Genomic DNA, 72,089 nt, shown 5'->3' on the forward strand with positions numbered 1-72,089 from the left:
GAGTATAATTATTGGGAGAACAGTTGAAATGAACTGTGAATGTTTTCCGATCAAACATTACACTGAGTGATGTGGGCAGTAGTTCTAATTCTAATTCTAATCGGTGATATGAGAGGACTGTTCGGAAAGCACATTCGAAGTTGATGGAAAACGGCAGAAAAATTGTTCGCAATTTCTGAAACACAATATAACATGAGAATGATTAGAGACAGGAAAAGGCCATTTGGCCCAAATGAGCCTGTCCCTGTTGGAGAGATGACCCCACCTCTCAGTGCATCCACAGAAACACGTTCAATTGTCTCTTCACCCCACTTACACTGCCCCTTTCGTGTCCTTCCCAGGCTCTCTCGCCCTTCGGGTGAGAAAATTACCCTGACTTCCCTTCCGCGTTAGTAATTACTTTGTTGATTGTGAGCCTGTTTCCTGTTTCCGTTGAGTATATTCAAGAATGAGATCGATAGATTTTTGGACACGAAGGGTATCAGTGGCTATGTCGACAGGGTGGGCAAGTGGATTTGAGGTCGATCAGCAGTGACCTTAATGAATGGCGGAGCTTGCTCGAGGGGGCAGATGGCCTACTCCTGCTTCTATTTCTTATGTTCTTATGTTCTTAGCAATGTTGGGAATTCCACTGAAACATTTCAATCATGAATTCGCTTGCCCAAACAAAATACACCAAACCCTCTCGCCATTCCCTCAACCTAAAGTCCGAATACCTTACATAATGAGTCTGATTCCCCTCTGTACCTTTAGAATGGCAGTAATCGTTACCGGTTAAAATGTGACTAAAGAAATGTACGCAATACGCCAGAGAATCTGCCCGAGTCCTGAAACTATCGCAATTTAACTGATGTGTATTCAATTTAACCCCCTCCCAGTGCCCACAATATAGCAGATAACCTGCCCGAGGTCCGATACAATAACAGTGGAACTTCTGTCCATTCATAGTCTGTCCCTCTCCCAGAGCCCACAATATCACAGATAACCTGCCCGAGGCCTGATACAATAACAGTGGGACCTCTGCCCATTCACAGTCTGTCCCTCGCCCAATGTCCACAATATCTCAGATAACCTGCCCGAGGTCTGATACCACAACAGTGGGACTTCTGTCCATTCACAGTCTGTCCCTCTCCCAGTGCCCACAATATCCCAGATAACCTGCCCGAGGTCTGATACAATAACAGTGGAACTTCTGTCCATTCACAGCCTGTCCCTCTCCCAGTGCCCACAATATTTTTATTTTTTATTTTTATTTTTTTAGTCGTTCACGGGATGTGGGCATCGCTGGCAAGGCCGGCATTTATTGCCCATCCCTAATTGCCCTCGAGAAAGTGGTGGTGAGCCGCCTTCTTGAACCGCTGCAGTCCGTGTGGTGACGGTTCTCCCACAGTGCTGTTAGGAAGGGAGTTCCAGGATTTTGACCCAGCGACAATGAAGGAACGGCGATATATTTCCAAGTCGGGATGGTGTGTGACTTGGAGGGGAACGTGCAGGTGGTGTTGTTCCCATGCGCCTGCGGCCCTTGTCCTTTTAGGTGGTAGAGGTCGCGGGTTTGGGAGGTGCTGTCGAAGAAGCCTTGGCGAGTTGCTGCAGTGCATCCTGTGGATGGTGCACACTGCAGACACAGTGCGCCGGTGGTGAAGGGAGTGAATGTTTCGGGTGGTGGATGGGGTGCCAATCAAGCGGGCTGCTTTATCTTGGATGGTGTCGAGCTTCTTGAGTGTTGTTGGAGCTGCACTCATCCAGTGAAGTGGAGAGTATTCCATCACACTCCTGACTTGTGCCTTGTAGATGGTGGAAAGGTTTTGGGGAGTCAGGAGGTGAGTCACTCGCAGCAGAATACCCAGCCTCTGAACTGCTCTCGTAGCCACAGTATTTATATGGCTGGTCCAGTTCAGTTTCTGGTCAATGGTGACCCCCAGGATGTTTATGGTGGGGGATTCGGCGATGGTAATGCCGTTGAATGTCAAGGGGAGGTGGTTAGACTCTCTCTTGTTGGAGATGGTCATTGCCTGGCAATTATCTGGCGCGAATGTTACTTGCCACTTATCAGCCCAAGCCTGGATGTTGTCCAGGTCTTGCTGCATGCAGGCTCGGACTGCTTCATTATCTGAGGGGTTGCGAATGGAACTGAACACTGTGCAGTCATCAGCGAACATCCCCATTTCTGACCTTATGATGGAGGGAAGGTCATTGATGAAGCAGCTGAAGATGGTTGGGCCTAGGACACTGCCCTGAGGAACTCCTGCAGCAATGCCCTGGGGCTGAGATGATTGGCCTCCAACAACCACTACCATCTTCCTTTGTGCTAGGTATGACTCCAGCCACTGGAGAGTTTTCCCCGTGACTCCCATTGACTTCAATTTTACTCGGGCTCCTTGGTGCCACACTCTGTCAAATGCTGCCTTGATGTCAAGGGCAGTCACTCTCACCTCACCTCTGGAATTCAGCTCTTTTGTCCATGTTTGGACCAAGGCTGTAATGAGGTCTGGAGCCGAGTGGTCCTGGCGGAACCCAAACTGAGCATCGGTGAGCAGGTTATTGGTGAGTAAGTGCCGCTTGATAGCACTGTCGACGACACCTTCCATCACTTTGCTGATGATTGAGAGTAGACTGATGGGGCGGTAATTGGTCGGATTGGATTTGCCCTGCTTTTTGTGGACAGGACATACCTGGGCAATTTTCCACATTGTCGGGTGGATGCCAGTGTTGTAGCTGTACTGGAACAGCTTGGCTAGAGGCGCAGCTAGTTCTGGAGCACAAGTCTTCAGCACTACAGCTGGGATGTTGTCGGGGCCCATAGCCTTTGCTGCATCCAGTGCACTCAGCCGTTTCTTGATATCACGTGGAGTGAATCGAATTGGCCGAAGACTGGCTTCCGTGATGGTGGGGATATCGGGAGGAGGCTGAGATGGATTATCCACTCGGCCCTTCTGGCTGAAGATGGTTGCAAACGCTTCAGCCTTGTCTTTTGCACTCACGTGCTGGACTCCGCCATCATTGAGAATGGGGATGTTTGCAGAGCCTCCTCCTCCCGTTAGTTGTTTAATTGTCCACCACCATTCACGACTGGATGTGGCAGGACTGCAGAGCTTTGATCTGATCCGTTGGTTGTGGAATCGCTTAGCTCTGTCTATGGCATGTTGCTTCCGCTGTTTAGCATGCATGTAGTCCTGAGTTGTAGCTTCACCAGGTTGGCACCTCATTTTTCGGTACGCCTGGTGCTGCTCCTGGCATGCTCTTCTACACTCCTCATTGAACCAGGGTTGATCCCCTGGCTTGTTGGTAATGGTAGAGTGAGGAATATGCCGGGCCATGAGGTTACAGATTGTGCTGGAATACAATTCTGCTGCTGCTGATGGCCCACAGCGCCTCATGGATGCCCAGTTTTGAGCTGCTCGATCTGTTCTGAATCTATCCCATTTAGCACGGTGGTCGTGCCACACAACACGTTGGATGGTGTCCTCAGTGCGAAGACGGGATTTCATCTCCACGAGGACTGTGCGGTGGTCACTCCTACCAATACTGTCATGGACAGATGCATTTGCGACAGGTAGATTGGTGAGGACGAGGTCAAGTAAGTTTTTCCCTCGTGTTGGTTCGCTCACCACCTGCCGCAGGCCCAGTCTGGCAGCTATGTCCTTCAGGACTCGGCCAGCTCGGTCAGTAGTGGTGCTACAGAGCCACTCTTGGTGATGGACATTGAAGTCCCCCACCCAGAGTACATTTTGTGCCCTTGCGACCCTCAGTGCTTCCTTCAAGTGGTGCTCAACATGGAGGAGGACTGATTCATCAGCTGAGGGAGGACGGTAGGTGGTAATCAGCAGGAGGTTTCCTTGCCCATGTTTGACCTGATGCCATGAGATTTCATGGGGTCCAGAGTCAATGTTGAGGACTCCCAGGGCCACTCCCTCCTGACTGTATATCACTGTACCGCCACCTCTGGTGGGTCTGTCCTGCCGGTGGGACAAGACAGACCCAGGGATTGTGATGGAAGATTCTGGGACGTTGGCTGAAAGATATGATTCTGTGAGTATGGCTATGTCAGGCTGTTGCTTGACTGGTCTGTGGGACAGCTCTCCCAATTTTGGCACAAGTCCCCAGATGTTAGTAAGGATGACATTGCAGGGTCGACTGGGCTTGGTGTTTTGCCATTGTCGTGTCCGGTGCCTAGTGGTCCGATGCCGGGTGGTCCGTCCGGTTTTATTCTTATTATGACTTTTCGTAGCGAGATTTTACAACTGAGTGGCTTGCTAGGCCATTTCAGAGGGCAATTAAGAATCAACCACATTGCTGTGGGTCTGGAGTCACATATAGGCCAGACCGGGTCAGGGCGGCAGGTCTCCTTCCCGAAAGGACATCAGTGAACCAGATGGGTTTTTCCGACAATCCGGTAGTTTCATGGCCATCATTACTGATACTAGTATTTTAATTCCAGATTTTATTTTTCATTAATTGAATTTAATTAATTAATTGAATTTAAATTCGCCAGCTGCCGTGGCGCGATTTAAACTCATGACTCTGGATTTTAGTCCAGGCCTCTGGATTACTAGCCCAGTAACATAACCACTATGCTACCGTATCCCAGATAACCTGCCCAAGGTCCGATACCATAAGAGTGGAACTTCTGTCCATTCAGTCTGTCCCTCTCCCAGTGCCCACAACATCACAGATAACCTGCCCGAGGCCTGATACAATAAGAGTGAAACATCTGTCCATTCAGTCTGTCCCTCTCACAGTGCCCACAATATCCCAGATAACCTGCCCGAGGTCTGATAGAATAACAGTGGGACTTCTGTCCATTCACAGTCTGTTCCTCTCCCAGTGACAACAATATCCCAGATAACCTGCCCGAGGTCTCATACAATAACAGTGGAACTTCTGTCCATTCAAAGTCTGTTCCTCTCCCAGTGCCCACAATATCCCAGATAACCTGCCCGAGGTCTGATACAATAACAGTGGAACTTCTGTCCATTCACAGTCTGTTCCTCTCCCAGTGCCCACAATATCCCAGATAACCTGCCCGAGGTCTGATACAATAACAGTGGAACTTCTGTCCATTCACAGTCTGTCCCTCTCCCAGTGCCCACAATACCCCAGATAACCTGCCCGAGGTCTGATACAATAACAGTGGAACTTCTGTCCATTCACAGTCTGTCCCTCTCCCAGTGACCACAATATCCCAGATAACCTGCCCGAGGTCTGATACAATAACAGTGGAACTTCTGTCAACTCACAGTCTGTCCCTCTCCCAATGCAAACAATAACCTATTTCCCGTTTCCGCAGAGGGTCAGTACCAATGACGGTTTCATAAATTATTCCACTCGAACCTCAAGTTTCGGATAACCAGAATCACCTTTGGATTAGTAATGAGATGTTCATGGTAAAGGGCAGGACTGATAGTATTAACCATCAGACGGAAAATATCACCTTCATTTAAATCTCCATGTTCAGTAAATATTAGAATCAAGTGAGGATTTGAAACTTTTCTCCGCCATTATTCACTTTCAAGCGAGGTTTTCAGTAACTGAGTTTAATTTCCTGCTCACACCTCAATTGAAGCTATGAATTAAATCTAGGAAAATTTTAATGAATAGGAAAGTGATTTTGAGAATTTGTTTTTATGCCAATACAACTAACATTGAGAACCACTTCCTGTCTGTTCTAATTGAAGATATTCAACAGAAACACAAGGAAACACTCCGGGTCCAAACTGAAACACTGAGAGTGAACACGATCCTAATAAAGGAGAAGGTTAAGATTTTCCAGCTGGTCACTCTATACACTGAGCTAACGGTCATTTCTACAGTTCGAGATCGGACACTTGTAGAACATGAACTGCTGGCAAGAGGCCGAGACCATGAAGGGTGGCGAAAGAAACATCTCCGGAGAGAACTGGAAAAAATCCGAACTGATCAATTGTTCCAGAGCAGTTTTTCCCAGAGAAAATCCAAATCTGGGAGTTCAGCAGCAGTGAGCGGAGTCGCGGGGATTGGAAAAACAACAATGGTACAAAAGATTGTTTATGACTGGGCCACTGGGAAAATATACCCACACTTTCAATTTGTTTTCAGTTTTAAATTCCGGGATTTGAACGCGATTAACTGTAGAATAAACCTGAAGAATCTGATACTGGATCTGTATCCTTACTTTGGGAATATTCTGGGAGAGCTCTGGAAGAACGCAGAGGGATTACTGTTTATATTCGATGGTTTAGATGAATTCAAGGACAGTATCGATTTTGATAATAATCGGATAAATACAGAGGCTGATTACATGTGCACAGATCCTGAAGACTGGTGTGAAGTGTCTGACATTGTGTACAGTTTAATACAGCACAAGCTGCTCCCAGGATGTTCAGTGCTAGTGACCAGCCGCCCCACTGCATTACATTTATTGGAAAAGGCTGAGATCAGTGTCTGGGCTGAAATCCTGGGATTTGTTGGTGAGGAACGGAAGGAATATTTCAACAAGTATTTTGAAGATCAGGCGGTGGCAGCAGCTGTATTCAAACATGTGGAGGAGAACGAGATCCTGTACACCATGTGTTACAACCCGTCCTACTGCTGTATCCTCGGTCTGTCACTGGGTCCCTTCTTCACACGAAGATACAGGAAACAGCAGCGAGTTCCCAAGACCATCACCCAACTATATTCCAACTATATTTACAACATTCTGAAAAACCATGGCCGAGAGATTGAATCCCCCCGTGATGTGTTACTGAAGATCGGTGAGATGGCCTTCACAGGAGTCTCCGAGAAGAAGATTGTGTTTAGAAATGGAGATTTGATCAAGTACAATCTGCAACCTTCCCATTTCCTGTCTGGGTTCATGATGGAACTTTTGGAGAGAGATGATTCTGCCCAGAGTGTGGTTTACACATTCCCGCACCTCACCATCCAAGAGTTTGTAGCCGCACTCGCACAATTCCTGACTCCAAATCCAGGGGACATCCAGAAACTCCTCAGTGAAGCCTACAGCAAGAAAGATGGGCGATTTGAGATATTTCTCCGTTTTGTTGTTGGTCTCTCCTCCTCACAGTCAGCTCGGCCCCTGGAGGAGTTTCTGGGGCAGTTTCTTCATCAAACAATCTGCGGAGTGATTGACTGGGTGAAGGAGAAGTTTGAAGGAGAGACTGGAAACACAAAGAGTGAAACTGATAAAAGGGACCTCCTGAACACACTCCATTACCTGTTTGAGTCTCAGAATCAAACACTGGCTCGGGTCACAGTGGGATCTGTTGAAACACTTACATTTAGTAGATTGGGACTGACCCCGATTGACTGTGCGGTCCTGTCTCATGTCATTGGACTCTGTGATGCAATAAAACACCTCGATCTGCGGAACTGCTCCATTCAGAGTGAAGGACTCCAGCGGCTGGGACCCGCACTGCACAAATGCCAGGTGTTGAGGTAACTGTTTATTTGTCTCTCACTGTTGGGCCAATTTTCGAACAGTCATGGATTGAATTGTTGCTCCGTAATGAAGGGAAACAAACAGTTCAGTTAAAGCAGAGAGAAGCAGATTCAACACAAATATGCCAAATGATAAAAGGATCGTTTAGTAATTCCGTAAGAACTGGAAAATCTAAAATGGATCCTTGTGAACAAGTCGGGATTAGTGAATACAGGTCACTGAAAAAGTCTGATAATTTAATTGCAATAAATTATATTAACTGCAGCAGTCTGTGTGTTGGAGCATCCCACACTCTCACTAGACTGTCAACGTGTGCAGGAGAGGGAATCAGAAACACCAAACATTCAGCAACAAAGAGCAAAACACAGCTTTCGGGCATTCAACCGCCAGTGGGCGAGCTGAGCTTTCCCCACAGGACATCGGTCCGTTATCTTAACTCATCAATGACACAGCCCTTCACACTCTCCAATACATCCACCATCTCTTCACCCAGCTGGCAGCACTTGTGCCTCTGAGTCAGAAGGTCGTGGATTCAGGCCCGGCGCTTATTAATCCAGGCCGACACTTCAATGGGATTTGGGAGCTAAAATTTGCGGGTAAAAAGGTTCCAATCTAACGGGTTGTGGGTATTAGCCCAGGAGTACAGACACACACCAGCCAGCGGTGGGGCCTCACACACAACGCGTAGCTCCTGGATTAACCAGGGGAAGTGAACCCGGGAATTTCCCATAACCTGCCCCCTGTGTGAGGCCCCGCTTGCGGAGGGAAATTTCAGAAAATTCCTCATAAACTGCCGGGCCCGTTGGACCTGAAATAAATGTGGAGCCAGTTTAATGGGAATAAAGGGAGAGACTCCGCTCCCCTATAATCTGGGAGCAAAGGGGAATTTAAACTAGTAACAGGACAGAATAAACTCTCCTTGTTACATGAAATCCTGGGGCACGGATTTTACAGCAATAGTTGGTGCCGATTCACAATGTAACTCACCCCGAGATATTATACAGATTAATATAATACTGCGTAATGTCCAGGAAATTATCGCTTTATCAATTAATTCGTGGAAAATCACCCCATTCCCATAAAATCTGGGATTTAAGAAGCAGCAGAAACGAGACAAGTTTCCCCAAACATGACGGGACCGGTCACTGACCTCCAGGAGGGTCAGTCTGATCATCAGGGAATGAGGCCGGACTGAGGGACATTTAAAGGCTTCACACAAACAACAGTTTCTTTAATAAATTCATTTACTGACAGTCCCTGAATATATGGGGTGTTGGACAGAGTGAGATTCATTGTCAGTGACAGGGAAATCTGGTTATTAATTTCCTGAAATTTTTTCAGTGTTTCCTGTAACATCAGAGAGAAATTGTATCAGATCGGGGATTGGGTTCAGTTTGTTTCTCACTCTCTGTCTGTTTGTGTTTAGACTGGGGAGAAATAAACTGGGAGATTCAGGAGTGAAACTATTATCTGCGGCTCTGAGGAAACCGGACTGTAAAATACAGGAACTGGGGTAAGTATCCGACTGTGTGAGATTGTGTTTACAATAACTGGATGTCTAACACGGTACATTAATGTCAGTAAAAGTAATAATACAAATAAATACTGGGAATTTACTCTGATTCCTGTTATCTCTGTTTGTCTCTGTCTCTCTCTCTCTCTCTCTTATCTGCAGGTTGCGGGATAATGACCTCACAGATTCTTGTACCGAGGATCTCTCCTCCGCTCTCAGTGCAAACCGTTCACTGACGGATCTGAACCTGAGTGATAATAAACTGGGAGATTCAGGAGTGAAACTACTGTCTGCAGCTCTGAGGAACACGGATTGTAAAATAGAGAAACTGCGGTAAGTATCAGACTGTGAGATTGTGTTTATAATAACTGGATGCCGAACACTGTACATTATTATTAGTATAAGTAATAATAATACAAATAAATACTGGGGATTTAACCTGATTGCTGTTATTTCTCTCTCTCTCTCTCTGATCCCCAGTCTATGGGATGCCGGTCTCACAGATTCTTGTACCGAGGATCTCGTCTCCGCTCTCAGTACAAACCGATCACTGACGGATCTGTCGCTGGGATCAAACTCCTTCACAGACCGATCTGTCCACGCCCTCCGCTCCCTCATACTGACCCGCAGGAGTCTGAAGTGGATCGGGTGAGTGTTTGTGTTAATGTTCAATGTAATAAATAAAATATCAATGGGATTCAGTCCCTTTTATGGGTAATATTTGTCTGCAATTATTACTGAAATATTAACCCCAGTCTCCCTGTTATTGACACTGTTGTTCAATCTGTTTATTTCCTGTTTAATCATTAATCTGTTTCAGGCTGTGGGGGAATCAGTTCAGTTCAAACGGAAAGAGACACCTGGAGTCACTGTGGGAATCCAGACCCGGACTGAGAGTGGGAGTGTGAACATTTCAATTTATAACCATTCCTGGTCTCATTATATGAACATTTCAATTTATAACCAGAACTGGTCTCATTATATGAACATTTCAATTTATAACCATTCCTGGTCTCATTATATGAACATTTCAATTTATAACCATTCCTGGTCTCATTATATGAACATTTCAATTTATAACCATTCCTGGTCTCATTATATGAACATTTTTGGCCGATTCTCTGTCCCTCCCCTTTAACCGGCCGCGCTCCAGGTTTAAATCCAACGGCCCTTTAACGGTTTCCAGCTCGAGCTGAGCGAGCGTCGTCTCCCATTGTGACGTCAGAGGCCCAGTGACAGGGTCACGAGACTCAGTCACCCGGTCCCCCAGCGCTGATTCTGCAGGATATCCGGGGCTGGATGGTCCCCAATGGGGCACTGGGTCAATGTACAGACAGGAAGGGCCCAGGGTGGGGCTCAGTTTGGGCTGCAGTGGGACACTGGGTCAATGTACAGACAGGAAGGGCCCAGGGTGGGGCTCAGTTTGGGCTGCAATGTGACACTGGGTCAATGTACAGACAGGAAGGGCCCAGGGTGTGGCTCAGTCTGAGCTGCAGTGGGACACTGGGTCAATGTACAGAGAGGAAGGGGCCAGGGTGGGGCTCAATCTGGGCTGCAGTGGGACACTGGGTCAATGTACAGACAGGAAGGGCCCAGGGTGGGGCTCAGTTTGGGCTGCAATGGGACACTGGGTCAATGTACAGACAGGAAGGGCCCTGGGTGTGGCTCAGTCAGGGCTGCAGTGGGACACTGGGTCAATGTACAGACAGGAAGGCCCCAGGGTGGGGCTCAGTCTGAGCTGCAGTGGGACACTGGTCAATGTACGGACAGGAAGGGCCCAGGGTGGGGCTCAGTCTGGGCTGCATTGGGACACTGGGTCAATGTACAGACAGGAAGGGCCCAGTGTGGGCCTCGGACTGGGGTGCAGTGAGAAACTGAGTCAATGCACAAACATGAAGGGCTCAGGATTTTGCTCAGTCTGGGCTGCATTGGGACACTGGGTCAATGTATAGACAGGAAGGGCCCAGGGTGGGGCTCAGTTTGGGCTGCAATGGGACACTGGGTCAATGTACAGACAGGAAGGGCCCTGGGTGTGGCTCAGTCAGGGCTGCAGTGGGACACTGGGTCAATTTACAGACAGGAAGGGCCCTGGGTGTGGCTCAGTCAGGGCTGCAGTGGGACACTGGGTCAATGCACAAACATGAAGGGCTCAGGATTTTGCTCAGTCTGGGCTGCATTGGGACACTGGGTCAATGTACAGACAGGAAGGGCCCAGTGTGGGCCTCGGACTGGGGTGCAGTGAGAAACTGAGTCAATGCACAAACATGAAGGGCTCAGGATTTTGCTCAGTCTGGGCTGCATTGGGACACTGGGTCAATGTATAGACAGGAAGGGCCCAGGGTGGTGCTCAGACTGGGCTGCAGTGGGACACTGATATTTGGACTCAGTACTCCTGGGTGCCTCTCCCAATGAGGAGTCAGAATTTGGAACGTGTCCCTGTGTACCGGGCCTTCAGCTGCCGAGACCGTGAGCTCTGCAATTCCCTCCCTAAAGCTTTCCACCTTTCTCCCTCTCTCTCTCACTCCCTCCTTCTTCAATATACTTGTTAAAACCTCCCTCTTTGCTCAAGCTTTTGGCCACCTGTCCTTATATTTCCTTATAAGGCGCAGTGTCAACTTTTGTCTCATTGCTCCTTTGAAGCACCTTGGGACGTTTTACGACTGTAAAGGGCTCTATAAATGTAAGTTGTTGTCTGTGTGATCTGTTAATAAAGTGCACCGTTTACTTCAGCTCAGGCCTGGTCTCCTCGTTATTTAAAATAAAATAAAAATACTGTTTTTTAAAATATTGAATATTTTTTGCTCGAAACTGCATCACACCTCCTCCAACTGGCATCATAGATGTGACCGGTCGGTCTGTTGAACCGGGTTGGTCTTCCCCGGTGTTGAGGGCTGGATATGCAATTTACGCAAAATGGTGAGACGGACTGTGAGTCAAAGATCTCAGCTGGGACTCCACAAAATGGCCTCCCGACATGCAACGCAAAATGGCCGCCTTGTACCAATTGCAATATCACAGAATGATGCATCACAGAAGCAGGCCATTCGGCCCATTGTGCCTGTGCCGGCTATTTTACAGAGCTATCCAGTTCGTCCCACTCCCCTGATCGTTCTCTAAACCCAATAACGTTTTACTTTTCGAATATTTATCCAATTCCCTTTTGATATTTACTATTGAATCTGCTTCCACCTCCCTTTCAGACAGTGAATTGTAGACATAACCACTCGCTGCGTAAAAATAATCCTTCCTCATGTCACCTCTGACTCTTTGGTTAATTATTTTGAATCTGTGTCCTTTGGCTACCGACCCTCCTGCCACTGGAAACAGTTTCTCCTTATTTACTCCATCAAAACCCCTCAAATGGCCGCTCTGTCCCCTCAAAGTTGTCCCATCTCCCCGAAACACAAGCATCATATTGAAATTATAACAAACCCTCGAAGCCCGTACAGGAGATCACGTTTCCGACGTTAATCTCCTCTCGGCCCCTGTTTGTCTCACACTGGGTTAACGTGTTTGTATAACATTGCAGGCCGGGCTACTTTAACCCCAGGCTTTAACCTGGTTAAATCACAACGGTCACAGTCGAACAGGAACATGTTAAACCGAGGCCCCTAAACCAGGGCCCAGAGAGGAAATTAAACCCCAGGGCAATAAACAGACAAAACTCTCGTGGGCCCTGTTTGGGTGCAGCCTGTGGAGGAGGCCTCGGCTGTTCCCTCTGGGGGAGGCATCGGTCAACCCAGAGTGATCCCAGAGTTGCAGTCTTTATATTTAGACCACCACCACAACAACTACAACAACAATTTTATTGTTATGGTGGCCATCTTGGACAAAATTGCCGCAAGTACGGCAGCCATCTTGGTTGAAATGGCGGTAAATACCGCGCAGAGTGTCCCCAGTGATTACACTGTGACCCCAGAATGTACCAGTAACCCCCACTTTGAACCCAGAGTGCACCCAGTGATCCCGGAGTGCACCCAGGGATCACATATTGCACCCAGTCACCCTAGAGTTGTCACAGGGTACACCCAGGCATCCTAGATAACACCCAGTCACCCCAGAGTGATCCCAGAGTGGGAGTCTTTACATTTAGACCAGCACCACAACGATTACTACTATAACAACAACTTGTATTTATAATATATTTTATTCTACATATAGGTATTTACACACGGCCAGCATGGCGGCAACTTGGACAAAATGTCGGCAAGTACGGCAATTCGCAGGTTGTCCTCAGTGATGCCACGGTTGCCCCAGAATGTCCCAGTGATCCCACAGATACCCGAGACTGCACCCAGTCATTCCAGAATGATTCCTGAGTTAACATCGGGAACCTCGAATGCATCTAATCACCCCAGAGTGATCCCATATTGCACGAAGGGAACCCAGAGTGCACCCAATTATACCAGATTGATCCTCGATTGCACGCAGTGATCCCAGCGTACACCCAGTTAACCCAGATTGATCCCAGAATGCACCCAGGTATCCCAGGGTGCACGCAGTCACCCCTGAGTGGTCCCAGATCGCATCCCAGCCATTCCAGAGTGCACTCAGTCAACACAGAATGATCACAGAGCGCGCCCAGTGATCCCAGACTGAACCCACTCATTGCAGAGTGATCCCAGAGTGGCTGTCTTTATATTTAGACTGCCACAACAACGATTACTAGAACAACAACAACTTGTATTTAAATTATATATACCATATATATATTGGTGTATTTACTCATGGCCAGCATGGAGGCAAGAACGACAGCCACCTTGAACAAAATGGCGGCAAGTACGGCGGCCATCTTCGACAAAATGGCGGCAAGAACGGCAGCCATCTTGGAAAAAATGGCGGCAAATACGGTGGCCATCTTGGACAAAATCACAGTCCCCCTGCCGTATTTCTATGTCTACGTCGTCCTTCTCCATGGTGAAAACAGATGCAAAAAATTCATTTAGAACCCCTCCTACATCTGCCGGCTCCACACACAGATTGCCATTTTTGTCCCTAATGGGCCCTATTTTTTCCCTAGTCATCCTCTTACCCTTAATATACTTATAAAACATCTTAGGATTTTCCTTTATTTTGCTCGCCAGTGTAATTTCATGGCCCCTCCTTGATCTCCTAATTTCTTTTTTAAGTATCCCCCTGCACTTTTTGTACTCCTCTAGGGCTTCATCCGTCTTTAGCCTTTTGTATCTGCCAAAAGCCCTCCTTTTTTTCCTAATCCATTCTCGTATATCCCCTGACATCCAAGGTTCCCTGGAGTTCTTGTAACCACCCTTGACCTTTACGGGAACATGTTGCCATTGTATGGTCTCAATCTCCCTTCTGAAAGACTCCCATTGCTCCGATGCGGATTTTCCTACAAGCAGCTGATCCCAGTCCATTTTGGCCAGATCCTGCCTTATCCGATTAAAATCGGCCTTCCCCCAATTTTGAACCTTTATTTCCGGCCCCTCCCTGTCCTTTTCCATGACCACCTTAAATCTCACCGAATTATGGTCACTGTCACCAAAGTGCTCACCTACAAGCACTTCTTCCACTTGGCCGGCCACATTCCCGAGAATTAGGTCCAGTACCGCCCCCTCTCTTGTAGGACTTTCTGCATGCTGGCTCAAAAAGCTCTCCTGGATGCACGTTCAGAATTTTGTACCCTCTTAGCCTTTTACACTCTGAGTATCCCAGTTAATATTGGGGAAGTTGAAATCCCCCACGATTATTACCCTATTATTTGCACAATTTTCTGAGATTTGCCTACATATCTGTTCCTCGATCTCCCCCTGACTGTTTGGGGGCCTATAGTACACTCCCATCAAAGTGCTTGCCCCCTTTTTGTTTTTAAGCTCCACCCATATGGCCTCATTAGAGGAACCTGCTAATATATCATCCCTCCTTATGGCAGTAATTGATTCTTTAATTAATATTGCGACCCCCCTCCTCTTATACCTCCCCCTCTGTCTCGCCTGAAGATTCTGTACCCCGGAATATTGAGCTGCCAGTCTTGCCCCTCCCTCAACCATGTCTCTGTGACAGCATCAATATCATACTCCCATGTGTTTATCAACACCTTCAGTTCATCCACCTTATTCGCAAGACTCCTTGCATTAAAATAGATGCCATCCAGCCTTGCCCTTACATATTTGCCCTGTCTTCCAAGCTGACTTGTTTTTTTCTCTATATTTGGCTGCACATCACCCCCTATTGTAGCTCCACTCTGTATCCCATCCCCCTGCCAAGTTAGTTTAAACCCCCCCCCCCCCAACATTGCTAGCAAACCTCCCCGCAAGGATATTTGTCCCGCTCTGGTTCAGGTGCAACCCGTCCGACTTGTACAAGTCCCACCGTCCCCAGAAGCAGGCCCATTGATCCAGGAAACTGAAACCCTCCCTCCTGCACCAACTCTTTAGCCACGCATTCATCTGTTCTATCCTCCTATTTCTATAATCACTAGCCCGTGGCACTGGGAGTAATCCAGAGATTACAACCTTTGAGGTCCTGCTCTTTAATCTGCTACCTAGCTCCCTAAATTCTTGATGCAGTACCTCATCTCCCTTCCTACCTATGTCGTTGGTCCCAATGTGGACCACAACCTCTGCCTGCTCACCCTCCCCCTTGAGAATGCCCTGTATCTTGGATAAAATGACGGTATGTACGTCGGCCGTTTTCGACAAAACGTCGGCATGTACAGTGCAGAATGTCCCAAGTGAGCCCACAGTGACCCCAGAGTGATCTGTGAGTTCACACAGAGATCGCAGAGTGCACCCAGTCAGCCCACATTGATCCCAGAGAGGCAGTATTTATATTTAGACCAACACAACAACAAGTACTACTACAACAACAACTTGTATTTATGATATATATATTTCATATATATATAATATCTCTGTGTATTTAAAAGGCCAGCATGATGGCAAGTATGGTAGCCATCTTGGACAAAATGGCGGCAAGTACCTTGCAGAGTGTCCCCAGTGATACTACAGTGACCCCAGAATGTCGCAGTGACCCCACTTTGGCCCCAGTCTGCACCGAGTCACCCCAGAGTGATCCCAGAGTGCACACAGGGATCCCAGAGGACAGCCATGCACCCCAGACTGATCCCAGAGTGAAGCCAGGGACTCCTGAGTGCACCCAAGTATCCCACACAGCACACAGTCACCACAGAATGACCCCAGAATGCAGACAGGGAACCTAGAATGCACCCGGTCAACCCATATTTATCCCAGAGTGTCCCCTGTGATACCACAGTGACCTCTGAATGTCCCAGTGACCCCAGCGTGATATCAGAGTGCACGCAACGATCCCAGAGTGCAAAAGGCACCCCAGAGTTATCCCAGGGTGCACACAGGGATCCCAGAGTGCATATAGACACCCCAGAGTGATCCCAGAGTGCACACAGGGAACCCAGAGTGCTTATAGACACCCCAGAGTGATCCCAGGGTGCACACAGGGATCCCAGAGGACACACATGCACCCCAGACTGATCCCTGAGTGAAGCCAGGGATTCCTGAGTGTACCCAAGTATCCCACACAGCACCCAGTCATCACAGAATGATCCCAGAATGCAGACAGTGATCCCAGAATGCACCCAGTCAACCCAGAGTTATCCCAGAGTGTCCCCTGTGATACCACAGTGACCTCTGAATGTCGCAGTGACCCCAGCGTGATCTCAGAGTGCACGCAACGATCCCAGAGTGCATATGGACACCCCAGAGTGATCACAGGGTGAACCCAGGGGTCACAGATTTCACGCAGTAATCCCAGACTGCACACAGTCAACGCAAAGTGACCCCAGAGTGGCAGTCCATATATTTAGACCACCACAATAACAACTTGTATTTATAAGCTACATATCATATATATATTTGATATATTTATGTGTGTATTTGCATGATGGCAATTACAGCAGCCATCTTGGTCAAAATAGCCGCATGTACGGTGGCCATCTTGGACAAAATGGTCGCAAGTAGCACAGCCGTCTTGAACATAATGGCGGCAAGTAAAGTGGCGATATTGGACAAAATGGCGGCGATTCCGGCAGCCACCTTAGGCGAAATAGCGGCAAGTTCCTCAAGGCTGTTCGACAGGAACAGGAGGAGGCCATTCAGCCCCTCGAGCCTGTTACATAGGAACAGGAGGAGGCCATTCAGACCTTCGAGCCTGCCATACGGCAAATGAAGCATACCGAGCACAAAGGAAGATGGTAATGCTTGTTGGAGGCCAATCATCTCAGCCCCAGGACATTGCTGCAGGAGTTCCTCAGGCCAGTGTCCTCGGACCAAACATCTTCAGCTGCTTCATCAATGACCTTCCCTCCATCATAAGGTCAGAAATGGGGATGTTCGCTGATGACTGCACAGTGTTCAGTTCCATTCGCAACCCCTCACATAATGAAGCAGTCTGAGCCCGCATGCAGCAAGACCTGGACAACATCCAGACTTGGGCTAATAAGTGGCAAGTAACATTCGCGCCAGACAAGTGCCAGGCAATGACCATCTCCAACAAGAGAGAGTCCAACCACCTCCCCTTGACATTCAACGGCATTACAGTGTGTACCATCCACAGGATGCACTGCAGCAACTCGCCAAGGCTTCTTCGATAGCACCTCCCAAACTCGGGACCTCTACCATCCAGAAGGACAAGGGCAGCCATCACATGGGATCAACACCATCTGCACGTTCCCCTCGAAGTCACACACCATCCCGACTTGGAAATATATCGCTGTTCCTTCAGCGTCGCTGGGTCAAAATCCTGGAACTCCCTTCCAAACAGGATTGTGGGAGAACCTTCACCACACGGACTGCAGCGGTTCAAGAAGGCGGCTCACCACCACCGTTTCAAGGGCGATGAGGGATGAGCAATAAATGCTGGCCTTACCACCGACGCCCACATCCCATGAACGAATAAAATGAAATGAAGGCCATTCAGCTCCTCGAGTCCGTTACACTGGAACTGGAGGCCAATCAGCCCCTGAAGCCTGTTACATAGGAACAGGAGGAGGCCATTCAGCCCTTAGAGCCTTTTACAGGGGAACTGGAGGCCAATCAATCACACAAGCCTGTCAGATAGCAACAGGGGGCGTCGATTCAGCCCCTCAAGTCCGTTGTACGGGAACTAAATGCCATTCAGCACCACGAGCCTGTCATACAAGAACTGGACACCATTTATCCCCTCAAACCTGTTAAGTAGGAACAGGAGGAGGCTATTCAGCCCCTCGAACCTGTTGTACAGGAACTAATGGAGGCTATTCAGCCCCTCAAGCATGTTACAGAGTAACAGGTGGAGTCCATTCAGCCCATCGAGCCTGTTATATAGAAACAAGAGTAGACCCTTCAGCTCCTCGAGCCAGTTCAGACATTCAGTTAAATCATGGCTGATCTGTTTCTGAACTCCATCGACCCGCCTTGGTTCCTTAATCCTTAATACCCTTGTCTAACAAAAATCTATCAATCTCCGTTTTGAAATTTCGTATTGACCCCACGGCTCAACAGACTTTTGTGGGGAGAGTTCCAGATTTCCACTACCCTTTGTGTGAAGAAGTGCTTCCTGACATCAACCCTGAACGGCCTAGCTCTGATTTTAAGGTTATGTCCCTTGTTCTGGATTCCCCACCAGAGGAAGTAGTTTCTCTCTATCTACCCTATCAACTCTTTTAATCATCTCAAACACCTCAATTAGATCACCCCTTAATCTTCTATATTCAGGGGAATACTCGCCTTGTCTATGCAACCTGTCCTCATAATTTAACCCTTTTAGCCCAGATATCATTCTGTTGAATCTGCGCTGCAGCTCTTCCAAGGGCAATATATCCTTCCTGAGGTGCAGTGCACAGAACTGAATGGCGGTCCTTCAGATGGGCTCTAACCAGAGCTCTGTGCAGCTGGAACATAACTTCCACCTCTTTATATTCCAGCCCTCGAGAAATAAAGGCCGACATTCTGTTAGCCTTTTTAATTATTTTTGTAACTGTCCACTAGCTTTTAATGATTTCTGTACTTGGACCCTTAAATCTCTCTGCTCTTCCACAGTTCCGAGCTCCTCACCATTTAGAAAACTCTCTGATCTATCTTTCTTAGATCCGAAGTGGATGACCTCACATTTCCCCACATTGAACTCCATTTGCCACAGTTTTGCCCACTCACATAATCTCTCAATGTCCTGGGAATGCGTGGTGCATTCGTTTGGTTGGAGAATGCTTTATATCAGATCGTTAAGTTAAAAAAGATTACAATTGATTTTTATTTTGTACAGTTTGAACAAGATCCTTATTCACTGATCAGTAAAATGTCTGTGTTTTTCTGATAGTGGAGACAGTTCAAAGATAGTTACCTTTTTGCCTAATTTAATGAAGTGAAATTTTGCTGATTTAAAATCAGCTGTATTTCTAAGCTTCAAAAGCAGCCCCTCTGTTAGGTGAGGCTTCACTCCCAATGTCTCAATGTTTCCGCTTGTCCTGATATCAGTGTAACATTTGAAGGGCTCCAGGTAATGAACAGTGAAACCCCTTCAGATTATCTCAGCCCACTCGTTCTATCCAGTGCCTAATAGTGCCTGCTCTTCAGAGGGTGACAGATTCACACTAAACTGGACCTTGTTTTAGACTTTAACTGCCAAACAAGTTGATGAAACAGAAAGAGAATAAAAAAATAGTTGCAGTAAGACAACAGTTTTACTGTGAAGCTCAACCAGATCCTTATTGGAAAATAAAATATTAAATAATTCACAAATACTATACGGAACTTTCGAACATCCTGGTTCTTTGTTGTCTTTTTCTCACAAACTATGGAAGCTGTCGACTTGATTAACATTCTCAGAGATTCCAAACAGATTCACCAGTTTGAAAAAGATAGACTGATGAATACCTTCAAGACAGTGACTGGGAGCCAGTCATTTTAAGCAATGGTCTGTTTAATTCAAAGAAGCTGAAAATCAAAACTGTACGAGAAGAAATGACCCCTGAGGTTTGTATCTGAATCAAATGTTTGACTTTACGAGGTGCATGCTGCCTTTAAGAGGTGAAGCCTGCCTTTAAGAGGTGCTATCCGCTCACGCAATATCGGGGCCCCCCTGCTGGTGAGAAGCCACTCAACAGCACAGCCAGGACTGACTGCTCGCAGGAATCAGGTGAATCACCAGGCAGCACCAATCTCACGGGTTGTCTGCATCTCAATGACCGGGTGCAGGTTAATCGCGCCCGGATTCGGGGGTTATCAGTGCACATCTTTATATACATATATATACATATATTTACATACATATGTTACATAGAATACAGCACGGCACAGAAACACGCCATTCAGCCCATCTGGGTAAAGAAGTTCCCCTGAATTTCTTACTTGACAACAACAACTTCTGGAGTAGAAAATACAATACAATATATAATCTAATAATATATTGAGATATGTTTAACATCGAATGTACGGCACATTTCAGAGGCCACTCGGCCCGACTGCTCCTCCTTTTTACAACAATTACTTCTTGTATGTATGATACAACATAATATGTCTTTATTTAAATATTACATAGACTACAGCACGGCACAGAAATAGGCCATTCGGCCCTTCTGGGTAAAGAAGTTTCTTCAGGATTCCTTGTATTACTCCAACAACATTATATATGTTTGTATACGACATGGAATTACATCGAATGTACAGCAGGGAAACAAGGGACTTTCGGCCCATCTGGGTAAATAAATATCCCACAGTGTTCCCACTGTGATCCAGTGATCCCACAGTGCACCCAGTGTTAGTGCCCCATTGATCCATGGTGTCGCAGTGAACCACAGAGCACCCAGTGATCCCACAGTGATCGCAGAATGACCCAGTGATCCCACAGTGCACCCTGTGATAGTACCCTATTGATCCACAGTATTCCAGTGATCCACAGTGCACCCAGTGATCCCACAGTGATCGCAGAGTGCCCCACCGTGATCCCACAGTGCATCCAGTGAGAGTGCCCCAGTCATACACAGTGTCCCAGTAATCCACAGTGCAACCAATGATCCCCTAAAAGGTGTTGGTCTGTCTGTCTGTCCTGGTTAGTGTTTGCTGCAGGGTCCAAATTGCCCCTGTGCTCATTTTCTCTTCTGTTCCTGGAGCAGGGGACAAAAAGCCCGGGCATTTTTTGCGACTTCACCCCTTTATGTTGCAGTTTGCAAAGGCGAATGAACATTACCTTTGCTCTTTTCTCTTGTTTTAATTAGCAGTGGACAAAAAGCCTGTAGTTTGTGGTCAACTTACAGTTAGTGGCTTTTTCCAATTAGCTGAAGAGTTCAAATAATTTCATGATGTTTAAAACAGCCAAAGTAAATATGTTTTTAAAAAAAGAAGTTCGGAACTCTCTTCCGCAAATGGCAATTGATACGAGCTCAATTGCTAAATTTAGATCTGAGATAGATAGCTTTTTGGCAACCAAAGGTATTAAGGGATATGGGCCAAAGGCGGGTATATGGAGTTAGATCACAGATCAGCCATGATCTTTTCAAATGGCGGAGCGGGCACGAGGGGCTGAATGGCCTAGTCCTGCTCCTGTTCCTATCTTGCTCTGATATTATTAATATTGAATTCCGGCAGGCATTTGGTAAGGTTCCACACAAGAGACTGTTGACAAAAATGAAAGTGCATGGAACTTGAGGCAATGTATTGACATGGGTAGAGAATGGGTGAGGAGATTGGAGACAGAGAGTCGGGATAATGTGTACATACTCCAATTGGCAGCATGGGACTAGTGGTGTCCCCCAGTGTTCTGTAACTAGGGTCTCAGCTTGTCACCATATTTATCAATGACTTTGATGAAGGAACAGAGAGTCGTATATCCAAGTTTGCTGATGACACGAAGTTAGGTGTTGCAGTAAGTAGTGTGGATGCGATTGGAAAGTTGCAAAGGGACATTGATAGATTAAGTGAGTGGGCAAAACTATGGCAGATGGAGTTCAATGTGGGGTAATCCACTTTGGACCTATGGTCAGGGTATTTTCCAAATGTTAAGAAGCAGAGAGAATTAACGGAGTGTTAGCCTTCATCTCAGGGGGCTGGAATATAAAGAAGTGGAAGTTATGTTCCAGTTATATAAAGCTCTGGTTCGACTGCGTCTGGAGTAACTGCGTTCAGTTTTGGACACTGCACCTCAGGAAGGATAGATTGGCCTTGGAGGGGGTGCAGAGCAGATTCACCAGAATGTTACCGGGGCTAAAAAGGTTTAATTATGAGGACAGGCTGCATAGACCGGGCTCGTATTCCCTCGAGTACAGAAGATTGAGGGGCGGTCTGAGCGAGGCGTTTAACATGTTTAAATGATTCGATAGAATAGAGAGAGAGAATCAGTTTCATCTGGGGAATCAAGAACGAGGGGGACATAACCTTAAAATTAGAACCATGCCATTCAGGTTCGAAATCAGGAAGCACTTTTTTACACAAAGGGCAGCAGAAGTCTGGAACTCTGTCCCCCGAAAGGCTGTGGATGCTGGGGGTCAATTGAAGCTTTCAAGACTGAGATCGATAGATTTTTGTTGGGTCAGGGTATCGAGGGATAGGGAGCAAAGGCGGGCAAATCGATTTGAGGTACTGATCATCCATTATATAATTGAAGGGCGGAACAGGTTCAAGGGGCGAAATGGCCTCCTCCTGTTCCCAATGGAGATGTTGAGAATATGCTTTGTTGAGGCTGTGACGTCTGGGTCAAACCCCTGTCCAAACAAGGCAGGCCACATTTGGGAGTTTAATAACATTAAAATGAACATTTTTCTTTCGTGACTTGTGCAACTTCGATCAATTGAATAGTTCTGAAAGAGAATCAATGCCGTCATTCGAACTTCTGGCTGATGATCAGAACAGAGGTTTCTGCAGTGTTGTGGTTATCATGTTCGCCTCACACGCGAAAGTTTCCAGGGTGGAAACATTATGTTGGGGCAATTTTTTTTTTCTCTGTGAAAGTGCCGGTCCTGTTAAATTTAACACAAATTCGTGGTCTCACGAGCACTGAACATTTTAAACCGAGCCCTTAAAAATACAGTGTGTAAAATGAGAAGGGATAAAAAGTTCATCGCACAAAAGAAATTATTAAAGTTTTACAACTTCCCTCAGCAGCCTTTCATTCTGCAAAATAACGTTATCGGCGATTAATGTGTTCAAAAGTTGCTTTCCTGACCGGGAATCGAACCCGGGCTGCAGCGATGAAGGCGCCAAATCCTAACCACTAGACCACCAGGGAGCGCTATTTGCAACATTATCAGATGTAACATGGATTTTCCTTTCTCTGTGATTAAGCTTTTAATTCTGTTTAGTTCCTTATTGCGAATATTTCCGTGATTAAATAAGAATAATGCACAATAGGCCCATGAAAACCCGGGGAGGTAGCATCCCGCTCACCGAGCCTTTATGGCAGCATTTATCTTACCAAGCACTGGAGTGAGTGAAACTGTCTCCGGGGCGGTCTCAGTGTGGAAAGGAATGCGAGTGAACGAGCTATTTGTCGGTTAAGATGGCCGAGTGGAGTTAGGCGTTGCGTTCAGGTTGCGGTCTCCGCTGGAGGCGTGGGTTCAAATCCCGCTTATGACAGTGGTTATTTTGACTCCTATTTCATTTGTTGCTTGAGCTGCAGTTGAATTGCTCTTCCCGCAATAACCAACCCGGTCTCCATCCACGGCACGTTTTGACGCCCACCGTCTCATCCCCAAACCGAGCTTTAAACGAAAATATGCTAGAAACACAAGGCGATAATTCAACAACTGTGGAGAGAACAGACACTTGGGGAAATGTACCATCAGTACAGGAGTAGGCCATTAAGCCCCTCCAGTCCGCTCCGCCATTTGATAAGATCATGGCTAATCTGTGGTCTAACTCCATATATCTGCCTTTGGTCCACATCCCTTCATACCTTCGGTTGGCAAAAAGCTATCGATCTCAGATTTAAAATTCGCAATTAAGCTAGCATCCATTGCCGTTTGCGGAAGAGAGTTCCAAACTTCTATCACCTTTGGTGTGCAGAAGTGTTTTCTAATTTCACTCCTGAAAGATCAGGCTCTAATTTTTAGACTGTGCCCCCTAGTCCTAGAACCCCAACCAGCGGAAATAGTTTCTCTCTATCCGGAAAATGTCAATGACACAGTCAATGGAAGGTGCAGTTCACGAAGGCGACTCACCAGCACCTTCTCAAGAACAATTAGGGATGTGCAATAAATGCTGACCTTGCCATTGACACCCACATCCCATGAATGAAGACAAAAAAAGTCGCCTGCATGGCCGAGTAATTTCGTGCTGCTAAGCGACGGGAAGAATGAAACCATCGGCTTCAGTCCTTTGAACGAACTGTATACACTTGCCGTCGAGTTCAATCCCCACTTGGTCCTCTGCCCTGAAAACTACTGCATCAGAAAATACTCCGTAACATAGAATCACAGCATGGAAACATCATAGAAGGAGGCCATTCGGCCCATTGTGCCTGTGCGAATTCTTTGAAAGAGCTACCCAATTAGACCCACTCCCCTTCCCTTTCCCCAAAGCCCTGCAAAATTTTCCCCTTCAAGGATTTCCCCAGTTCCCCTTTGAATGTTATTATTGAATCTGTTTCCACCACCCTTTCAGGCAGTGCATTCCAGATCATGACAACTCGCTGCGTAAAAACATTCTCCTCATCTCTCCTCTGTTGCCAATTACCTTAAACCTGTGCCCTCCGGTTACCATAATTTCTGGCACTGGAAATAGTTTCTCCTTATTTATTCCATCAAAACCGTTCATGATTTTGAACACCTCTGTTAAATCTCCCCTTAACCGTCTCTGTTCAAAGTAGAACAACCCCAGCTTCTCCAGTCTCTCCACCTCACTGAAGTCCCTCATCACTGGCACCATTCTAGTAAATCAACTCTGCTCCCTCTCCAAGGCCTTGACATCCTTCCTAAAGTGTGGTGGGCAGAATTGTGTGGTGGCCAGCTGGGGCGTAACCAGTGATTTATAAATGTTTAGCATAAGTTCCTTGCTTTAGTACTCTAGGCCTCTATTAATAAAGTCAAAGATTCCGGATATTTTTTTTTACAATCTATTCAACTTGTCCTGCCACCTTCAAAGATTTGTGTACGTATGCCCCCAGGTCTCTCTGTTCCTACACCCCCTTTAAAATTGCACCATTTAGTTTAAAGAGCTGGCACAGGCACGATGGGCCGAATGGCCTCCTGTGTTTCAATTATTCTATGTTTTTGATTACACCTCTATGAAGCGCTTTGGGATATCCCCCAGAAGTGGGAGTCAGCAGTTCACTTTCTCCTTTAACAATTCCATCTGACCTGGGCTGCAATAAATAGATGTTTTCGTGGTGTAATGGATATCATGTTGGCCTCACACACGAAAAACTCCCGGTTTAATCCCGGGTCAGAAACAATTTGATGGAACTTGCTCCTCACAAACTTCCAGGGGCGAGCTTTCTCTCGTGCAAATTGGGCTGCAATCCTTTCACATTCAACAACGGCTGCTCCAGATTCCTGGTCTCATTAACACTGAACACTTTTAAGCAGTGCGTAAAATGAGAAGGGATGAAAGTTACAAAAGTTAGCGTAGTTTCGACAGTCACTCGGCAAACTTGTTAGCATTTCATTCAGTGCGAAACAGAAAGTTGTGCGTTTATTAATGGTGATTAAAAGATTCACCTTTTTAAAAATTCGTTCACGGGATGTGGGCGTCGCTGGCGAGGCCAGCATTTATTGCCCATCCCTAATTGCCCTTGAGAAGGTGGTGGTGAGCCGCCTTCTTGAACCGCTGCAGTCCGTGTGGTGACGGTTCTCCCACAGTGCTGTTGGGAAGGGAGTTACAGGATTTTGACCCAGCGACAATGAAGGAACGGCGATATATTTCCAGGATGTGGAGATGCCGGTGATGGACTGGGGTTGACAATTGTAAACAATTTTACAACACCAAGTTATAGTCCAGCAATTTTATTTTAAATTCACAAGCTTTCGGAGACTTCCTCCTTCCTCAGGTAAACATTTACCTGAGGAAGGAGGAAGTCTCCGAAAGCTTGTGAATTTAAAATAAAATTGCTGGACTATAACTTGGTGTTGTAAAATTGTTTACGATATATTTCCAAGTCGGGATGGTGTGTGACTTTGAGGGTAACGTGCAGGTAGTGTTGTTCCCATGTACCTGCTGCTCTTGTCCTTCTAGGCAGTAGAGTTCGCGGGTTTGGGAGGTGCTGTCGAAGAAGCCTTGGCGAGTTGCTGCAGTGCATCCTGTGGATGGTACACACTGCAGCCATGGTGCGCCGGTGGTGAAGGGAGTGAATGTTTAGGGTGGTGGATGGGGTGCCAATCAAGCTGGCTGCTTTATCTTGGATGGTTTATTTGTTGCTTGAGCTGCAGTTGATTTTTCGGCCCAGTTGATTTGCTCTTCCCGCAATCAGCAACCCGGTCTCCGTCCAAGGCAGGTTTTGACGCCCACCGGCTCATCCCGAAGCCAGGAGAAGTAAATGCCTTTCATGACTGCTGCTTACAAATGTATTTACATGTATCTGTATTATTTATTCACTTATTGGGGTGTATATAATGTCAATGTATTTTCTGGATATTTATTTCTCTATGTCTTATTTCTTATTACACACAAATACATAACACAGATACACAGCGATATAATGATAACCACCACACAGTTACACCCAAATGTATTTATAAGTGTCACAGATGCAATCATATATATTTATAACAAGATATATCATATTGTAAAAATAATTAAAATAAATTTATAAATGGCACACATAACATAAACACTCACTTTGTAAAGAAGCATGACATCCATTTGTACACATCCATTGTTTAAATTTTCACACCGTCCTGTTCGCAGTCCTGAACAAATTCCACACACAGAAACTCTCAGAGTTTTTTCAGATGCTGCCCGCCCTATTGTGCATTTTGAGCAGTTCCTTTCCTGTGATGTGATGATTCTGGGTGCCGGGTGTGTGTAATTGGATTTGCTGCAGTCGTGCTGCCGCGGACAGGTGAAGGCAGCTTCTGAGGCTGCCTGACACCCGGTGGGAGTGGGAGGGGATTTAGTAATCTGAAATAAATGAAACGGTGTGTGAGAAACTTTCATAAAGGTAAACATCCAAATCTTTGCTGTCAGACCTTGTAGCGCAACGGTAGCGCGTCTGACTCCAGATTAGAAAGTTGTGTGTTTAAATCACGTCGGGGTCACAGTTGTCCTTAGTGTTGTTAGGAGGCTGGATAATTCCCGCTTCCTTATTACAATCCCGTTTTCACAACAAACAGAATCCTGCTCTGAATTCCGCCTCACGAATTCCCCACTGTCAGGGAGAGAAGCGTCTGATTCCCTCATTTATTTATTGCAAGAAACATACACAAACACACTTATTAATTCAAAATCAGCCTGCAGCTCCACACGCACAGAGATAAACACAACCAGAGAGACAGGCAAACACCGGGAAATAGACAACCCGGTTTCTCAGAGAATTGCCTGTACCTCCACGGTCGAATGTAAGGCCTTTTGTTGTTCACTTTCGTTCCACACCTTGGAATTCAGGAGAATCTGGTACATGGTTTGTCGGACAAGGCACGGGCGCGATGGCCCGAATGGCCTGCGTCTGAGTTGTATCCTTCCACGATTCTAAACTAAGCCCCTGGGGCGGATTCAGCAGCCACCTCGCTGCAATAACAGACCAAATGGAAACACTTCAGCAGGCCCGGCGAATTCAGTCAGTCGCACATGAGACCCTTAATGGGCGAATTCTGTTTTAAACTTTGACGCTGCTTTCGCGAGTGAACCCTCCGCTTTCTTGACTGTCAGTGCAAGAGACGAGTCTGTCAGTGCCGCGTAGTGTGCAATGGTCAAAACTTTAAACGGAGCAGAAGGTTATTCGGGGTTCAGATACACAAACCTCTCTGATGAGCCTGAGATTTTATCAGAGGTTGCTGCCTCCCCTCCATCTATTGCCCTCTTACGAGGCACTTGCTCCGGTTTCAATTTACAAACTGGGTGAGTTGGTGATCGGGTGTAGGAGAGCTGGTTTGTGATCTGAGTTGGAGACTCAGTGGCCCCGGGTGAGGCAGAGAAAAAAAATCAGTCCAGGCCCGGCCCCAATCTGCGGATGTGGAAGAAAACAGGGGAGGAGGGTGCGGTGTGAGGTCCCTGTCAAACCAACTGCCCGAAAAAAGCGGGCCACAGTCAGAGAATCAGAATGGCTACTTCCTGAGGTCGGGGGAGGCCGGTTCATGTGGAAAAGGATCCGGACGAGAATGATCTGATTCATAAGGTTAGGGGAGGGAAATTAGGGAGCTCCTTCGGAACGTTAATTACTTGAAAATGAAGACTTTTTCCTGAGTAACTTGTGTGCTTTTGATGAATGAAATGTTTGTAAAAAGGCATCCGTGGAGAAGGATTGAGAGCTTTTAGGACGAGAGGGGAAATGAGGAGATTTTTTTTCACACAGAGGGTTGTTCCGATCTGGTAGCCACTCCCTGAAAGAGTGGTGGAAGCAGCTTTCATATGAACTTTCAAAAGGCAATTGGACAGGTACTTGAAGAGGACTGATTTGCAAATTTAGGGGGGAAAGGCAGGGTTTTTTGGACTAAATTGGACAGCTCTTTCAAAGAGTAGGCAGGGCAACACTGCTGAATGGCCTCCTTCTGTGCTGTAATATTCTATGATTCTATTCCATGATTTTAGTGTGGGACAGGAGAGATGTTGTTTAAAGAGAGGTAAAACTGTCCCAATCAGAGCAGACAGAGGTGACTGGTCGGTTCCCCTCTGCCCAGTATAAGTCACCAGCGGTTTTTTTGTGGTGTAGTGGTTACCAGTTCGCTTGACACGCGAACGGCCCTGCTTTCGATCCTGGGCGGACAATTTATGTTGCAATTGCTGTTTACATTCCATATTAATGACTTAGATGAGGGGACCGAGTGTAATGTATCCAAGTTTGCTGCTGATACAAAGGTAGGTGGGAATGTAAGCCATGAGGAGGACGCAAAGGGAGGTGGAGAGGTTAAGTGATTGGGTAAGAAGGTGGCAGTTGGATTATAAGGTGGGAAAATGTGAAATTGTCCACTTTGGTTGGAAGAATAGAAAAGCAGAGTATATTTAAAAGGTGAGAGTCCAATAAATGTTGGTATTCAGAGGGAGTTCGGTGTACTTGTAAACAAATCACAGAAATTTAACATTCTGATACAGCAAGAAATTAGGAAGAACAATGTTATGTTGGCCTTTTTGCAAGGAGGTTGGAGTATAAGAGTAAGGAAGTCTTGCTGCAATTAAATAGGGCTTTGGTGAGAACACACCTGGAGTACTTTGATGTAGTCTGCATAGATTTTAGCAAGGCTTTTGACCAGGTCCCAATTGGCAGACTGGTCAAAAAAGATGTGCTTGCAATGGAGAGGGTACAGAGGAGATTTACGAGGAGGTTGCCAGGGCTGGAAAATTTTGGCTGTGAGGAAAGATTGCATAGGCTTGGGTTGTTTTCATTGGAACAGTGGAGGCTGAGGGGTAATTTAATTGAGGTGTACAAAATTATGAAGGGCCGAGGTAGAGTGAATGGGAAGGACCTATTTACCTTAGCAGGGAGGTCAATTACCAGGGGGGCATAGATTTAAAGTGATTGGTGGAAGGATGAGAGGGGAGCTGAGGAGAATTTTTTTCATCCAGAGGGTGGTGGGGGTCTGAAACGCACTGCCTGAAAGGGTGGTAGAGGCAGAATCCCTCGTTACATTTAAATAATACTTCGAGATGCAACTAAAGTGGCGTAACATACAAGGCTACTGACCGAGTGCTGGGAAGTAGGATTCGGCTGAGGTGTCTCGCAAAGGGCAATAGAAGTATGGAAGGCTGCAACCTCTGACAAAATCTCATTCCCATTCGAGGTTTGTGTATCTGAACCCCTAACGCTTTCTGCATCTTTTAAAAGTTTTGACATTCACTGTCCAGGACGCGACACCCAGAGTCTCGTCTCTTGCACTCACAGTGATGCGTCCGGCCGTTTTCACTCGTAAAAACAGCTATTGTGATATTGTGATATTGTCTTAGACTCCCTCACCAGCGGAAAGGGTTTGTCTATCTATCTTTCAAAATCCTAAAAAGCCTTCTATATTCCAGGGAATACAAGTATGTAACCGCTCCTCATAATTTAACCCTTCGAGCCCTGCTGACATTCTGGTAAATCTGGGCTGAGCTCCTTCCAAGGCCAAAACTTGAAATGAGCATCACTGAGGATCAGTTTTCTCTCACTCAAAGTTAACTATTTAGTGAAGTAAAAGATGCAGCTTTTCAAGAATAAGGGAGCAGATACTGTCGCCCTTTTTGGCAGGAGAAAAAACTCCTCCCTGGATGTTTATCGTGAGCAAGGTTCAACATAATGTTTACACTCGGGAACCTTTCGCGTATATAGCAAACGTGATAACCGCTACACTACGGAAACCATTACTAGCTCGTTAAAAACAATGGGGAACTGACTTAGTCTCCTGTTTCTGTTCTGACTTGGAATGCGTTGCTTCTCGTTCCAGCAACACTTGATATGTTACAACACAGAAGGAGATCATTCGGCCCATTGTGCCTGTGCTTGCTCTTTGAAAGTGCTATCCAAGATGTCTCACCACCCATAAGCTCTTTCCTCATAAGCCCTGCAATTGTTTTCCTTTTCAAGTATTTATCCAATCCCCTTTTGAAAGTTACTATTGAATCTGCTTCCACCGGCCGTTCAGGCAGCGCATTCCAGATCATAACAACTCGCTGCGTAAATTATGTTCCCTCATGTCGCCTCTGGCTCTTTTGCCAATTACTTTAAATCTGTGTCCTCTTGTTACTGACCCTTCTGCCACTGAAAACAGTTTCTCCTTATTTGCTCTATCAAAACCTTTCATAATTTTGAACACCTCTATCAAATAATCTCCCCTTAACCTTCTCTGCTGTCAGGGGATAATCCCAGCTTCTCCATTCTCGCCACATAACTGAAGTCCCTCATCTCTGTTACCATTCTAGTAAATGTCCTCTGCACCCTCTCCAAGGCCTTGACATCTTTCCTAAATTGTGTAGCCCAGAATTGAACACAATACTCCAGCTGCAGCCTAACCAGTGTTTTATAAACGTTTAGCATAACTTTGTTGCTTTTTTATCGATGCCTCTATTAATAAAGTCCATTTCACCAGGCAGTCTATGTCCTCCTGAAGTCTGATACTATCCAAACATTGTTTACTGCATTCCCGAGTTTCATGTCATCTGCAAACTTTGAAATTATACCCTGTATACCCAAGTCCAGGTCATTAATGTATGAAGCAAAAATGAAAACTTTTTGCAGTGTGACTTGTGTGATTTTCAGCCTAGTTTATATAACTACTTCTCATAATTTAACGCATTGCACCCTGGTTACAATCTGGTGAATCTGTGCTGCACTCCTTCCAAGGCCAATATATCCTTTCAGATTCAAAGTGTATAAACTTGAAATAAGCGTCACTGTGGATCACTATTCGCTCACTCAAAGTTATCTGTTGAGTGAAATAACAGAAAGCGCTTTTAAAGAATAAGGAAGCAGCCACTATCGCCCCTTTTGACAAGCCTATTTTTGGCACTTTATCAAACGCCTTTTGAAAGGCCATATACACAACATCAACCACATTGCCCTCATCGGCCCTCCCTGTTAACTCATCACAAAACTCAATCATGATTTGCCTTTAACAAATCCACAGTGGCTTTCTATTATCAATCCACACTTGTCCAAATGACCATTAATTTTGTCCCAGATTATCATTTCTAAAAGCTTCCCACCACTGAAGTTAAACTGACTGGCCTGTAGTTGCTGGGTTTATCCTTACACCCTTTTTGAACAAGGGTGTAACATCTGCAATTCTCCAGTTCTCTGACACCAAACCCTGTATCGAAGGAGGATTGAAAGATTATGGCCAGCACCTTGCAATTCACACCCTTACTTCCCTCAGCAACCTAAGATGCATCCCATTCCGTCCAGGTGACTTCTCTACTTTAAGTACAGCCAGCCTTTCTAGTATCTACTCTTTATCAATTTTCACCCCATCCAGTATCTCAACTACCTCTCCTTTTACTGTGATTTCGGCAGCATTTTCTTCCTTGGTAAAGACAGGTGCAAAATACTCATTTACTACCTCAGCCATGCCCTCTGCCTTCATGCGTAGACCTCCTCGTTGGTCCCAAATCGTTCTTACCACTCCTCTGACTACCCGTTTACTATTTATATGCCTATAGAAGACTTTTAATGACTTGTTGAAGGGATCGAGTGTAACGTATCCAAGTTTGCTGATGAAACAAAACTAGGTGGGAAAGTAAGCTGTGAAGAGGACACAAAGAGTCTGTAAAGGGATATAGACAGGTTAAGTGTGTGGGCAAGAAGGTGGCAGATGGAGTATAATGTGAGGTTATTCACTTTGTTTGGAAGAACAGAAAAACAGAATATTTTTCAAATGGTGAGAAAATATTAAATGTTAATGTCCAGAGAAACTTGGGTGTCCTGGACACCTGAACTCCAGGTTGTGCTAACCTAGTATAAGCATCCAAAACCAGATGACGGAGAAAGGCTAAATAAACACGGAGACATGAAACAATACTTGGTGGTTTCTGAGAGTCAGCAAAGTGGGATGGTTTACGACCATGAGTTAAGATCAGTGGTGCTTACGTACAGAACAATGCAGCCGAATCGTATAAAGATAGGACACGCTCCCTTCTCAAATGTTAGAGCTCTCAATAGGGGTCAGTCAGAAGTCCATTGCCACAGGCAGTCCGCAAAGGTCAGGACCGATATTCCAGGATTTGCAGACAGGTCAGGTTGTGTTGATTGCTTGCCATTAATGTAATCTGTAAACAGTTGTATTATAATAATAATACTGTTGAATGTAATGTTGAAGACAGCTGTAGTGCAACTCTGTTGTAAGTCAATCTATTAAATTTGCTATTTTGTAACCACTCGGGCTAAAATCAAGCGGAAGTTATTGTTGATGGATTAACAACCCATAGTTGCCACAGTAACGGGAGAAATCCGCGAACAAACATTCACTTTATGTATAAACATCACACCCATAGTTTATATTTTCTCACGTTCTTTTTTGCAGTTCTAATCGAAGTCGAAACTCCAAAAGTCTAAGTGTTTCACAGAAGTTTCCCCTCCTGTTATGTATTTTGAGCAGTTTCCCACATCTTTTTCCTGTGATGTGATAATTCTGGGCGCAGGATGAATGTAATTGGATTTGCTGCAGTCCGCTGACAGCAGGCGATGGAAGCGAGCGCCATGATGCCCCTGACAGGTGAAGGCGACTTCTGATGCCGCCTGACATCCGGTGGGAGTGGGCGGGGATTTGAAAGCCAACCCATTCCAACAATATCGGATGAATAAAGCGGTGCTTGATAAACATTGATATAAACAAACAACCATTGTATCAGTCTGGCCTCTTTGCGCAACGGTAGCGCGTCTGACTGCAGGTCAGAAGGTTGCCTGTTTAAATCACGTTGGAGGCATAGTGTTTTTCCCTCAGAGCTGGTTTTTATAATCCCGCAATTAATGTTTTATTTGCGTCTTCACAATTAACAGGACCCTGCGCTAAAGTCTGCCTCTGGTTCCCCAGTGTCAGGGAGGGAAGCACCTGATGTCCTCATTTAATTAATGTAACAAACAGATGACAAACACACGTCTTCGTTCAAAAACCACCCTGCAGGTGGACACATAGTGAGATAAAAACAGGGCAGAGATGCAGACAGTATCCGGAAACATCGGGAAATAGACAAAAGAAATAGATTGAGCGCTTTGTTCTCAGAAAATTGTCTGAACCTCCACGGTCAATGAAAGGGCTTTTGTTGGTCGGTTTCCCATTGAACCGGAGAATTCGGGAGAACTTGGTGGATGGTTGGTTCGTATTCCCCTGTCCCCCACCAGCGGAAAAGGTTTGTCGTTCCCACCCCACTAACTCCTTTCAAAAGCCACTCTGTCCAAAGACAATATATCCTTCCAGATTAAAAGGGAATAAAACTTGAAAAGAGCGTCACTGTGGATCAGCTTTCTCTCACTCAAAATTATCTGTTTAATGAAGTAAAAGATGCAGCTGACAAAGAATAAGGGAGCAGCCACTGTCTCCCTTCATGGCAGGAGAAGAAAATCGATCTGGATGTTTGTGGAGACCAAGTTCCAACATAATGAATCCGCCCGGGATCAAACCGGGGACTTTTTGCGTATAAAGCAAACGTGATAACCGCTACACTACGGAAACCGATAGCGTTGCACTCAACAAATTGAGCTAATGAATGGTGTCCTCTCTCTGCTCGGACTTGGAATGTGTTGTTTCAAGTGCAACACGAGATACCGACAGTGGCTGCTCCCCCTTTTCTTTAAAGTGCAGAAATTATGCAGAATGAAATCACAGCGCGGTAGTCAGGATGGCCGAGCGGTCTAAGGCGCTGCGTTCAGGTTGCAGTTTTTTCTGGAGGCGTGGGTTCGAATCCCACTTCTGACATTTTTTACTTTTCCGTGGAAATATTTTTTTTGTGGATTGGGCTGCAGCTGATTTTTCTACCAAGTTGATTTGCTCCTCCCACAAAAGCAACTGGCTTTGTCATGGAAATGTGACTTGAGAAGATTCGAACGATGAAATGGTTGACATATTAATGACCTGGACAAAGAAATAGAACAGCAGTGGGAAACATTTAAAACGGTGATCAATGGAGTCCAGGAGAAATATATCCCACTAAAAACAAACTATCCAGAAATGACACACCAGGGATGAATAAAGAAATAAGTGCAAATTTGAAACTAAATAAAAAGGCCCACACTGGACAATAAAGGAGAGAGGGGAAGTCTAAAGAACTATTCGAAAGGCAAAAAGGAATATCAAAAAAAGCAAAGTATTCCAGACACATCAACAGCCAAGGATAGGAATCGGGCCACGAAGGGATACACACGACAAACTCACAGCAATGACAGCGAAATGGCAGAAATATTAAATAATCACTTTGCTTCGGTATTTGATAGAATCATAGAATCATAGAAGTTACAACATGAAAACAGGCCCTTCGGCCCAACATGTCCACGTCGCCCAGTTTATACCACTAAGCTAGTCCCAATTGCCTGCACTTGGCCCATATCCCTCTATACCCATCTTACCCATGTAACTGTCCAACTGCTTTTTAAAAGACAAAATTGTACCCGCCTCTACGACTGACTCTGGCGGCTCGTTCCAGACACTCACCACCCTTTGAGTGAAAAAAATTCCCCTCTGGACCCTTTTGTATCTCTCCCCTCTCACCTTAAATCTATGCCCCCTCGTTATAGACTCCCCTACCTTTGGGAAAAGATTTTGACGATCTACCTTATCTCTGCCCCTCTTTATTTTATAGACTTCTATAAGATCACCCCTTAACCTCCTACTCTCCAGGGAAAAAAGTCCCAGTCTGTCCAACCTTTCCCTATAAGTCAAACCATCAAGTCCCGGTAGCATCCTAGTAAATCTTTTCTGCACTCTTTCTAGTTTAATAATATCCTTTCTATAATAGGGTGACCAGAACTGTATTTACCAGGGAGACTAGTATTGTGGGCATGACAGTAGAAGAAGAGATCAACAAAATATGAAAATACATTTAAGATCGAAAGGGGGGGGGGAGATAATTGATAAACTAATCAAACCTAGAGAGGAAATTTCCTGTTCGGAGCCTGACCAGAGTTTCAAACCGCTCAGTCACGCTAATTTCCGTATTACTGTTCAGGAGCTCATTTCACAGGGACACGATTACTGCGCTCCATTTAGGGAGGCTCAGTGAAAGGCGGAAATTGATCTATTATTAGAATCATAGAATAAGACAGCGCTATTCGGATGCCATTCGGCCCATCGTGCCTGTGCCAGCTCTCTGAAAGAGCTGTCCAGTTCGTTCCATTCGCCTGCTGTTTCCCATTTCGCCCTGAAAATGTTTCCATCCAAGCGTTTATCCAATTCCCTTTTGAAAACTGTGAGTTAAGTTAAACAATATTGAAAGGGGTGCTGGGGTCTCTGCAGCGTCGATGTAGAGTGTGTGATGATTGAAGTTATCAAGATGGTTGCTTTACACATGGTATGTTGTGCAATCATCCTGAAATATCTTCAATATCCAATACAAATTGAATTGCAATCCTGACGGACAAACACTGGAAAACAAGTCACGAGTGAACGCAAATCATCTGGGACCCGTTTTCAGCCTCACGGCACTTTAAGTGAAGTGAAATAACTTTGCATTGAAAAGATTTGGAACTTGCATCTGTCCCTTTATCTGTTCCATTTCTTAAAGTTGCTGGCGTCTGATGATGTACACGCCTCTGCTTCCTCTATTGAACAAGAAAGGAGGTGTTTGACGATGACGGGACCTGTTGGTTATGAGCTCATCCTTTACATTGAGTTTGTTCGCATCTTTTAAACGGCGTCAACTTTAGTACAGCGGTGAACTTCGCAGCAAACAAGTTCATCACCGTCTCACCGCGGGCACTGACTGACACGTTTATTGTTATTTCTTTCAGACCTAAATAAATAGTAACCGTGATTTTAAATTTGCACTAAGTGATTTTTAGGTAGTCGCCTTCAAATGTTTCACAGGCGACTCCTAATTTATGATAGTCCGGCCATTTCACCAGCCGTGTTGAAAACATGTCTCTGCTTTTCGCGTCTTTTTTCGAAAGGCAAAAAATATATTTCCCGTGACCTATGAAGGATGGACAAGTACATTTCAGAAAGCTGAAGAAAGTTCACCGAGCTTAAATCGTCTGACCACGTTAACTGCACTATATATATATATATATATATATATATATATATATGCAAGTACTTGCTGTCTGTTTCTGTGGTTGTCATTTTTCTGTGTGTGTCCATCTGCAGGTCGATTTTGAATCATGTCAGTTTGTTGCATGAAACAAATGAGGGTATCAGGCGCTCCCCTCCCTGCCACTGGGTAGATACCTTCATTCTGGAATTATCCAGTCTCATGTGAGCGGTGAAAGAAACAGTGACCCCGATGTGATGTGAACTTTTGATCTGGAGTCAGAACTTTGCGCCACGTACTCTGAAGACAGGATCCTGGATGTTATTATATGTATAAATGTTTCTCAAACACCGTTTCATGTATTGGTTGAATGGATAGGGCTTGTCAAATCTCCGCCAGATCCCTCCGGGAATGAGACAGTATTAGAATCACCCTTCACCCCCAATCGCCTGCTCTCAGCGGACTGCAACAACAGGGCTGGCAGAAATGGACTTTGTTCACATTATTCAGCAATGTGAATCGTTTAATATTTAATCATTTTTAATGGGGACAAGGTTACAAAATGTTTCCGCCCGGTTTTGAACCGGGGACTTTTCGCGTGTTAGGCGAACGTGATAACCACTACACTACGGAAACCTGACATTTGACGCTCCGTGCTAGGAGCAAACCCCCTCAGCCAAACTAATTTCCGTATTACTGTCCAGGAGCTGATTTCACAGGGATACATTTACTGCGCTGTATTTAGGAAGGCTGCAGAGAAGGATCGGTGGCGATGGTCAGGCAGGGAATCCCAGAGCATCGCGCTCACACAGACATTTCACTGTTTTTTTTTCATGTGCCTGATATCCGATGGCAGTGTAAATTATGGCGAATCAGGCATGCTCAGATGACATTGTTCACAGAGTGTTTTCTTGCAGCCAAATCACACATTAGAAAAATTGAAATGAGATTAAGAGATCGGAGCCATTTAAAGTGTTCCCAGTTACTGCTGATCAGGAATTAAAACCTGGTACCGGCTTCAGGGCTATCAGAATGAGGCAATGTATCGGAAAGTGGGAAGAAAAAGGTGCAACTTCCGTTCCTGGGTGGGCTCAAATCACCAACTTTTTGGTTAATAGCCGAATGCGCTAACCGATTGCGCCACAGAGACCGCCCGCTGGTTTTGTTCTTGCAAGATACACTAAAGCAGCGTGTCACCTAGCCAAAGTTACATGTTGCAGCAACAGAAATGCAATTGTCCACTATCAGTGTTACTTTTCCAGAAATAAAGGATGGGACATTGTTTGTGGAAACATGGGAACGGTCTGGTCTCGCTCAAAGCATCGATATCACCGCCAACCAGCTCTCCTGCAACCGGCGCGCCCACCGGTGCTTTGTCTGTTGCCAAGTCGCACTGTGGGAGAACCTTCACCACACAGACTGCAGCGGTTCAAGAAGGCGGCTCACCACCACCTTCTCAAGGGCAATGATGGATGGGCAATAAATGCTGGCCTCGCCAGCGACGCCCATATCCCATGAACGAATTAAAAAAATGTATTCTGAGCGTTCAGGGGAGGTCGTGTCTCACTGACCTGATAGAATTTTTCGAGGAGGTGACAAGGAGGATCGATGAGGGTAGCGTAATTGATGTAGTCTGCATGGATTTTAGCAAGGCTTTTGAAAAGTTCCCACATGGCAAATTGGTCAAAAAAGTAAAGGCCCATGTGATCCAAGGGAATGTGTCTTGGTGGATGCAAAATTGGCTCAGTGGCAGGAAGCAAAGGGTAATGGTTGACCGGTGTTTTTGCGGCTGGAGGCTGTTTCCAGTGGGGTGCCGCAGGGCTCGGTACTTCGTCCTTTGCTTTTTGTGGTATACATTAACGATTTGAACTTTAACGTAGGGGCCAAGATTAAGAAATTTGCGGGTGACACAAAAATCGGCCGTGTGGTTGATAGCGAGGAGGAAAGCTGTAGACTGTCGGAGTTCAGGCAATTTTCTGATAACAAAGCACTCAATCTATCTCTGAACGAATTTTGAACGAATACGTGTGCTTGACCCGGCACAGGCACGATGGGCCGAATGATCTCGACTTGTGGACTAACATGATGCGATACTAAGTGTTGTCAGACGGAAAAGCAACACATTCCAAATCAGAGCAGAGAGAGGAAACTCGTCTAACAGCATAACAGCACGGAGAGATATTGTATTTGAGAAGGATGAGGAGGGATAGTTTATCATGGTGGTAGTCCCATAGGATATCATTTGTGACTTTGGTAAGGACCATTTCATGCTGCGACAGGGGCGGAAAGCTAAATGGATAAATTCAGCCCGGGCGCGGCCCCATGGTGCGGGGTGATACGGAGTAGTGGGGGGCGGGGGGAAGTGTCAGAGCTGGGGCTCACCGGTGGAAGCAGCATAAAAGTTTAAAACGGTACTCGCCCAACGTGGGGCTCAAACCCACTACCCTGAGATCTGATGCTCTTGCAATGAGAGTCACTGTGGATCAGTTCTCTTGTGGAAAACTATAAAGACCACATTAATGTGTGTGTGTGTGAAATTGTAACTACCCTATGTATGGGAGTCAAGGAGTTAACATTGGTCAAATACCCATCATGCTTTTCTCTTTTATGGTCAAGTAACTATTCACGTATTTCTACATTAATGTGGTCTTTATAGTTTTCCACATTTTCTTGCTCAAACGTATCTGTTTACTGATGTAAAATTAAGAGTTTTTAAAGAAAAGGTGGGGGGGGGGGCAGCCACTGTCTGTGTCTCTTGCTGTCCTTGAAACAACACGGTCCAAGTACGAGCAGAGAGAGGACACCATTCATTTGCCGATTGTGTTGATTGTCATTCGAATAGTTTCTTTATTATAGCGATTATCACGTTTACTTTACACGCGAAAAGTCCCTAGTTCAATCCTAAACAGAAACATTATGTTGGAACTTGGTTTCCATCAACATCCGGTTTGATTTTTTGATCCTGCCAAAAGGGGAGATAGTGGCTGTTCCCTTTTTCTTTGTCAGCAGCATCTTTTACTTCATTGAACAGATAACGTTGAGTGAGAGAAAACTGATCCACAGTGACGCTCACTTCGACTTTATTCCCTTTTAATCTGGAAGGATGTGTGGGCTATGGACAGAGTGGCTTTTGAAAGGAGTTCGGAGAGTGGGAACGACAAACCATTTCCGCTGGTGGGGGACAAGGGAACCCAACCAATCATCTACCAAGTTCTCCTGAATTATAAGGTGCAATGGGAAATCGACCAACAAAAGCCCTTTCATTGACCGTGGAGGTTCAGACAATTTTCTGTTAACAAAGCGCTCAATCTATTTCTTTTGTCTATTTCCAGATGTTTCCGGATGCTGTCTGCATCTCTGCCCTGTGTTTATCTCACTATGTGTCCACCTGCAGGGTGGTTTTTGAACGAAGACGTGTGTTTGTCTTCTGTTTGTTACATTAAATAAATGAGGGCAACAGGTGCTTCCCTCCCTGACACTGGGGAATCAGAGGCAGATTTCAGAGCAGGGTTCTGTGAATTGTGAAGACACAAAGAAAACATTAATTGCGGAATAATCCAAACAAGCTCGAAGGGAAAAAACTGTGATCCCGACGTGATTTGAACACGCAACCTTCTGATCTGGAGTCAGACGCGCTACCGTTGCGCCACGAGGCCGAGGTGCTGCAATGGGTGTTTGTTTCAATCAATGTTTGTCAAGCACCGCTTTATAGCTCTGAGATTGGTGGAATGTGTTGGCTTTCAAATCCCCGCCCACTCCCACCGGATGTCAGGCAGCATCAGATGTCGCCTTCACCTGTCAGCGGCAGCATGGCGCTCGCTTCCATCGCCTGCTGTCAGCGGACTGCAGCAAATCCAATTACATTCATCCTGCACCCAGAATTATCAAATCACAGGAAAAGGATGTGGGAAACTGCTCAAGATACATAACAGGACGGGAAACTTCTGAAAAACACGTGGACTTTCGATGTTTGGACTTTGGTTAGAACTGCAAAAAAGAACGTGTGAAAATATAAACTATGGGTGTGATGTTTACATATGAAGTGAATGTTTGTTCGCGGATTTCTCCCGTTACTGTGGCAACTATGGGTTGTTAATCCATCAACAATAACTTCCACTTGATTTTAGCCAGAGCGTTACAAAATAGCAAGTTTAATAGATTGACTTACAACAGAGTTGCACTACAGCTGTCTTCAACATTACATTCAACAGTATTATTATTATAATACAACTGTCTACAGATTAGATTAATGACAAGCAATCAACACAACCTGACCTATCTGCGAATCCAGGTATATCAGACCTGACCTTTGCGGACTGCCTGTGGCAATGGGCTTCTGACTGTCCCCTATTGAGAGCTCTAACATTTGAGAAGGGAGCATGCCCTATCTTTATACGATTCGGCTGCATTGTTCTGTACGTAAGCACCACTGATCTTAACTCATGGTCGTAAACCATCCCACTTTGCTGACTCTCAGAAACCACCAAGGATTGTTTCATGTCTTAGTGCTTATTTAGCCTTTCTCTGTCATCAGGTTTTGGATGCTGATACTAGGTTAGCACAACCTGGAGTTCAGGTGTCCAGGACACCCAAGTTTCTCTGGACATCAACATTTAATAGTTTCTCACCATTTCAAAAATAATCTGTTTTTCTGTTCTTCCTACCAACGTGAATAACCTCACATTTTCCCACATTATACTGCATCTGCCACCTTCTTGCCCACTCATTTAAACTGTCTATATCCCTTTGCAGAATCTTTGTGTCCTCACATCTTAGTTCTCCATCCACCTTTGTATCATCAGCAAACTTGGATACATTACACTCGATCCCCTCATCAAGTCATTAAAAGTCTTCTAAAGGCATATAAATAGCAAACGGGTGGTAAGAGGAGGGGTAAGACCGATTCGGGACCAAAAAGGAGATCTACGCATGAAGGCATAGGGCATGGCTGAGGTACTAAATGAGTATTTTGCATCTATCTTTACTGGGGAAGGAAATGCTACTTAAATCACAGTAAAAGGGGAAGTAGTTGAGATACTGGATGGGGTGAAAATTGATAAAGAGGAGATACCAGAAAGGCTGGCTGTACTTAAAGTAGAGAAGTCACCCGGTCCGAATGGGATGCATCCGAGGTTGCTGAGGGAAGTAAGGGTGTAAATTGCAGAGGTGCTGGCCATAATCTTTCAATCCTCCTTAGATACAGGGTTTGGTGCCAGAGAACTGGAGAATTGCAGATCTTCCACCCTTGTTCAAAAAAGGGTGTAAGGATAAACCCAGCAACTACAGGCCAGTCAGTTTACCATGGAGGTGGGAAGCATTTAGAAATGATAATCTGGGACAAAATTAATAGTCATTTGGACAAGTGTGGATTGATAATAGAAAGCCACTGTGGATTTGTTAAAAGCAAATCGTGATTGAGTTTTGTGCTGAGTTAACAGAGAGGGCTGATGAGGGCAATATGGTTGATGTTGTGTATATGGCCTTTCAAAAGGCGTTTGATAAAGTGCCCACAAAATCGGCCTGTCAAAAGGGGCGATAGTGGCTGCTTCCTTATTCTTTAAAAGCGCTTTCTTTTATTTCACTCAACAGATAATTTTGAGTGAGCGAAAAACTGATCCACAGTGACGCTTATTTCAAGTTTATACCCGTTTAATCTGAAAGGATATATTGGCCTTGGAAGGAGTGCAGCACAGATTCACCAGATTGTTACCAGGGTGCAATGCGTTAAATTATGAGAAGATGTTTTGTAAACACGGCTTAAAATCACACAAGTCACACTGCAAAATGTTTTCATTTTTGATACATACATTAATATCCTGGACTTGGGTATACAGGGTATAATTTCAAAGTTTGCAGATGACACGAAACTCGGGAATATAGTAAACAATATGGTGTATAGTATCAGACTTCAGGAGGACATAGTCAGCCTGGTGAAATTGACTTTATTAATAGAGGCACAGAGTACAAAAGCATTGGAGTTCAGAAGAATGAGAGGTGATCTTATTGAAACATATAAGATTGTGAAGGGGCTTGATCGGGTGGATGCGGTAAGGATGTTCACAAGGATGGGGGAAACTAGAACTAGGGGGCATAATCTTAGAATAAGTGGCTGCTTTTTCAAAACTGAGATGAGGAGAAACTTCTTCACTCAGAGGGTAGTAGGTCTGTTGAATTTGCTGCCCCAGGAAGCTGCGGAAGCTATATCATTAAATAAATTTAAAACAGAAATAGACAGTTTCCTTGAAGTAAAGGGAATTAGGGGTTACGGGGAGCGGGCAGGAAATTGGACATGAATTTAAATTTGAGATTAGGATCAGATCAGCCATGATATTATTGAATGGCTGAGCAGGCTCGAGGGGCCGATTGGCCTACTCTTGCTCCTATTTCTAATGTTCTTATTTAACAAAGTTATGCTTAACGTTTATAAAACACTGGTTAGTCTGCAGCTGGAGTATTGTGTTCAATTCTGGGCAACGCACTTTAGGAAAGATGTCAAGGCCTTGGAGGGGGTGCAAAGGAGATTTACTAGAATGATAACAGGGATGAGGGACTTCAGTTATGTGGTGAGAATGGAGAAGCTGGAATTATCCCCTTAGAGCAGAGAAGGTTAAGGGGAGATTTGATAGAAGTGTTCAAAATCATGAAAGGTTTTGATAGAGCAAATAACGAGAAACTGTTTTCAGTGGCAGAAGGGTCGGTAACCAGAGGACACAGATTTCAGGTAATTGGCAAAAGCGCCAGAGGCGACATGAGGGAACATAATTTACACAGCGAGTTGTTATGATCTGGAATGCGCTGCCTGAAAGGCCGGTGGAAGCAGATTCAATAGTAACTTTCAAAAGGGGATTGGATAAATACTTGAAAAGGAAAAAAATTGCAGGGCTTATGAGGAAAGAGAGCTTATGGGTGGTGGGACTACTTGGATAGCTCTTTCAAAGAGCTAGCACAGGTACGATTGGCCGAATGAACTCCTTCTGTGTTGTAACATATTAAGTGTTGCTGGACGGAGAAGCAACGCATTCCAAATCAGAACAGAGACAGGAGACTAAGTCAGTTCCCCATTGTTTTTAATGAGATAGTAGCGGTTTCCTTAGTATAGCGGTTATCGCGTTTGCTTTACACGTGAAAGGTTCCCGAGTGGAAATATTATATTGAAACTTGCTCTCCATTAACCTCCATGGAGGAGTTTGTTTCCCCTGCCAAAAAGGGCGACAGTGGCTGCTTCCTTATTATTGAAAAGCGGCATCTTTAACTTCACTAAACAGATAACTTTGAGTGAGAGAAAACTGATCCTCAGTGACGCTCATTTCAAGTTTTATTCCCTTTTACTCTAAAAGGGCATATTGGCCTTGGAAGGAGCGCAGCCCAGATTTACCAGAATGTCAGCAGGGCTCGAAGGGTTAAATTATGAGGAGCGGTTACATACTTGTATTCCTTGGAATATGGAAGATTTTTGTGGATTTTGAAAGGTAGTTAGACAAACTCTTTCCACTGTTAAGGGAGTCGAAGCCAATATCACAATATCACAATAGCTGTTTTACGAGTGAAAACGGCCCTTCGCATCACTGTGAGTGTAAGAGACGAGCCTCTTGGTGCCGCGTCCTGTACAGTGAATGTCAAAACTTTTAAAAGATGCAGAAAGTGTCAGGGATTCAGATGCACAAACCTCTAATGGGAATGAAATTTTATCAGAGGTTGCAGCCTTCCCGACTTCTCTTGCCCTTTGCGAGGCACCTGTTCCGGTTTAAATTCACAAACTGGATGAGTTGGTGATCACGGTACAGCAGACTCAGCGGTCCCGGGTGTGAGAGAGAGAAATCAGCCCGGGCGCGGCCACAATTTGCGCGGTGACACTGCACGGGAGGTCGGGGGGAGTCAGAGCTGGGGTTCGCTCCGAAAAGCAACATAAAAAGTTTAAAAGAGAACCCACGACCCTGAGAGTAAGAGGCTCATGCTCTACCGACTGAGCTAGCCGGGCGTGAACGAACGTAGCACTCTTGTCTGTCATTGCAGTAAACTCGCCCCTGGGTATGCATGTGCAGCAATCCCAACATGACATCCATCTCATTAGCTGTGTTTATCTGTGTGTGTGTGTCAACCTGCAGGTTGATTTTGAACGAATACGAGTGTTTGTCTTCTGTTTGTAACATTAAATAAAAGAGGGCATTAGACATTTCCTTCCCTGACACTGGGGAACCAGTGAGACAGACTTGTTATTGTGAAAACGCAAATAAAACATTAATTGCGGAATTATATGGACTCTTATCAGCGCCAAAAGTAGCTTTACAATATATACACCCAAGGAAGATGGTAGTGGTTGTTGGAGGCCAATCATCCAAGCCCCAAGGCATTGCTGCAGGAGTTCCTCAGGGCAGTGTCCTAGGCCCAACCATCTTCAGCTGCTTCATCATTGACCTTCCCTCCATCATAAGGTCAGAAATGGGGATGTTCGCTGATGACTGCACAGTGTTCAGTTCCATTCGCAACCCCTCAGATAATGAAGCAATCCGAGCCTGCATGCAGCAAGATCTGGACAACATCCAGGCTTGGGCTGATAAGTGGCAAGTAACATTCGCGCCAGATAAGTGCCAGGCAATGACCATCTCCAACAAGAGAGAGTCCAACCACCTCCCCTTGACATTCAACGGCATTACCATCGCCGAATTCCCCACCATCAACATCCTGGGGGTCACCATTGACCAGAAACTTAACTGGACCAGCCATATAAATACTGTGGCTACGAGAGCAGGTCAGAGGCTGGGTATTCTGCGGCGAGTGACTCACCTCCTGACTCCCCAAAGCCTTTCCACCATCTACAAGGCACAAGTCAGGAGTGTGATGGAATACTCTCCACTTGCCTGGATGAGTGCAGCTCCAACAACACTCAAGAAGCTCGACACCATCCAAGATAAAGCAGCCCGCTTGATTGGCACCCCATCCACCACCCGAAACATTCACTCCCTTCACCACCGGCGCACTGTGGCTGCAGTGTGCACCATCCACAGGATGCACTGCAGCAACTCGCCAAGGCTTCTTCGACAGCACCTCCCAAACCCGCGACCTCTACCACCTAGAAGGACAAGGGGAGCAGGCGCATGGGAACAACACCACCTGCACGTTCCCCTCCAAGTCACACACCATCCCGACTTGGAAATATATCGCCGTTCCTTCATTGTCGCTGGGTCAAAATCCTGGAACTCCCTTCCTAACAGCACTGTGGGAGAACCTTCACCACACGGACTGCAGCGGTTTAAGAAGGCGGCTCACCACCACCTTCTCGAGGGCAATTAGGGATGGGCAATAAATGCCGGCCTTGCCAGCGACGCCCACATCCCGTGAACGAATAAAAAATAAATAAATTAATTAATTAATTAATAAATATATACGACAGATACATGGAATACATTTGCAACTAACAGAGTCACCAAACCAGAAATATTATTTTGACCAAATACAAACTCCCAGATATATTTAGAAACCTTATATGCATTCCCTGGTGGTCCAGTGCTTTGGATTTGGCGCTTTCACCGCCGTGGCCCCGATGCGATGCACAGTCAGGGAATTTAATCTCATAAAAAGCATTGTCAATTTTGTAGAATCATCGCAAATTTGCGGCACAGAAGGAGGCCATTCGGACCATCGCGTTCGCGCCGGCCGTAAATGAGCCATCGAGTCCAATCCCATTTTCCAGCACTCGGTTCGTGGTTTTGGAGGTTACACCACTGCAGGTGTATAGCTAAATATTTTTTAAATGTAACGAGGGATTCTGCATCTACCACCCTTTCAGGAAGTGAGTTCCAGACCCCCACCACTCTCTGGGTGAAAAGACTTCTCCTCAGCTCCCCTCTAATCCTTCTATCAATCACTTTAAATCTTTACCCCCTGGTTATTGATCTCCCTGCTATAGTAAATAGGTCGTTCCCATCCACTCTATCCAATCTTTCCTCACAGCCAAAATTCCCCAGCCCTGGCAACCTCCTCGTAAATCTCCTCTGTACCCTCTCTGGTGCAATCACATCTGTTTTGACCAGTCTGTCAATTGGGACCTTGTCAAAAGCCTTGCTAAAATCCAAGTAGACGACAACAAAGTACTCCAGGTGTGTTCTCACCAAAGCCCTATTTAATTGCAGCAAGACTTCCTTATTCTTATATTCCAACCTCCTTGCAAAAAGGCCAACACACCAGGGGCTGAGTTTAGAATCGTAGAAGGATGCAGCTCAGAAGCAGGCCATTCGGGCCATCGCGCCCGTGCCTTGTCCGACAAATCATGTACCAGATTCTCCTGAATTCCAAGGTGTGGAACGAAAGCGAACAACAAAAGCCCTTACATTCGACCGTGGAGGTACAGGCAATTCTCTGAGAAACCGGTTTGCCTATTTCCCGGTGTTTATCTCTGTGCGTGTGGAGCTGCAGGCTGATTTTGAATTAATAACTGTGTATGTGTATGTTTCCTCCAATAAATAAATGAGGGAATTAGACGCTTCTCTCCCTGACACTGGGGAAGGGTCACAGATCAGCCATGATCTTATCAAATGGCGGAGCAGGCACGAGGGGCTGAATGGCCTTCTCCTGTTCCTTTGGCACATTTCCCCAAGTGTCCATTCTCTCCATATTTGGTGAATGACCGCCTTGTCTTTCCAGCATATTTTGGTTTGAAGCTCGGTTTCGGGATGAGCCGGTGAGCGTCAAAACGTGCCGTGGATGGAGACCGGGTTGGTTGTTGCGGGAAGAGCAAATCAACTGGGCCGAAAAATCAACTGCAGCTCAAGCAACAAATAAAATCGGAGTCAAAATAAACGATGTCAGAAGTGGGATTCGAACCCACGCCTCCAAAGGAGACTGCGACCTAAACGCAACGCCTTAGACCGCTCGGCCATCCTGACTGATAAATGACTCACTCATTCGCCACCTTTTCCACATTGCGAACCGCCCCCCCCCCAACCAAACCGGAGAAAGTTTCACTCACTCCAGTGCTTGGTGAGATAAATGCTGCTGGAAAGGCTCGGTGAGCGGGTTGCCACCTCCCCGGGTTTTCCTGAGCCTATTGTACTTTATTCCTATTTAATGACGGGAATATCCGCAATCATGATCTAAAAAGAACTAAAAGCTGAATCACAGAGAAAGGGAAATCCATATTATATCTGATAAACCAACCACCAGACCGTGAGAGCGCCGATTCCTAACCACCAGACCTCCCTGGTGGTCTAGTGGTTAGGATTCGACGCTCTCACCGCCGCGGCCCGGGTTCGATTCCCGGTCAAGAAAGCAACTTTTGATCACTTGAAAGCAACTTTTGATCTATTGGTCGCATGAACTGACTCAAAGTCTGTGGGAAAAAAAAAACAATGATTGTTTTAATCACCATTAATTAACTGATAACGTTATGTTGCAGAATGAAAGGCGACTGAGGGAAGTTGGAAAACTTTAATAATTTCTTTTGTGCGATGATCTTTTTAACCCTTCTCATTTTGCACACTGTATTCTGAAGGGCTCGGTTTAAAATGTTCAATGCTCCTTAAATTTAACAGGACCGGCTATTTCACAGAGAAAAAATAAATTTGCCCCAACATCATGTTTTTGCTTTCACGTGTGAAACAAACGTCATAACCACTACACTACAGGAACCTCTGCTTTGGTTGTCAGCCAGAAGTTAGAATGACTGCATTGATTCTCTTTCATAACTATTCAAATGATCGAAGTTGCACAAGTCACAAAAGAAAAATGTTCATTTCAAAGTTATTAAACTCCCAAATGTGGCCTGCCTTGTTTGGACAGGGGTTGACCCAGACGTCACAGCCTCAACAAAGCATATTTTCAACATTTCCATTGGGAACAGGAGGAGGCCATTCAGCCCCTTGAACCTGTTCCGCCCTTCAATTAGATCATCGATGATCTGTACCTCAAATCCATTTACCCGTCTTTGCTCCCTATCCCTCGATGCCCTCACCCAACAAAAATCTATCGATCTCAGTCTTGAAAGCTTCAATTGACCCCCAGCATCCACAGCCTTTTGGGGGACAGAGTTCCAGACTTCTACTGCCCTTTGTGTAAAAAAGTGCTTCCTGATTTCGAACCTGAATGGCATGGTTCTAATTTTAAGGTTATGTTCCCCTCGTTCTTCATTCTCCAGAGGAAATTGATTCTCTCTCTCTATTCTATCGAATTATTTAAACATGTTAAACAGCTCGCTCAGACCGCCCCTCAATCTTCTATACACGAGGGAATATAAGCCCAATCTCTGCAGCCTGTCCTCATAATTTAACCTTTCTCGCCCCAGTAACATTCTGGTGAATATGCTCTGCACCCCCTCCAATGCCAATCTATCTTTCCTTAGGTGCAGTGTCCAAAACTGAACGCAGTTACTCCAGACACAGTCGAACCAGAGCTTTAGATAACTGGAACATAACTTCCACCACTTCTTTATATTCCAGCCCCCTGAGATAAAGGCTAACATTCCGTTAGCCTTTTAAATTATTTTTGGACCCGTCCGTTAGCATTTACTGATTTATGTAAATGAACCGTTAATTCTCTCTGCTTCTCCACAGTTCCGAGCTTCTTACCATTTGGAAAATATCCTGACCATAGTTCCAACGAGGATTACCCAACATTGAACTCCATCTGCCATAGTTTTGCCCACTCACTTAACTATCAATGTCCCTTTGCAACTTTCCACTTTCATCCACACTACTTACTGTACCACCTAACTTAGTGTCATCAGCAAACTTGGATATACGACTGTCTGTTCCTTCATCTAAAACATTGATAAATATGGTGACAAGCTGAGACCCCAGTTACAGATCCCTGGGGGACACCACTAGTCCCATGCTGCCAATTGGAGTATGTACCCATTATCCCTACTCTCTGTCTCCTATCTCCGAACCAATTCTCTACCCATGTCAATACTTTGCCTCAAGTTCCATGCGCTTTCATTTTTGCCAACAGTCTCTTGTGTGGAAACTTATCAAATACCTGTCAGAATTCCATATAAATAATATCATAGGAACACAGGAACAGGAGTAGGCCATTCAGCCCCTCGTGCCTGCTCCGCCGTTTGAGAAGATCATGGCTGATCTGTGATCTAACTCCATACACCTGCCTTTGGCCCATATCCCTTAATACCTTTCATTGCCAAAAAGCTATCAATCTCAGATATAATTTCGCAATTGAGCCAGTATCAATTGCCATTTGTGGAAGTGAGTTCCAAACTTCTATCACGTCTGTGTGTAGAAATGTTTCTAATCTCGCTCCTAAAATTTCTGGCTCGAATTTTTAGACTGTGCTCCCGACTCCTAGAATCCCCGACAAGCGGAAATAGTTTCTCTCTATCCAACCTATCCGTTCCCCTTAATATCTTATAAACTTCGATCAGATTATCCCTTAACCATCTGGACTCCAGCGAATACAACCCCAATTTGTGTAATCTATCCTCGTAATTCAACCCTTGAAATCCGGGTATCATTATAGTAAACCTATGCTGCACTCCCTCCAAGGCTAATATGTCCTTCTGAAGGTGCGGTGCCCAGAACTACTCACAGGTGCAGTCTAACCATGGTTTTGTATAGCTGCAGCATAACTTCTGCCCCCTTGTACTTTCGTCCTTTAGATATAAAGGCGCGCATTTCATTAGCCATATTGATTATTTTCTGTACCTGTTCATGACACTTCAATGATCTATGTACCTGAACCCCTAGGTCTCTTTGGACATCCACTGTTTTTAACTTTTTACCATTTAGAAACTACTCTGTTCCATCCTTTTTAGATCCAAAGTGGATGACCTCACAATTGTCTACATTGAATTCCATTTGCCGCAGTTTTGCCCATTCACCTAATCTATCAAATTCGCTTTTTAATTTTATGTTTTCATCTGCACTGCTTACAATGCCACCAATCTTTGTGCCATCGGCAAACTTACATATGAGACTTTCTATGCCTTCATCTAAGTCGTTAATAACTATTTTGAAAAATTGAGGCCCCCAAGACAGATCCCTGCGGGACTCCACTAGCCACATCCCTGTATACTGGTTACCGTTTTCAATTCAACTAATTATCTGTGACATTATTCCTTGTATACTTGCTACCATGTTCAATTTAACAATTAACTGTAACATTATTCCCAGTATATTGGTTACCAGGTCCAATTTAACAATTAATTGTAAATTGATTCCCTGTATACTGGTTACCATGTCCAAATTAACTAATTTTACTGTAACGTTGTCCATTGTATACTAGTTACCATTTTAAATTCCAATAATTAACTCTAACTTTGTTCCCTGTATAATGGTTACCATGTCCAATTCAACTAATTAACTTTAACTTTATTCCCTCTATACTGATTGCCATGATCAATTTAACAATTAACGAGAACTTTATTCCCTCAATACCGGTTGCCATCACAATTGAACAAATGACTGTAACGTTATTGCCTGTATACTGGTTACCATGTTCAATTTAACAATTAACTGTGTCTTTATTCCCTGTATACTGGTCACCGTGCCCAATTTAACCATTATTTTTAACTTTATTCCCTGTATACAGGTAACCTTGTTGAATTTAAGAACTAATTGTAACTTTATTCTCTGTATACAGGTTACCATGTTCAATTTAATAATTAACTATAACTTTTTTACCTATATTCCGGTTATCATGTTCAATTCAAAAAAATCCTGTAAATTTACTCCCTGTATACTGGTTACCATGTCCAATTCAACCAATTAACTGTAGCTTTATTCCCTGTAAACTGATTGCCCTGATCAATTTAACAATTAGCTCGAACTTTATTCCCTGTATACCGGTTGCCATCACAATTGAACAAATGACTGTAACTTTATTCCCTGTATACTGGTTACCATGTCCAATTCAACTAATTAACTGTAACTTTATTCCCCGTGTACTTATTGCCGTGATCAATTTAACAATTAACTGTAACTTTATTCCTTGTATACTGGTTACTATGTTCAATTTAACAATTAACTGTAACTTTATTCCTTGTATACTGGTTACCATGTTCAATTCAACTAATTAACTATAACTTTATTCCCCGTATACTTGTTGCCATGATCAATTTAACAATTAACTGTAACTTTATTCTCTGTGTACTGGTTAACATGTCCAATTTAACTAATTAACTGTAACTTTATTCCCAGCATGCTGGTTACCATGTTCAATTTAAAAATTTACTGTAACATTTTTCCGTGTATACTGGTTACCGTGTTCAATTTAACAATTAACTGTAACTTTTGTTACCTGTATAATGGTTACCATTTCCAATTCAAGCAATTAATTGTAACTTTATTCCCTCTATACTGGTTAATATGTTCAATTTAACTAATTAACTGTAACTTTATTCCTTGTATACTGGTTACTATGTTCAATTTAACAATTAACTGTAACTTTATTCTCTGTATACTGGTTAACATGTCCAATTTAACTAATTAACTGTAACTTTATTCCCAACATGCTGGTTACCATGTTCAATTTAAAAATTTACCGTAACATTTTTCCGTGTATACTGGTTACCGTGTTCAATTTAACAATTAACTGTAACTTTTGTTACCTGTATAATGGTTACCATTTCCAATTCAAGCAATTAATTGTAACTTTATTCCTTGTATACTGGTTACTATGTTCAATTTAACTAATTAACTGTAACTGTATTCCTTGTATACTGGTTACTATGTTCAATTTAACAATTAACTGTCAATTTATTCCCTGTATACTGATTGCCATGATCAATTTAACAATTAGCTCGAACTTTATTCTCTGTATATTGGTTGCCATGTCAATTGAACAAATACCTGTAACGTTATTCCCTGTAAACTGGTTACTATGTTCAATTTAAAAAATATCTGTAACATTTTTCCGTGTATCCTGGTTACCATGTTCAATTTAACTAATTAACTGTAACTTTATGTCCTGTTCACTGCTTACCATGTTGAATTTAACTGATTAATTGCAACTTTTTTCCCAGTATACTGGTGACCATGTTCAATTTATCAATTAAGTGCAACTTTATTGCCAGTATACTTTTTACCATGTTCAAATTAACAATTAACTGTTATTTTATTTTCTGCGTACTGGTACAGTTATCTTAAAATGTATTCCCTGTATACTGTTTACCATGGTCAATTTAACAATTAACTCCAACTTTATTCCCTGCACATCGGTCACCACGTTCAATTCAACTAATTAATTCTAACTTTATTCCCTGTAAACTGGTAACCATGTTGAAAGGGTACGGTGGCATCGTGGTTCTGTTACTAAACTAAAAATCTAGGAATATGAGTTCAAATCCCACCAGGCAGCTGGTTAATTTAAATTCAATTGATTAAATAAAAATCTGGAATTAAAATCCTAGTATCAATAATGGTGGCCATGAAACTACCGGATTGTCGTGAAAATCCATCTGGTTTACTAATGCCCTTTAGGGAAGGAAACCTGCTGTCCTTACACGGTCTGACCAATATGTGACTCCAGACCCACAGCAATGTGGTTGATTCTTAATTGCTCTCTGAAATGGCCGAGCAAGCCACTCAGTTGCAAAATCTCGCTACGAAAAGTCATAATAAGAATAAAACCGGACGGACCACCCGGCAAAGGACAAGACAACGGCAAACCAAGCCCAGTCGTCCCTGCAAACTCCTCCTCACCAGCATCTGGGGACTTGTGCCGAAATTGGTAGAGCTGTCCCACAGACTAGTCAGGCAACATCCTGATATAGCCAGAATCATATCTTTCAGCCAACGTCACAGACTCTTCCATCACCATCCCTGGGTTTGTCCTGACACACCAGAGGTGGTGGTACAGTGATATACAGTCAGGAGGAAGTGTCACTGGGAGTCCTCAACATTGACTCTGGACCCCATGAAAACTCACGGCATCAGGTCAAACATGGTGCAAGGGAATCACCTGCTGATTACCGCTTACCATCCTCCCCCATGTTGAGCAACACTTGGAGGAAGCACTGAGGGTAGCAAGGGCAAAAAATGTACTCTGGGTGGGGGACTTCAATGTCCATCACCAAAGAGTGGCTCGGTAGCACCACCACTGGCCTAGTCCTGAAGGAGATAGCTGCGAGACTGGGCCAGCAGCAGGTGGTGAGCGAACCAACACGAGGGAAAAACTGACTTGACCTCGTCCTCACCAATCTATCTGTCGCAAATGCATCTGTCCAGGACAGTGTTGGTAAGAGTGACCACCACACAGTCCTCGTGGAGATAAAGTCCCATCTTCGCACTGAGGACACCATCCAACGTGTCGCGTGGCACTACCACCGTACTAAATGGGATCGATTCAGAACAGATCCAGCAGCTCAAAACTGGGCATCCAGGAGGCACTGTGGGCCATCAGCAGCAGCAGAATTGTATTCCAGCACAATTTGTAACCTCATGGCCCAGCATATTCCTCACTCTACCATTACCAACAAACCAGGGGATCAACCTTGCTTCAATAAGGAGTGGAGAAGAGCATGCCAGGAGCAGCACCAAGAGTCCTTAAAAATGAGGTGCCAACCTGGTGAACCAACAACTCAGGACTACATGCATGCTAAACAGCGGAAGCAACATGATATAGACAGAGCTAAGCGATTCCACAACCATAGTATCAGATCAAGGCTCTGCAGTTCTGCCACATCCAGTCGTGAATGATGGTGGACAATTAAACAACTAACGGGAGGAGGAGGCTCTGCAAACATCCCCATTATCAATGATGGCGGAGTCCAGCACGTGAGTCCAAAAGACAAGGCTGAAGCGTTTGCAACCATCTTCAGCCAGAAGTGCCGAGTGGATGATCCATCACAGCCTCCTCCCAAAATCCCCACCATCACGGAAGCCAGTCTTCAGACAATTCGATTCACTCCACGTGATATCAAGAAACGGCTGAGTGCACTGGATACAGCAAAGGCTATGGGCCCGGACAACATCCCGACTGTAGTGCTGAAGGCTTGTGCTCCAGAACTAGCTGCGCCTCTAGCCAAGCTGTTCCAGTACAGCGACAACACTGGCATCTATCCCACAATGTGGAAAATTGCCTTCATATGTCCTATCCACAAAAAGCAGGACAAATCCTATCCGGCCAATTACCGCCCCTTCAGTCTACTCTCAATCATCAGCAAAGTGATGGAAGGCGTCGTCGACAGTGCTATAAAGCGGCACATACTCACCAATAACCTGCTTACCGATGCTCAGTTTGGGTTCTGTCAGGACCACTCGGCTCCAGACCTCATTACAGCCTTGGTCCAAACAAAAGAGTTGAATTCGAGTGGTGAGGTGAGAGTGATTGCCCTTGACATCAAGGCAGCATTTGACCGAGTGTGACACCAAGGAGCAATGGAAAAATTGAAGTCAATGGGAATCAGGGGGTAAACTCTCCAGTGGCTGGAGTCATACCTAGCACAAGGGAAGATTGTAGTGGTTGTCGGAGGCCAATCATCTCAGCCCCAGGACATTGCAGCAGGAGTTCCTCAGGGCAATGTCCAAGGCCCAACCATCTTCAGCTGGTTCATCAATGACATTCCCTCCATCGTAAGTTCAGAAATGGGGATGTTCGCTGATGATTGCGCAGTGTTCAGTTCCATTCGCAACCCCTCAGATCGTGAAGCAGTCCATGCCTGCATGCAGCAAGAACTGGACAACATCCAGGCTTGGGCTCATAAGTGGCAAGTAACATTTGCGTCAGACAACTGCCGGACAATGACCATCTCCAACAAGAGAGAGTCTAACCACCTCCCATTAACATTCGACGGCATTACCATCGCCTAATCCCCCACCATCAACATCCTGGGGGTCACCATTGACCAGGAACTTAAGAGGACCAGCCACATAAATACTGTGGCTACGAGAGCAGGTCAGAGGCTGGGTAATCTGCGGCGAGTATCTCACGTCCTGACTCCTCAAAGCCTTTCCATCATCTACAAAGCACAAGTCAGGAGTGTGATGGAATACTCTCCACTTGCCTGGATGAGTGCAGCTCCAACAACACTCAGGAAGCTCGACACCATCCAGGACAAAGCAGCCCGCTTGATTGGTACCCCATCCAACACCCCAAACATTCACTGCATTCACCACCGGCGCACCGTGGCTGCAGTGTGTACCATCCACTGGATGCACTGCAGCAATACGCCAAGGCTTTTTCGACAGCATCTCTTAAACCCGCGACCTCGTCCATCTGGAAGGACAAGGGCAGTTGGCACATGGGAACAACACCACCTGCACGTTCCCCTCCAAGTCACACACCATCCCGACTTGGAAATATATCGCCGTCCCTTCATCGTCGCTGGGTCAAAATCCTGAAACTCCCTTCCTAACAGCACTGTGGGAGTGAGAACTTTCACCACACGGACTGCTGAGGTTCAAGAACGCGGCTCACCACAACTTTCTCAAGGGCAATTAGAGATGGGCAATAAATGCTGGCCTTTCCAGCGACGCCCACATCCCACGAACGAATACAAAAATAAAAAATAATTCACAGTCCGCCCTTTATTTAATAAACATTTCCAAGGGGATTCACGGAGAAGTAAAAGGAGTAACAATATATCAGGAGGACTGGTGAAAACCTTGGTCAAAGAGTGGTTTTAAGGAGGGTGTAAAAGGAGGAGAAGTAAATGGAGAGTCGGAGGGGTTAAGATTGGTTTTCAAGAGTAGAATTTCGATGTCTGAAGGACAAAAATGGACCCCCAGCTAAAGAAGGAGATATTAGGAGAGATGACAAAAGCTTGAAGCAAGAAATAGGTTTGATGAAAGGTCTGAAAGTAGGAAAGAACATGCCTTTATAATGCGCTATTCAAGGCCTCAGGACGCCCAAAACAGGCAATGAAGTAGATTGTGAAGTGTAGTCACTGTGGTAATGTAGGAAACGTGACAGCCAATTGGCACACAGCAAGATCCCACACACTGCAATGAGATAAATGACCAGAAAATCAGCTTTAGTAAAGTTGGTTGAGGGATAAATATTTGCCAGGACACCGGAAAGAACTCCGCTGCACTTTTTCGAATATTGCTGTGGGATCTATTTACATCTATCTGAGAGGGTAGATGGGCCCTCGATTTAACGTATCCTACTGTTGGCACCTCCGACAGTACAGCGCTCCCACAGTACTGCCCCTCCAACAGTACCGAGCTCCCGCAGCACTGACCATCCAACAGAGTGTCTCTCCCTCAGTACTGACCACCCGACAGTGCAACACTTCCTCAGTACTGACTCTCCAACAGTGCAAAACTCCCTCAATACTGAGCCTCCGACAGTGTAGCACTCCTTCAGTACTAACCCTCCGACAGTGCAGCACTCCCTCAGTACTAACCCTCCGACAGTGTAGCACTCCCTCAGTACTGATCCTCAACAGTACTGAGCTCCCGCAGCACTGACCATCCAACAGAGTACCAGTCCCTCAGTACTGACTCTCCGACAGTGCAGCATTTCCTTCGTACTTACTATCCAACAGTGCAACACTTCCTCAGTACTGACCCTCCGACAGTGCAGCACTTCCTTAGTACTGACTCTCCGACAGTGCAGCACTCCCTCAGTACTGACCCTCCGACAGTGTAACACTCCATCAGTACTGACTCTCCGACAGTGTAACACTCCCTCAGTACTGACTCTCCCACAGTTCAAAACTCCCACAGTAGTGACCCTCCGACAGTGCAGCACTTCCTTAGTACTGACTCTCCGACAGTGCAGCACTCCCTCAGTACTGACCCTCCGACAGTGTAACACTCCATCAGTACTGACTCTCCGACAGTGTAACACTCCCTCAGTACTGACTCTCCCACAGTTCAAAACTCCCACAGTAGTGACCCTCCGACAATGCAGCACTCCCTCAGTACTGACCATCCGACATTGCAACATTCCCTCGGTACTGACCGCCCGACAATGCCGCACTCCTTCAGCACTGAGCCTCTGACAGTATTACACTCCCTCAGTCGTCACTTTCCGACAGTGCACCACTACCTCACTACTAACCTGTACTGGTGGCCCCTCAGTACTGCACTGCAGTGTCAGCCCGGATTATGTGTTCAAGTCTCTGGAATTGGACTTCAATGCACAGCTTTCTAACTCACAGATGAGACTGCTACCAATGATCCACTTCTGACACCTGAAAGGAGGAGAGGAAGATGGAGGGGCTTCGGGAGGGCATTCAGGAACGTGGCCATGGCTGAAGGCACAGCTGTTAAAAATAGGACAAATGGAGTGCGGATGCACAAGTGGCCAGAGGTGGAGGAGTGGAGTATTTGGGAGGGGCTGTCGGACTGGGGAGTTTTCAGAGATAGGGAGGTTTGAGACTCTGATTCAATTAAGTGTAAGAAAGAATTTTTAAAAATTACAGGCTCAGGAGACTGGAATCCAAAGCAGGTCAGTAAGGGCTTTGGTGACTGGTGAGTAAATCACCAATCAAAAAGCCAGGGATGGGGATGGAATCCCTGGCAAGGATGTGGAGATTTTGGGGCCAAAGGTCATGACTCCCCAATTTTTAATTGGAGGGACTGGTGGCTCATTTAAAACAGAATGTGGGTCTGACAACACAAATACATTGGAAGGGTCAAGAGAGGCGGTGGTTCTGTCAGCTCCATCTGAAAGCTGGTCCATGTCTGTGGACTGTGTCACCAAAGGGCAGCATGCAGATGAGGAAGAGGAGGGAGCCAAGGATTGAACCTTTAGAAACATCAGAGATAACGGTGATAGGGTGGGAAGAGAAGCTTCTCCTGGCTATGATCAAATAAGAACATCAGAACATAAGAAATAGGAGCAGGAGTAGGCCAATCGGCCCCTCGAGCCTGCTCCGCCATGCAATAAGATCATGGCTGATCTGATCCTCACCTCAAATCTAAATTCATGTCCAATTTCCTGCCCGCTCCCCGTAACCCCTAATTCCCTTTACTTCTAGGAAACGGTCTATTTCTGTTTTAAATTTATTTAATGATGTAGCTTCCACAGCTTCCTGGGGCAGCAAATTCCACAGACAGAGGTGAGTGGAACCAAGTGAGGGAAGTCCCACCAAAAGAGGCCAGTGTCTGATGAATGAAGAGGCGACGGGTGAGTTGTCTGTAGGTATGGAGACGGGGAGGGGTGGGCTATGGAGGGTTTTAAACCCAAGGATGAGGATTTTAAATTTAAGCGATATGGAACTATGAGCCAGTGAGGGTCAGTGAGGCCGAGCAGTACCTGGTGCTGGTTGGACACAGACTACAGAGTTTTGAACGAGCTCACGTTTATGGAAGGTGGAGGTTGGGTGGCCGGTCAGGAGTGCATTGGAGGAATGGAGTCTGGAGGGGACAGAGGCCTTGATGAAGGTTTCAATGGCAATGGGCTGAGGAAGGAATGGAGGCGGGTGAGGGAATCACGGGGCCTTTGTGATGGAGGTCAAATCGGGTCATGAGCTCAGCTCGGTGGTACACGGGACCAATTTTACTGGAGCCGTTAACCAATGTAAAAATAACCGGATAAACATCTGCAGTAAAATAGCGAAGAGAGGAATGTCAATGGGACACGTTCAGTGTCCGTCCCCGAATATCACCCACAGTCATTTCTTGGCTGCAATCCTCAACCTGCCCTTTAACTGTCCTCGTGTCAGAGACTCACAATTCATATTTTAGCTGGGAAACTGCAGGAACAGAGTGAAACGGGTCTGCTTGTGTCCCTGGATTCAGGCTACACTGCGGAGAATCGGTAACATTTATAAATGAATCACCAGGAGTGAACTTGGTCAATAAAATTATACAAAAACTGTAAATGGACCAGCTCATTATTATTGGATCAGTCCTGTATGAGAACAGATTTAAACTTTATTCCTGAGAGAGGTTTGATTCAGATAATAACCTGGACTTTGAGATCTGTTTATTCACCACATTATTTACATCGGAGTCAAAGCTGCTGATGTAATGTATTTGTTCAAGGCATTGTAACTAATAGCAATGATCAGGAGTATAACCGTGTCAGTGGAGACTTATCCCCTGTATAAATCAGGGCTTGTTGGCATCATTCTGGGTTCACGGCGGGATCACAGGGGACACTCTGACCAAGATGGCGGCGGCACAGCCGCCTTTTTTCCAAAAGGTTGGCCGCGCTGTCCTCTATTTTCTCCAAGGTTGTGGCCAAGCTGTCCTCCATTTTGTCCAAGGTGGTGGCCAAGCTGACTTCCATTTTGTCCAAGGTGGTGGCCAAGCTGGCTTCCATTTTGTCCAAGTTGGTGGCCAAGCTGACTTCCATTTTGTCCAAGGTGGTGGCCAAGCTGGCTTCCATTTTGTCCAAGGTGGTGGCCAAGCTGGCTTCCAATTTGGCATGGAAGCCGCGCCAGCGGCCTTTCTTTCCAAAAGGGTGGTCGCGCTCGCCCCCATTTTGTCCAGGACGGACTCCCCGCTGGCCTCCATTTTGTCCAAGCCGGCTGCCGTACCTGCAGCCGTGCTGCCCCTGTGCAAATGCACTTCAATATATATCAGTACATCATAAATATATCGGTAAAATATACATATTATAAATACAAGTTGGTGTTCTTGGTGGTGGTGGTCTGAACATCAAGACCGCCACTCTGACATCACTCTGGCATGACTGGGTGCAACCTGGGAACCCTGGCTGCACCCTGGCATCATTCTGGGTTAACTGCGGGATCACTGGGGACACTCTGTTGGCCACTTGCCTCCATCTGACCAAGATGGCGGTGGCGCAGACGCCTTTTTTCCAAAAGGTTGGCCGCGCTGTGCTCCATTTTGTCCAAGGTGTCCGTCCCCTCATATCACCCACAGTCATTTCTAGGCTTCAATCCTCAACCTGCCCTTTAACTGTTCTCGTATCAGAGACTCACAATTCATATTTTAACTGGGAAACTGCAGGAACAGAGTGAAACGGGTCTGCTCGTGTCCCTGGGTTCAGTCTACACTGCGGAGACATCTGTCTAAATTATAAATGAAACACCAGGAGTGAACATGGTCAATATAATTACATATAAGCTGTAAATGAAGCCGTTTATTATTGTTGGATCAGTCCTGTATGAGAACAGATTTAAACTTTATTCCTGAGAGAGGTCTGATTAAGTAATATCCTGGCCTTTGAGATGTTTGATTTTTCTTCACCACATTATTTACATCGGAGTCAAAGCTGCTGATATAATGTGTTTGTTAAACTGACTGTAACTGATAGCTATGATCAGGAGTATAACCGTGTCAGTGGAGGCTTCTCCCCTGTATAAATCAGGGCTTGTTGGAATGGATCAGTTCAGAGTGCCTGCCGGAGCTGTGGTTTCCAGGGTAACAGAAGTCAGTGCTTCTCACAGAAATGGGATATCCAGTAATCTATCAGATACAACGTATTTATTATCCTGTTCTTGCAGCCTTTGGAGTTCCGGGTAAGCCGTTATCTCAGGTGTTAATGGTGTAAATCGGTGCTAACTCTGCTGCTGTACTTGGAAAATTGTTTTTTGTCCCTACATATTTTACACAGTCACTTGTTCTGTTGTATTGGTTGAATGATGGAATGTGTTAATTCTCTGCTCTTTCGGTATTGAGGCGCTGCTTTATATCTGTCATGAATTTGTCGATCCAACAGTGGCATTGTTACTGGATGATTCTCTGCACTGAATGTATTGGGCTAAGAGTTGGTATCAGACCATCAGGAGATGATAACAGTTTCTTGTTGTGGAACTAACCTGTCCTGGAATATGTTTTCATCAATGGGTTTTCAATGATTGATAATGAGACAGCTCAAGGTCTCAGTGTTACAAGGAGGCAGCGGAATGTCCTCCCTCTCCAATAACATGCTTCAGTTTAACTGGGATTCCAATGTATTTATTGGTTATCACTGTTATGAAATATTATTTCATTGTGTGTGTATCTGACGCCGCTTCAGATGTCTGGTTACTGAACTGAGTTTTCTGCTGACTCTTTCACATCTCATTCTCTGCTTCACTGTGGATGAATTCACTGACTGTCACTGGACTTCACTGTAAAATGAAATGTTTTGATGTTTTGTGGTCTCAATTTGCACTGTCCCTGTTGGAATCAGCAGCCCTTCTATGTACCTGTAGTTTATAAGTGTGATGTTGGCGTTTTGTAAATTGAACAATCCCGCCATCTATCCCTGTACCCTATAATTACTGGAGAAGGAATCTCAATTATTGTGAGATCTGCCTGGGAGAGGCATTCGATTCTGTTTATTCCATGATTTGTGGATGAAGTGAACAGTGCAGGTGAACAGGTCGAGAATATGATTATCTGTAGAAATATTAAACTATTCCACAGAGGCTTCACTATTTAACAAACTAACACTGAGAATAGGATCGTTGGAACACGGGGCTGGTGAACAGAATGCAGACACAGGATGATAGGATTTAATCAGATATGAAAATGGACTTGAGAAAGAGAGTAGAGTGAGTGATAGAGCGGGTGACAGAGAGGGAAAGCGAGAGGCTGTGGTGTGAATAATTCATCAGAATGAACTGCTGAAACTTCCAGTACAATTAAACAGAGAAAATGTGATTTGAAGGTGTTATTATGATGTGGTCAGATTGGGTGAGTTTTTATTGTGGGACTCGCTCCTCATGTTTATATCCCTGTCAGGTCCTCAGTCTGTTTTTGTGAATGTTACTTGTTTTCCAACTTAACACTAAACATAATTAAAATTTGATGAAAAAAATATAATCAGAAATTTCTTGATCGTAATGAATTGTTCGGATACAGTACGTTAAAGTTTGGTGAATTCAATAAACAACGAGGTTGATTTAATTAATGCTTTTAAATTTAATTTCAAGTGAATTACAAAATAAATTTATTGTACACATTTTATAACTGCACAGGTTGCCTGACATCAATAACCACAGAAATGATCTATTGAATGTATTAGTTGGATTGTGTTCGTGGGACCGAGAGATTAGATTTCCTCTAACACTCTGCTGCAGTCTCTCCCTGTGAATCCCAGCCTCTCCTCCCACTGCATTGAATCCTCTGTCTCCTTATCCGTTCCTTCAGTTTGTCCACTTTCCCAAACCATCTGTTCCTGACTCCCCTCCAGTTCCTACATGTCCTTTTCCCTTGTCTCCCTCCCAATCTCACTCACTGGCTCGGTCTCCAGCTGCCTTTCCCATTTAGTGCCAGCCACTGTCGGCTCTCTTAACCCTGGAAAATAAACCAGCTGTACCTCCCCCTGTCCCCTCACATTCCCGACCCTTCCCCCTCTTTCCCCGTCCGTCTGGAACCAAATCCGGCTTTAATCCGCTGGATTCCCGGTGCGTAAAACACCTTCTCCCTTCCCCACCGGCACTGCGCCGTCACTCAGCCCGTCCAGTGGATCCGGTGCTCACTTTATTCACTTTCTGTATCCATCTCCCAATTAGTTATTGATCCTTGTGTTTAAAAACATCTCTCTGCCCGAAAGCGCTGCCCAGGTCAATCAATCACTTTCCACCCTTCGATGCAGCAACAAAGCTGGAAATTTCACCCCAGATCCTCTCAAACTGCTGCTTTTGTCTCCAGGTCTGATCAGTAATTTCTCTGCTTCCTTTTCTCTCTCTTCCAGTTAACTTGGTGGCGATTGTGATCCTGTCCCGAGGAAAGTGCGGTCTCTCCAAATGTATCAGTCGCTATCTGTTGGGAATGGCAGTGGCCGATCTCCTGGTCATTATCACTGATCCGATATTGACGGCGATTAATGGGATGTATATCCCATGGTCATTCCTGGACATTACTCCCGTGTGTTGTTTTATTTTCTTCTTGAGTTTTGCAACCACGGTAGTTTCTGTTTGGTTCACAGTCGCTTTCACCTTTGATCGATTTGTGGCCATTTTTTGTGAGAAGCTGAAAACTAAATATTGCACCGAGAAAACGGCGGCTGTGGTTCTGGGAACAGTGAGTGTGCTGGGCTGTTCAGTGAGTGTCCCCATGTACTTTATATTTGAACCGAGATTTATATTTGATAATGTTCCCTGGTTTTGTGAGAATAAACCGAGCTTCCGTACTTCCCCCACATGGGCAGCATTTGAGATGTTTCACCTCATTTTAACCCCTTGTGTCCCGTTCTGTCTGATTTTGCTTCTCAATGTACTGACGGTCAGGTGTATTTTAGTGTCCAGTCGAGTCCGCAGGGGACTCCGGGCCCGCAGCAATGGAAAGAATCAGAATGATCCAGAGATGGAGAACCGAAAGAAATCCATCATTTTACTCTTCAGTATATCGGGCAGTTTTATACTGTTGTGGCTGACAAAGGTTGTATTTAACATTTATCTGCGAATTGCAGACATTCGGTATTATAATTCCTACACTGACCCTAATTATATCACGCTGCAGACATCAAAGATGCTGCAGCTTCTCAGTTCCTGCACAAACACGTGTATTTATGCCCTGACCCAGACTAAATTCAGAGAGGAGCTGAAGAACGGGGTGAAATACCCATTCAATCTAATTGTTAAATTAGTGAGATCACAGTAAGAGCTGAAGGGTTTCATGCACTGGAACTAAATCCCATTTCATGCTCCATTCCCTACACTTCCCAGGGGATGAAAAGTACATTTTATATTAGCAGCACAGAAATATGAAATGATCTTAAATCTGATTCTGAGATTATATTTTATTGATAATCTCACCTATTGTGGCGGGATTTGCTTTGCAGGCAACGCGTGAATTGTTTGCTCAAAATAGCGGCACTAAAGAGCTCAGCTGGACTTTAATTAACTGACCGCAAGACAAAATGGGCAAAGCTGGAAACCAAAATCACTTCTGTGGACCTGATCAGGATGTGTGTATTCCACATAAATGGTGAGAGAGAGGGAGAGAGGAAGGGAGAGAGAGAGTGGAGACAGAGGGAGGGAGAGAGAGAGAGGGGAGGGGGAGAACTGGAGACAGAGAGAGAATGAGAAAGAGGGAGTGAGGGAGCGAGAAAGAGGGAGAGAAAGGGAGAGGCAATTAGAGAGAGACCGAGACAGAGAGAGGGAGACGGAACGAATGAGAGAGGGAGAGGCAGAGACAAAGAGAGAGTTGGAGAGCGACAGAGAAAGAGAGACAGAGAAAGAGAGACAAAGGAGAAGAGAGAGGGAAAGGGCGAGAGAGGGAGAGAGGGTGGGAGAGAGAGAGGGAGAGAAAGGGAGTGGCAATTAGAGAGAGAAAGAGACAGAGAGAGGGAGACAGAGAGAATGAGAAAGGGAGAGGCAGAGACAAAGAGAGAGTTGGAGAGAGACAGAGAAAGAGAGACAAAGGGGAAGAGAGAGGGAAAGGGCGAGAGAGGGAGAGAGGGTGGGAGAGAGAGAGGGAGAGAAAGGGAGAGGCAATTAGAGAGAGAAAGAGACAGAGAGAGGGAGACAGAGAGAATGAGAAAGGGAGAGGCAGAGACAAAGAGAGAGTTGGAGAGAGACAGAGAAAGAGAGACAAAGGGGAAGAGAGAGGGAAAGGGCGAGAGAGGGAGAGAGGGTGGGAGAGAGAGAGGGAGAGAAAGAAGGAGAGGCAGAGAGACAGAGAGGGAGATATAGAGAGAGGGAAGCGAGGGAAAGAGAGAGACAGAGAGAGAGAGAAACAGAGAGAGTGGCACAGAGAGTGACAGAGACAGAGACCAGGAGAAAGACAAAGAGAGAGGCAGGGAGAGAGAGACACAGAGAGAGTGAGAGACAGAGAGGGCAGAGAGAGGGAGAGAAAGAGATAGATAGAGAGGCAGAGGGAGAGAGACGAGAGCCAGAGAGAGGGACAGACAGAGAGAGAACGTAAGGACAAAATAAATGTACCAATTGGAAAAGTGCAGAAATAAAGAAGGGCAGAGAGAGTTACTCAGAGATGGAGAGAAATAAAGAGTAAATTATTAAGACAAGAGAGAAAAATAAAGAGAGAACGAAAGTATATATATATACATATATATATATATATATATATATATATAATGAGAGAGAGAGACACTGCCAAATAATTACAAAGTGATAGGAGAGGAGAGGTAAATAGAAAGATGAAATCAATTCAAAATAACTGGAGACTGAGGGAGAGTCAGAGCAGGAGAATGTCAGACATAAAACGACAAAGAGAAAAAGAAAAAGAGGAACAGAAAGCAGGGAGAAAATAGAAAACAGGAGAGAGGAGCAGAAATACAAATATTAAAACAGAGACTGAGAAAGATGGAATGAAATACAGAAACAGATGCAAAGAAGAGTTCGAGAAGTCAAATAGAAACAGAGAGAAAGAAGTAGACAGAAGTAGAGCTGGAGAGAGTGAGAAGCAAACAGAATGAAATGAAGACAGATGGAAAGGGAAGGAGGAAGAGACAGATAGAGAGAAGGAAAAGGGAAAAGTAGATCCACAGAGAGAAACAAAGAGAGAGGTGATGTCAGGAGGCTGCACAATAAAGTCACCCAGCCTTGTGTGCCTGACCCTGACCATTACTGACTGCAGCAGTTTCCCAGCTGCTCTGTGCAGTAAAAAATCATCTGATAAACGAAAGCTTGAGACTAAATCGGCTTCAGCATGTCTGAAGGAAAAGGACAATTAAAAGGAAGAAGGGCTGTTAGAAGGATTGTTAATGACACGTTGTGAAAGACCACACAGCAGAGGAAATATCACCCGAGCAATAATAACGATTCCAGGAGGGCTAGAGGTGGTTTGAACTCCTGCTGGCTTGACTTGGTTACGTTGTGGACACTGAGAGAAAACAAGTGAAGTGTCAATCAATCGTGGGTTGTATTTGTAGGAACCTATTTTTGATAAGCTCACGTCCCAGAGGTGTGGTTCTATGTTACAAAGAAGCTGGGCAGAAGTTGAGTGGGGAGAGACACATATCCACCACTGCTGCTCCAAACTCACCTTTCGCTTCCTCGCAGCACCACCTCACCTGGAATCTTCATGACTGCTCGCTGTCTCCCAGCTTGATGCCTCGATGCTGGTTTACAGTTTGCCTGTGAAGCAGATGACCTGGATACAAGAGATAGACAGGATACACTACAACGGTATCCATCAAAACGCCTGGAATCTTCCAGGCAAGCTTGAGTCAACCATAAGGATATAACTTTCGTTATCACTTTAGTCGAAGATAGACATTGGATTTCCAAACGGTTATGCATTTTGGCAATTCAGAATGTGTTGTTTTATTGATGTTAAAGCAATTCTAAATCGGGTATAATCCCAAGATGTTGATGAAATTCTAATGTAATTTTTTCTAGTGTAATAAGTATAATAAATGATTGTTTTGTTCATAAAGCCATGGTTTGTGCTTGTAGTTTCTTTTGGATAAAGAGTCCATTATTTAAATTTAAAATTAAACCTTGTGGAGATAAAAATGAATTGCCCCAAATTAAAGTGTAAAATCACTTTGCACCTTTTTGCTCCTCCATCTGGACCATGTGTAACTTTCCCAGTGAGTTGCTGGATTCTGTAATAAATCACAATGTACTCTTACCCCTTCTGCTGTGTTACTAAACTGGACAGTGTCCCGCAGCACTCTCCTGTTCTGTTACTGTTACAAATACTGTATTGTTTCAGATTACAGAAAAATATGAATAATGGAGAATTAAACCAAATCCCAGTTCAGAATTACATTCAGATCGAGTCCAATTTTACTTTGATTTATTTAATAGAAACTAGAATTACATTCTCTACACAAAATGGCTCATTTGACCTTTCCTCCGAATGTCTGGTCTCTCCTTCTCTGTAAGAATTAAGTCCAAATAACCAAATGTTAATCCATTATTTTGGATAAGATCACATTTTGGTGTTTAATTCCCTCACTGCACCGTTGTCTTTATGTTAAACACCAGCTAGTGCCAGTCTCACACAGTTTGTATCTTTAACTATGGTGCAACAGTGATTTAACAGGAACACCAAATGCACCCTGTCCGTGTCTCTCACCATAACAAGCTCCACCTTGCCCCTCAGTAAGATGGCTGCCTTATTGGCGGCCATTATGTTTCAGGATCAGGGCCGCCATTTTGTTTCTGCTTCATGGCAGCCAATCTGTTCAATATGACCATCTTGCCCCCCATTTAGTTGGCCGCCTTGCCCCTCACTTAAATATGTGCATTGCCCCTCACTTAAATGGCTGCCTTGCCCCTCAGGAAGATGTCCAGCTTGCCCCTCAGTAAGATGACTGCCTCACTGGTGTCCATTTTGTTTCAGGTTCATGGCATTGAAGTTGTTCATAGATTCATGGTTCCATGGAAGGTACGGGAGAAGACGAGGCCATTCAGCCCACTGTGCATTTGCCTGCTCTTTGAAAGGGATGTCGAATTAATCCCATTTCCCCCTCTGCTCTTTCCCCACAGCCTTGATGGAGGCTTTGTAATAGCAGTTGTATTATGGAAATACATGTATATGTATATATGCAAATTGATGTTGTAGTAGTTGCTGTAATATATAAATACAAGTTGTTGTTGTCGATAAAGATTGTCTCTCAATCTTTTACTCTTTAGATTCTTCTCCTTTATAAACTGGACTTTGTTTCTGTGGAAATGAATGTTGCTGAGAGATTGTCCCTGTAACTGAATGAGGGATCATGCTGTGTATTCGGTTTTTCAAAAAAACGTTTTTACCTTGGCTGTTTTAACCGTCATGAATTTGTTTGAACTCTTTGGCTAATTGGAAAAAGCCACAAACTGTAAGTTGACCACAAACTACAGGCTTTTTGTCCACTGCACATTAAAACAAGAGAAAAGAGCAAAGGTAAAGTTCGTTCACCTTTGCAAACTGCAACATAAAGGGTGAAGTAGAAACAAATGCCCAGGGTTTGTGTCCCCTGCTCCAGGGACAGAAGTGAAAATGAGCACGGGAGCAATTTGGACCAGGCAGCGAACAATAACTCGAACAGGCAGACAGACCAGCACCTTTTAGGGAAGGGGTGGGGAGGGGGGATTTGGTGGGTGAGGGATTGAGTGGCAAAACAGGAGAGAAAACCTTGCAACTTGTATTAGAGAGAGAGAAGCAACTTGTGCTCTTCAGTCTGACCTGAGTGCCTTTCTGTCTCTCTCTATCTCCCAACTTTTCTCACTTTTCTTTCGATTCTCTGCTTTCTAACTAAGGATTGTGTTTGTCAGTGGTGTTTGCTGAGAGATTGCCTGCCTGTGTAATGGAATGAGTGAGTGAGTGTGAATGTGTGTGAGTGAGTGAGTGAGTGAGTGTGAGGGAGCTCTGGGCTCTTGCTGTGCCTTTTTAATCGCTTACTTTGTTTTTAATCAATTCATTTTCACTCTCTCTCTCTCCCTCCAGAGGATATTTTTGTAGAAATGCTGTAACATGAAAATGTTGGAAGTGAATTTTTGGGAGGAGGAGGATTCTTTGGGAAGAAGTTTGCTCTCCACAGGGGACTGGTCGAGGCCTTCACCACAGGCTGCACGCAATGGGGCTCACGTGAGTTGTGTCTGGGTCACTGTTGGATAACTAGTAGCACTGTGGGATCACGGGTTGCTGTGGCATCACTAAGATACTGCAGGTTCACTGGGACATTGTGGGACCACTGGGACACTGTGTGATCAGTGGGACACTGGGACCAATAGGTTACTCTGGGATCACTTGGTCACTGCAGGTTCACTGGGACACTGTGCGATCACTGGAACATCGTGGGATCACTGGAACAACGTGGGGTCACTGGAACACTGTGGGATCAGTGGAACACTGGGATCACTGGAACCACTGTGGGATCACTGGTTTACTGTGGGATCACTGGGTTACTCTGCGATCACTGTGGAATCACTGGGTGAACTGTAGATCATTGGGACACTGCATGAGTGGGGCCCTGTCACTGGGTGCACTGTAAGATCACTGGGTCACTCTGCGATCACTGTGGGATCACTGGGTGCACTGTGAATCACTGGGACACTGTGGATCAATGGGGCACTGTCACTGGGTGCACTGTGAATCACTGGGACACTGTGCATGACTGGGGCCCTGTCAGTGGGTGCACTGGTAAGATCACTGGGTCACTCTGCGATCACTGTGGGATCACTGGGTGCACTGTGAATCACTGGGACACTGTGGATCAATGGGGCACTGTCACTGGGTGCACTGTGAATCACTGGGACACTGTGCATGACTGGGGCCCTGTCAGTGGGTGCACTGGTAAGATCACTGGGTCATTCTGCGATCCCTGTGGGATCACTGGGTGCACTGTAAGATCACTGGGTCACTCTGCGATCACTATGGAATCACTGGGTGCACTGTGAATCACTGGGACACTGTTGATTAATGGGGAACTAACACTGAGTGCACTCGATGATCACTTGGTCACTGCGGGAACACTGTGGAATATTTATTTACCCAGTTGGGCCGAAAGGCACCTTTTCACCTGCAGTTCATTCGATGTAATTCTATGCATATAAAAATAGATATAATGCCGTTGTTGTTGTAGTAAAACAGGGAATCCCGGAGAGACTTCTTTACCCAGATGGGCCGAATGACCTCATTCTGTGCCGTGCTGTATTCTATGCAGTATATGTCCAAACATAAATATATTATATATACAAGAAGATGTTGTAAAATCGAAATAGCTGTTGGGCCGAATGGCCTCTGTGATATATGCGCTGTACTGTACATTCAAAGTAAAAGATATAAATATATTATATTATAAAACATAGTCAAGATTGTGTTGTTGTTGTCAAATGAGGAATTCAGGGGAAAATCTTTACCCAGATGGGCCGAGTGGCCTGTTTCTGTGACGTGGTGCATCCTATGTAATATGTATGTAACGATATATTACATTGTATTATACATACAAGAAGTAGTTGTTTTAAAATAGAAATAGCAGTCGGGCCGAATGGCCTCTCTACTGTACTGTGCATTCGATGTTAAATATATATAAATATATTATTAGATTATATATTGTATCATATCTTCTACTCCAGAAGTTGTTGTTGACAAATAAGAAATTCAGAGGAATTTCTTTACCCAGATGGGCTGAATGGCCTGTTTCTGTGCCGTGCTATAATCGATGTAATATATATATAAAGATTGCAACGGGGTTAAATTCGATAACGCCCGAATCCGGGGGCGGGAACGATTAACCCCCACGTGATTAACCTGAACCCGGTCGTTGAGATGCAGACAGTCCGTGAGATTGGTGCTGCCTGGTGATTTACCTGATTCCTGCGAGCAGTCAGGCCTGGCTGCGCTGTTGAGCGGCTTATCACCAGCAGGGGGTCCCCGATATAGCGTGAGTGGTCAGCACCTCTCAAAGGCAGCCTGCACCTCTTAAAGGCAGCCTGCACCTCTTAAAGTCAGGCTGCAATTCACAAAGTCAAACACTTGATTCAGATACAAACCTCCGGGGTCATTTCTTCTCGTACACTTTTGATTGGCAGCTTCTTTTGAATTAAACAGACCGTTGCTTAAAATGACTGGCTCCCAGTCCTTGTTTTGAAGCCATTTATCAGCCTGTCTTTTTCAAACTGGTGAGTCTGTTTGGAATCTCTGAGAATGTTCATCAAGTCGACAGCTTCCATCGTTTGTGAGAAAAAGACAACAAAGAACCAGGATGTTCAAAGGTTCGGTCACAGTTCCGTATAGTATTTGTGAATTATTTATTATTTTCTTTTCCAATCAGGATCTGGTTGAGCTTTACAGTAAAACTGTTGCCTTACTGCTACTATTTCTTTATTCTCTTATTGTTTCATCAATTTGTTTGGCAGTTAAAGTCTAAAACAAGGTCCAGTGTAGTGTGAATCTGTCAACCTTTGAACAGCAGGCACTATTAGGCACTGGATAGAACGAGTGGGCTGAGATAATCTGAAGGGGTTTCACTGTTCATTACCTGGAGCCCTTCAAATGTTACATTGATATCAGGACAAGCGGAAACACTGAGACATTGGGAGTGGAGCCTCACCTAACAGAGGAGCTGCTTTTTCAAGCTTAGGAACACAGCTGATTTTAAATCAGCAAAATTTCACTTCATTCAATTTGGCAAAAAAACAACTATCTCTGAACTGTCACCACTATTTGAAAAACACAGACATTTTACTGATCGGGGAATAATGATCTTGTTCAAAAAGTACAAAATGAAAATTAGTTGTAATCTTTTTAAAATAACGATCTGATATAAAGCATTCTCCAACCTAACAAAAGCACCAAGCATCCCCGGGACATTGAGAGATTATGTGAGTGGGTAAAACTGTGGCAAATGGAGTTCAATGTCGGGAAATGTGAGGTCATCCACTTCGGATCTAAGAAAGATAGATCAGAGAGATTTCTAAATGGTGAGGAGCTCGGAACTGTGGAGGAGCAGAGAGATTTAGGGGTCCAAGTACAGAAATCATTAAAAGCTAGTGGACAATTACAAAAATAATTAAAAGGCAAATAGAATGTCGGCCTTTATTTCAAGAGGGCTGGAATATAAAGGGGTGGAAGTTATGTTCCAGCTGTACAGAACTCTGGTTAGAGCCCATCTGGAGGACTGCATTCAGTTCTGGGCACTGCACCTCAGGAAGGATACATTGGCCTTGGAAGGGCTGCAGCACAGATTTACCAGAATGATATCGGGGCTAATAGGTTTAAATTATGAGGACAGGTTGGATAGGCGAGGCCAGTATTCC

The 72,089-nt window shown here is 45.0% G+C and overlaps 2 protein-coding genes and 6 non-coding genes across 8 annotated transcripts; 4 read left to right on the forward strand and 4 right to left on the reverse strand.

The window, feature by feature from the left end:
- Positions 1 to 5,949: 5,949 nt before the first annotated feature.
- LOC137314553 (NACHT, LRR and PYD domains-containing protein 3-like) lies at positions 5,950 to 11,659 on the forward strand. The gene is made up of 5 exons (XM_067979860.1): positions 5,950 to 7,413; positions 8,844 to 8,930; positions 9,093 to 9,263; positions 9,411 to 9,578; positions 9,751 to 11,659. The coding sequence occupies exons 1-5, from the start codon at positions 6,008 to 6,010 to the stop codon at positions 9,836 to 9,838; spliced, it is 1,920 nt and encodes a 639-aa protein (XP_067835961.1). The 5' UTR covers positions 5,950 to 6,007; the 3' UTR covers positions 9,839 to 11,659.
- A 22,393-nt stretch (positions 11,660 to 34,052) lies between these two features.
- Positions 34,053 to 34,126, reverse strand: trnai-uau (transfer RNA isoleucine (anticodon UAU)). Its single transcript has one exon. It is a non-coding gene; the product is annotated as a tRNA-Ile (tRNA).
- Positions 34,127 to 34,285: 159 nt separating this feature from the next.
- Positions 34,286 to 34,368, forward strand: trnal-cag (transfer RNA leucine (anticodon CAG)). The gene has a single exon. It is a non-coding gene; the product is annotated as a tRNA-Leu (tRNA).
- A 2,829-nt stretch (positions 34,369 to 37,197) lies between these two features.
- Positions 37,198 to 37,270, reverse strand: trnav-aac (transfer RNA valine (anticodon AAC)). The gene has a single exon. It is a non-coding gene; the product is annotated as a tRNA-Val (tRNA).
- Positions 37,271 to 40,218: 2,948 nt separating this feature from the next.
- trnaw-cca (transfer RNA tryptophan (anticodon CCA)) lies at positions 40,219 to 40,290 on the reverse strand. The gene has a single exon. It is a non-coding gene; the product is annotated as a tRNA-Trp (tRNA).
- A 7,144-nt stretch (positions 40,291 to 47,434) lies between these two features.
- On the reverse strand, positions 47,435 to 47,517 carry trnal-uag (transfer RNA leucine (anticodon UAG)). Its single transcript has one exon. It is a non-coding gene; the product is annotated as a tRNA-Leu (tRNA).
- Positions 47,518 to 47,827: 310 nt separating this feature from the next.
- trnae-cuc (transfer RNA glutamic acid (anticodon CUC)) lies at positions 47,828 to 47,899 on the forward strand. Its single transcript has one exon. It is a non-coding gene; the product is annotated as a tRNA-Glu (tRNA).
- A 15,305-nt stretch (positions 47,900 to 63,204) lies between these two features.
- Positions 63,205 to 64,035, forward strand: LOC137314536 (neuropeptide SIFamide receptor-like). The gene has a single exon (XM_067979843.1). The coding sequence runs from the start codon at positions 63,205 to 63,207 to the stop codon at positions 64,033 to 64,035; it is 831 nt and encodes a 276-aa protein (XP_067835944.1).
- Positions 64,036 to 72,089: the final 8,054 nt, after the last annotated feature.

This window comes from Heptranchias perlo, unplaced genomic scaffold (genome assembly GCF_035084215.1).
Source record: "Heptranchias perlo isolate sHepPer1 unplaced genomic scaffold, sHepPer1.hap1 HAP1_SCAFFOLD_52, whole genome shotgun sequence".
Lineage (NCBI taxonomy): Eukaryota > Metazoa > Chordata > Chondrichthyes > Hexanchiformes > Hexanchidae > Heptranchias > Heptranchias perlo.

Coding starts and splice junctions, on each gene's coding strand:
- LOC137314553 (XM_067979860.1), top strand. CDS start 6,008: ATGGTACAAAAGATTGTTTATGACTGGGCCACTGGGAAAATATACCCA. Junction 7,414..8,843: donor CACAAATGCCAGGTGTTGAG/GTAACTGTTTAT, acceptor GTTTGTGTTTAG/ACTGGGGAGAAATAAACTGG. Junction 8,931..9,092: donor TGTAAAATACAGGAACTGGG/GTAAGTATCCGA, acceptor TCTTATCTGCAG/GTTGCGGGATAATGACCTCA.
- LOC137314536 (XM_067979843.1), top strand. CDS start 63,205: ATGGCAGTGGCCGATCTCCTGGTCATTATCACTGATCCGATATTGACG.